The 50,688-nt window shown below is 48.6% G+C and overlaps 1 protein-coding gene across 1 annotated transcript; it reads right to left on the bottom strand.

Annotated features, from left to right (window-relative positions):
* Positions 1–7,598: 7,598 nt before the first annotated feature.
* On the bottom strand, positions 7,599–50,148 carry PTGIS (prostaglandin I2 synthase). The gene is made up of 10 exons (XM_036826232.1): positions 49,993–50,148; positions 39,784–39,907; positions 37,575–37,753; positions 35,307–35,450; positions 30,632–30,783; positions 21,275–21,456; positions 13,660–13,828; positions 12,490–12,671; positions 10,743–10,894; positions 7,599–8,252 (listed from the first exon to the last, which is right to left on the bottom strand). Exons 1-10 carry the CDS (start codon positions 50,064–50,066, stop codon positions 8,108–8,110), a joined length of 1,503 nt encoding a protein of 500 aa, XP_036682127.1. The 5' UTR covers positions 50,067–50,148; the 3' UTR covers positions 7,599–8,107.
* Positions 50,149–50,688: the final 540 nt, after the last annotated feature.

Raw genomic sequence — 50,688 nt, 5'->3', positions numbered from 1 at the left:
AATCCCCTATGCTAAATAGCAGAGGTCATGAGCTGGTTATCTGCAGACTTTTGTTGTGTGGCCATCACAGATTTTTTTTTTTTTAGTTAATATTTAAATATCAGAGGGATTTCCATGAAAATCTGGATTTCTGGCTTCTCTTGAAAAATTAGAGGAACTGATTAACACTGGCCCACATTCCTGTGTAACATGGCAATTACAGCTGGCACAGAGGAGTGGCTGGCCTTGAATCACAGCCACCCCCTTTAGGCAGGATGTGCTCTCTATTATGCTACAGTCTCCACCTCTCCCTAATATTCCTCACTCAAGACACTTTTCTTATTTATGTTACTTTCCTGGCCTTGGTATAAATTTAAGTTCATGCTTGTTGCACACAAAGGCCAAGGAAGTCCAAAGAAGTTGTCTTGCCGCTCTCTGTTTCCCCAGGCTCTGCATAGTGCCCAATTTAGAAATTTTATGTTCTAAATGAAGACTATAAATTATTTGAAAGCACCTGGTCTTCATTTCTTAGAATTTTCCACCATCATAAGCAGAGAGACTATCTAGAAATAAAGCCAATAGAAGGGAATGTAGAGCCCAGAGACTGAGACACTGAGTCCTATCAATGTCATTAGAGCTCCTGGATCCAGCCATGCCTGAAGGCAGTGCCTCTGGGTTTTCCACTTATGGGAACTAGTAAATACCCCTTCTTGCCTAAGCCAGATTGTGTTGTGATTTTGTCATTTAAGTCCCAAAGAGCCCAACTGATTCAATTCTCTCTCCACTAACCAGAAGTTTACCATCTCCTTATAATGTACTTATAGGAAACAGTGCAAGAAGAGTAATAAAACTTAGAATGTTCTACGGAGAAGGAGCCCTGCATTAAGAGTTCAAGTATAACCATCTCATCCTGATGGTCAACCAGTGAGTAGGCAGCCGAGTACCAGCACTAGGTCACAAACCATCTTCTGCTCAGGCCCTCTCGGCAGACTTCCCACTGAGAGGTGTTGAGAGTTTTCTCCGAGGCTGAATGAGGTCAAGTCAGCCCAATTCTTCCATGTAAATACAAGTGAATCCCCGTCTAAGCTGGGCTGGCAAGAGACATGTCCACCTGAAGTCAGATTTTTTTTCTTGGATTCCATAATACCAGGCATCACTTATTTATAATCCCACTGAGTATCCTACTCAGGTTTCTCAGCACTTCTGGGCACTAAGCAAAACTAATTAATCCCCTCTCCCCTCTGCCCACAGACCCTTGGGAAGGAATAATTGTTTTCGGTTATGAGGGTACCCAAAGGCTCAAGGGATATAATTGACATCTCAGGACAACTGCTCTATGCTGTGGCCTTGCCCAGATACAGTTCCAGTAGCCCCAGGGATTTTTCTAGCAGCTTGGACTACAGTCTTTTTGCCCGTTTCTCTTTTGCCCCAATAATAATAATAAAATCCAATAATAACAATCATAATCATGAGTAAAATGGGGTTAATGATAGAATCTACCTCCCAGGGTTGCTGGTGGGACTAATGAGATAAGGCATGTGAAGTGCTTAGCACCATACATAACACTAGCAAGTACACATTAATATAACTTTAGTAACTATCCTAACAACCACAATAACAGCAGCTAACATTGATTAAGCAGTTACTATATGCCAGGCACTGTACCTATTAGCTGTTGGATGATCTTTGAGTGACCAGATGTCTGATTCTAGTACTTTTTCAATCTAGTCTGATTACCTTTATCAAGCCCTGGGATTCCTGGCCCAGGTTCCTGGAAAGTGGGTGAGCTTGATTTTCTGACCAACCCAAACATTTTTCCATTTTTCTTTTCATCTTTTGCTCACCACCTACCCATCAACCCAACCACCCATTCATCCATCCATATACTTAGCCACCAAACTATCCAACTATACACCCATGCATTTATCTACCCACTCACCCATCAATCCATGCACTCACTTATTCACTCATCCATCTTTCTTTCCATTCATTCACATATTCTATCCACTATCCATCTTTCTACCCACTCATTCACCCATCTATCATTATCCAGCCATCTACCCATCCATATACCATCTGTCTTTCCATCCACCTGTCTATCTACCCATTCACTTGTCCATCTATCCATCCATTGATCGATCAATCCATCCATCCATCCATATGCCCAATCACTTACCCACCTAGTCACTCATCCACCTACTATCTACCCACCCGTGCATATCTACCTACTCATTCATCCCACCACCCAATCACTCATCCAGCCCAAATATTCATGCATCTACCCACCACTCACCCACCCACCCAGCCACCCTACCCACTTTCTCAGCCATCCCCACCCATCTACCACCTAACATTTTGGAGTGTTTACTACACATAATGCTCTGTGCTAAGCTGTGGCATGGTCTCTTGAGCTCCCTCCCTGGGAGGAAATGTGGACACAACCAGAGGGTCCCCACAGAGGGAGATAGGTAAACCTGCACGTAGTCCATTGAGCCCCTTCATGGCCTGGACTTTGCCAAAGCCACTGGCTTCCAGGGTCTGTGGTCAAACAATGATGAAATACAGGGTGAAGATGGACTGAGGCATGGGCTTCCAGCAGAGCAATTAGAGGTAAACTAATACCTCTTCCCCACAGAAAAGCCTGGGAACTCCAAGATGCAGTAGAAAAGGAGTGAGTCAGCAAAAGGAGGAAAAAGCCACAGAGATCAAGAGCTAATTAACCGATTCTCCTAAGATATCATTAAATCCAGCTCTCCTGCCCTTTGGAGACTGATCACTCTCCTACTTCCTTTCCATCGCCCTTGTCCACTCTGTCCTGACCTCATCTGCCTCCTCTCTCATCTCCCTTCCCTCATTTTATACTTCCTTGACTCCAACGTCCCTGCTGCGACCAGGGTTGACCTTTAAAGGCACAAGTCTGACCACATCACTCCCCTGCTTATAATGCTTTATGACTCCTCGTTGTCCAGGATAAATGACAAACTCTCCCAAGATGAGAAAAAGGCCATTCATTCACTTATTAGCACATATTTCCCAAGCACCTATTAGGTGCCAAGCTTAGGTTGCATGTTGGGAATCCAACAGTGGTGAAACCAATCTGCTGTCCTGGAGCTCCCATTTAAATGGGAGACATAACCGGAGACATTTAAAAATAATCTAATATTGATACTCAATGTGAAGGAAATAAGTAAAAGTGTGAGAATAAGAATAATGGGGAGGAGAGGCAGCGATTTCAGCTCAAGAACTTCCTGCGAGAGTGATGATGCTGATGAGTCTTAAGTCAGAGTGATCACCAAACCATAAACACAGAAGGGAGAGCAGGTGCAAAGGCCCTGGGGCAGGTGGGAGGGTTGAAGGAGACGGAAGACGGCAGGTGTGGCCAGGGCAGAGTGTATGAGGGCAAGAATGGGCTGAAAAGGAGTAGGAAAGAAAAACAGAGGAGGAGAGAAAAACCGTGTAGGTGAGGGTTGTCTGGAGGTTTTTGGATTTTATAGCAAGAGCATTGGCGGGTTTTAAGCAAAGAAAAGTCCAAGTCCTGGAGCTGCAGACCTCTGATAGAAAGTCAATGGCTCAGAGAAGCCAAGTGTTGTCCCTTTGGCCCTGCATGTGGCTCAGACCATGACTGGTAAACAGGAGAGCATAATGCAGCACTTGTCAAGCTGGGGTGCAGTGCCCTTCTGCAGGCACATATTGGCCTCCTGGAGAGAAAGACTACATTTCCCAGCCTCCTATGCAGTAAGGAGTATCATGTGACTAAATTGTGACCAATGGGATAGAAACAAGTTTTTCTCCTCTTTCCTTCTCTCCCCTTCCTGCTGGCTGGAATGTGGACAAAATGGCTGGAGCTCAAGCAGCCATACTGGTCCCTGAGGTGGAAAGCACTGGTTACAGATGCTGGAAGGACCAAAAGGAAGAGGTCTGGTGACTGTGGAGATGCCACACCACCTCTGATCTCCTACATCTGCATGAGAGAGAAAGAAATGTCTGCTGTGTTGAATGTAAACATTTTAACGTATAAAATGTTGCTGTGTTACTTTGTGCCTCCATGGCCCCCCACAGATGAAGGAAATTTGCCTCTGGACACTATTTTTTTTTTTTTTTTGGCTGAGTTGAGCGGCATGCGGGATCTTAGTTCCCTGACCAGGGATGGAACCTGTGCCCACTGCAGTGGAAGCACAGAGTCTTAACCACTGGACCACCAGGGAAGTACCAGGACATTATTTTTACTCAAAGATGTGAGAGAAAAAAACGATTTTCCCTTTTCAATTTTTCCCAAAGCTAATATAATTCATTTCTTCCCAGGAATTCCCTGGCGGTCCAGTGGTTAGGACTCTGAGCTTCCACTGCCGGGGGTTTGGGTTCTATCCCTAGTCGGGGAACTAAGATCCTGCATGCTGTGCGGTGTGGCCAAAAAAAAAAAAAAAAAAAATTCTTCTTTTTAATATTAAAATAAATGCATATATCTGCATGAAGGATAGGTAACATTTAGTGAACTTGTAAGACACTTTTTCTGCTTGCCTTACTTTGGGTTGTGAGCCTCTTCCCCAAGATCCGCTAAGGGCACCCGGTCCCTCCTCTGCCATCAGGAGGATTGTTGATAGGAAGATCCTGAACACGGTCTCAGGAAGCAGGGAGGCCTGCATTTGAATCCCGTGTCTACTACTTATTAACCACGAGATCCTAGGCCAGCCACTTCACTTTCTGACCCTCAGTTTCCTCCTTTGTAAAAATGGAGATAATAATATATGGTCTGGAGGGTGGCTGGTGGTGTGACTTGATTCTGTCCATGAAAGGCCCTGTCCCAGAGCCGGGCACATAGGGACTCTGTGCTCCCTTCCCAGGCGCTAACCTCGCTATTCTGGACACAGCCGACTCTCAATCTGAATCACACTCAGAGGCAGTTCCACAAACAAGGGTGATTTAATATATTTCAGCATACTTCGACTTGACGATATTATATAAAAATAGAATTCTTTATTAAAACAGCAAGGCGGAATAATCACTGCTACTCACGAAACACCGTCTTTAAGAAACAACAACAACAAACATCCAAATCAGTGACGTTGAGCCAGACGATTCAACTCTCCAAGCTTGTTTTTCCATCTGGAGAATGGGCAGGTGGGATGTCCCCAGCTCACTGTGGGCGGGACCCACCGGTGGCAGGAGATGACCCTGGGCAGCCCTCGCACCAGGCGTAATGCACGCCCGTGTGGTGGGCAGCTTACTCCTCTTTCTCTCCCTTCCCCCCGCCACCCCGCCCCGTGACTGTCATGGACAGAGTCTCAGGGTGGTGCTGGCGTGGCCTTAACGCCACTCAAGCATGTTTGTTTCATTTTGTAACAGAGAAGAGACAGAGCTCAGGCTCCAAGCCTTGGTGACACCAGCACAGAGGACCCCTCCCCAGCAGATTTCTTTTTCAGTCACTTTCTATTTCTGGCAGCAAGCGATACATGTTTTTACCGGCAGAGGAAAAAAAGTCCCCTTTTTAAACAAAGTTAAGTTTAAAAAATGAGACTGTTTAAAGGAAAATATCTGGTAAATAACAATACAAAATATAGCAAAAAATAATAATCACGATGATGGTAAAGAAACACTCCATTAGGTCAACCTAAGAGTATTTCTGACATAGGTCCTGCAATTTTGTGATTCTAAAGCAAGGTATGAAGAAATACAATGACATCTGGGTACCTTCCTAAATAACCTGTAGCAAGGAGCTAACCCACTCATCTCTCCCTCTTTTCTCTACAGCTTATATTTTTTCAAAGAAGAAAGAAAAAATAATAAAGATTGAAACAAAGGTGGGTTTAAAGCATTGTCTCCCAAGCTGTACTTCAATATCTCTGATACCACCTGGAGCTGCCTGGTGGGAGAATCATCTCTTCCTAATGATTGTGGCTCCAAGGAGGTGTCACCTTTAAAGGGAATAGGCCCTTTTTTGAACACAGGTGAGAATCTAGTCTCAGTGACAAAGCAGCCCTGATTTGGAAGGGGGGAAATCAGAAGGGCTTTTCCCCAGCACATCAGGGTAGCAGCCGCGTACAAGAGATCTTCCTGGAGCTATTTCTGCCGGGCTCCTTCCTTCCCTTCCAAGCCAGGAAGGATGAGGCAGCTGAGGGTTGCCATGGAAACCGGCTCTGTCCTCCCACAGGAGGCTGCCAGCCCTGATTTCCTGCAGAGTTAAGAAGCAGGAGGCAGTGGGGGTCACCCAGGCGTGAAGATGGGTTTCCCTGGGGATATCCCGCCTCCTGCCAATCACAGTGCCTGTCTGGGAATCCTGGGGCCGCCTGGAGGCTGAGGGCCAGGGAAGCCCCCAAGCCCCGGTGCCGCTCTGAGAAGAGACTGGCCCCTGGAACATTCAGAGATCTCAGGTCCTCTCTTCTTGCTCCAGCTAAAGCTACAGGGACCTAGCTACGTGTGTGTATGCGTGTCTACATCTCATGAGATGCATCCACCCATGGGTGTCTCTGGCTCTCTCAGCTCTCTGATGCCAAACAGAACTGCCACTCCACCACCCCACTGAGCCCAAAGAGCACAGAGCCGCCCATCTAGCATTTGCTACTGGGACAGTAAGTCTGTTTGCAAAATTCTATCAGCTTACAAGCTGTGTGACTCTGGGAAAGTCACTTCACCTCTCTGAGCCCATTTCCTCAACTATAAAGAGGGCATAACCATCCTCTCTTTGTAGAGATGCCGTGAAAAGTAGATATACTATATCTACTGTTCCTGTCACAGGCATTTAGAGGGTCCTCAATAAACAGGACCTAATATTAATAATAATACTTATCATCATAATAAAAGGTTCCAGGCAATTTTTCTTTTTGACCTTTTTTTTTTTTTTTCCTAAAGCTGATGCAAAGGCAAGTTTTCATCACTGATCTGTTTGATCAAAGGGTGGTGCACCCAGGATAGGATGGACCATTGGTCTGAGAACCAATCAGCGGGTACCCACCACCTCCTACAGTATCACCTCTAAGAGTAGGAACAGGGCTCTCAAACTTGGGTGCCTTCGGGGGACAGGAGGTGCTGTGAACAGAAGAGCAGACCAAGTAGGAATCCTGGTGAACCACAGCACACAGGCCCCGGATCGGAGAGGCGGCTGCTACTCAGATCTGGCCAGCGGCTGCCCTTGGGAATATGGGCCCAGTGTGGACAGATCTTTCAAGTTTTCAAGAGAAGCTGGACATTCTGAAGCAACTTTCCCAAAGATGACAAGATAACACTAATGTATCTTTTTTATAAATGTAGGACAAACAAAACAGGCCTGCAACCTGGACAGTGCCCACAGCTGGAGCTTCTAAGCTAGAATGCAGGAAACCAACACCTCCTGTTCTTTGGCTTGACCAGTCCCAGGAGCCCTGGCCGCTTCCTTTCACTGGGGCCATCCAGTCGGGGCTGCGTCTTGCTAACTCCCTGCGTGAATCCCAGCGCTGGGAAAACCCACCCCATCCGGAGCGCGTGACTCTAACGCAGAGAAGCCTGCTCCCTGGAGCCCATCACCTGGAGGCTGCTCCCACTCCACACCGTGGATGCACCAGCATCGGGAAACCCTCCAGCGTTCTCCCAAGGATCGGTGTGAACGGAGAGATGGGCGAAGTGTCTAGCAAGTGGGGCGCCTAGGAAAGCAGATATTCTAAGAGACTCTTTGGCTTTAGGTAGTTTAATAAAAATTTGGGGACAGAGTTTATTTCAACAGACGCACTGCTAGGCCCCAAATGGCCTTTTAATGGCCAGCATCTGCTTTGACTGGTTAGGGTCTGGACCACACCATTGGCAGGGCCTTGGACGGCAGCCCATGGGGGTTGGGGGCAGAGCAGCGGGGTCTCCTAGCTGTGCCCCGTCTGCCCGAGCTTGAGTGGATATTTAGAGGAGCAAGAGGAGCTGGGAGCGGGAAGAGCCTCATTTTGGAGCTTAGCCTTTGCAGCAGATAATCCGCAGAGCTTTTGGTGTCTTTTCTTCGCTCCCCTTCTTTCCCCTCCCCCAGACACAGCCTTCTAGGAAAAATAGTAGGGAAGGGATAATGTTTGGCACCGTTGGGTGTTCAAAGCTCTGTACCCAGGCCGAAGGCAGGCACAGAACATTGGGCGACTAGGGGCAGGCTGGGTACGTGGAGTCCCATCTGCCCCGGAGCTCAAGGCCGGATGCGGTAACGGACAGGCACGTCATGTTCCGGCTGCATCAGCCCGAAGCCGTACCTGCTGAGGTCAAACTCGGGCATCTCCACGTCCGGGCTGATCAGCTCCAGGTCAAAGCGCGCCAGCACAAGGAACACGAATCTGCAGAGAGACAGTGTCGAAGGCGTGAAGGGGGAGAGTGGGACGCCTGTTTGGAGTCAGGCAGGAAAGCAATGGCGTCCTCCTGGGTCTCACCCCAGCTCTCACTTTGGTTAAAGTGGGAAAGGAGGGCGAGAGAGCAGAGCACAGGCGTTTCCTGCTCACCAGTCCAGGAGCTCCTGAGTCCTGGCTGACGGCCTGTGGGCAGGAGTGACGTGGGGCAATTCCACACCAAAGCATTTCCGAGCCAGTGCCTGACTCTCCAGCTTTCTCTGCTGCCTGGCAGCTGTGTGGGTTCCATGCTGAGATGATGGAGTGGGAAGATGGGAAGATCCCGGCCCCTGAGTCCCTGCACGGAGGGGAAGAGCCCACCAAACCCACAGCCGACGTTGTGTGAGTGGGAACTAAACCTTTGTTATACGAGCCACTGAGACTTGGAGGTTGTTTGACACAGCAGAGCACAGCCTAGCTTCTGATTAACACGGACAGTGACCCTTCCTGATTCTTCCCACCATACTCATCCCAGACCCCCACCAAACTCCTGGAACTGTCTGCCTCGTCAGGGCTGCTGCTGAGCCGTAGCTGCCTTCGTGAGATCAGAAGCAGGCACCCCTCCCTCCAGATACCTTACTGCCGTCTGGGGAAAACTGTTAGAATATACCAACTGTGCAAGAGCAGGTAGGCACTCTTTACTGCCATCTTCTGGAAAGCTGTCCTAATAAGTACACAAACCACGTGATGATGTAATCAGTGGGCCCCTAAATGTGGTGGCAGCCCCACCTGATGTGAACTGGTTCCACCTGCCTTATCTTACCACCACCTGTGTTAATAAAGGTCAGGCTAGATCCTCTACTACTCTGGACCCTACCACCCGCTCCCACCGCGACCCAGGTGCCCAGTGCCAGACAGAATGCATGGCAGGGATTCTTTAATGTTATCAAACGAGTGAAAAACAGGGAAGATGAGGACAGAGCAATTTCAACGTTCTGGGCAGGAGAGCTGGGCGCACACCTGGGCTCTGCCTTTTGTTTTTTGGCCATGGGATCTTAGTTCCCCTACCAGGGATCGAACCCATGTCCCCCTGCAGTGGAAGCACAGAGTCTTAACCACTGGACCACCAGGGAAGTCCCTGGGCTCTGCCTCTAAAGGGCGTGTGATTCTTCCCACTCTGGGCCTCGGTTTCCCCATCTGGTCAAAGAAGGTCAACAAGGTGGGATGTATCCATTCCAGCTCTGAAGCTGCAGGATGGTAGAGGGTGAGTTTATATGGGTGGGGTGGGGGGGTGGAAGGTGTCTGTACCCACACCTGGATTTGGATCCTGGCACCTCCACTCACCAGGTACCTGACCGTGAGGAATGATTTGACCTCTGGAGTCAGTGATAGACTGACCACCTGGCAGGTATCATGACAATTAAGTGAGATAAAAATAATAACAAATTAGCTCAATTATTGAACACTATGTTCCAGACACTGTGCTAAGCATTTCGTATTCATTATCTCTTTTTATCTGTCCAAAAACTTTATGGAGTGGGAACTTCAGTCGGTTCTCCTGTAACACTTGTTTTGAACATGTGAATTTGTTCCAGTGGGACTGATCTATTAGGGCACAAATGAAGTGTAACACAAATTTCACATGTGCTTGTGGTCATTTCATCTGCAAGAAACACTGGGAGAATGAAAAACTGCACCCAGCTGATCCAAGCTGAGCAGGAATTCACAAAACGCACACACGCACACATCAGTGGGTGGTGACCCACACCATTCCCATCAGGCGTCCGACCTCAGATAACCTTCCTCCCAGGCTTCATCGTAACTCACAGCTCCATCCAATGACCACTTGCATGGCAAATGTCAGGTCATTTTCAAAGTAAAGCGCCATATTTATTGTACCACTTAGGCATTTCTATTTATTCCATTTAACATGTGTAAATCTATACTACTGTATTTTCCTAGGTGCCTATCTTTTCGTGTGTGTGTCACTGATGAAGTTATTGAGGGTTGGGCTCCAGCCCTATTTCCCCCACAATCCTGTGGTTTTTACTTTGTGATTTCCCATGGTGCAGGGATTTTTAGGAATGCACATGAAGCGTTAGAGCAGAACCAACTGTATTATTATCTCCATTTTACTGTTGAGAAAGTTGAGGCCAAAAGCTTAATGTAATGTGCCCATTCACTAGCATACTGCCTAAACATTAATAATATTAGTAATCACAATAGTAACTTTTATTAAATACCTACAATGAGCCAGGCAGTGGCTCAAGTACCTAGAAAGGTCCAATTCATTTGTCCCGACACCCCTGGGATGTAGTACGATCAGTACTCAAATATTTTACAGTTGAGGAAACAGAGGCACAGAAGGTTACCCAGCTGGACAGAAGGACAGGCGGATGTCATAACCCCTGGTCCAATCTGTTTGTGATCCGAGGGCCGAGGCTCTTGGGGCCCAGGGAAGAGAATTTATGAGGCACTCGGCTCCCCGTGCCCGGTACTCACTGTTTGATGCTGCTGATGGCGTAACCCCTCCCCAGGCACTGGTTGTGCCCTGCTCCCCACGGCATGCTGTAATTCTTCAGTCGCTTCCCATCCTTGTAAAAGTCTTTCTTCTCTGATCCATCAGGGTTCAGGAATCGGTTGTATTTAAATACCTGAAATAGGAAGAAGGTCCCTTTCTGATGCCACCCCCAAAATAGGCATGCACCAAGAAAAATGTATGAGGATGTTCATCCCAGTCTTGTTTATCAGAGAGAAAAACTGGAAATAATGTAAAGCTCAACTGATAGGGGACTGGTTAAAAATTATGGCAGCTATTTATAAGGTTGAGCTTGGTCTGTGTGTGCTGACAGGGAAAGAACTTTTAAGACTGGTTGTTGAGGGCTTCCCTGGTGGCGCAGTGGTTAAGAATCTGCCTGCCAATGCAGGGGACACAGGTTCGAGCCCTGTTCCAGGAAGATCCCACATGCCGTGGAGCAACTAAGCCCGTGCGCCACAGCTACTGAGCCTGCGCTCTAGAGCCCGCGAGCCACAACTACTGAAGCTCTCACGCCTAGAGCCCGTGCTCTGCAACGAGAGAAGCCACGACAATGAGAAGCCCACGCACCGCAACGAAGACCCAATACAGCCAAAAATAAAAACAAATAAATAAATTACTTTAAAAAAAATAAAAGGACTGGTTGTTGAGTGAAAAAAGAAAGTGTTGGAATAGTATGTATTGTGTGATCCTATACCACACACCTGCCTATTCATATGTGTGTGAGTGTGCTGTGTGTATGTCTGTAAAGGCATAAATATTATCTAAAGGACACACTCCCAACCACTGTTAAAGAACCCTGTGGAACTGGAGAGGAAGGGGAATGAAGACAAATTTTTACTTTTAAATATATATGTCTATATTTCTATCTTATAAGTACATATTACTTTTCAATTTAAAATAAATTAAAATTATTTTTAAAAAAGAGAATGCCAATTTCCTTTGGTTACATTGTAGAGTGGTAATGTGAAGATTGTATCTGAGCACAGGGCTTTGTTGTACAGAGTAGGTGCTAAATGAAGGATGGGTGGAAGGATAGGTGAATGGACCAGTGGATAGACAGGTGGAAGAGTGAGTTGATGGATGGATGGATGCATGGATGGATGGATGGATGTTGGGTGGATGGATGGATGGATGGATGGATGGATGGATGGTTGGGTGGGTGGGTGGGTGAATGCATGGATGGATGGATGGATGGATGGATGGATGGATGGTTGGGTGGATGGATGGATGCATGGATGGATGGATGGATGGATGGATGGATGGATGGATGGTTGGGTGGGTGGGTGGGAGGGTGGATGGATTCATGGATGCACAGCACAGAACCTGGCACACAGTAAACATCCAAATCTGTTAGAAATTGTAAAAGTTTGCCCCATCTCAAATTCCAGGGAGAGGTAAAAGTGCTGAGAAGCTGACATTATAACACTCTGAAAACAGGAAAAATGGCTCAGCTGTCCCCTGCAAAGCGCTTAGTGTGTGCCAGGTGCTATGAAGATCTTTCTTACACGATCACATTTAATCTTCCTGACAACCCTGTGAGGCACGTGCTATTTTGAGGTCCATTTCACAGGCGAGGAAACAGAGATACAGAGAGATGAAGTGATCTGGGCAAGGTTCCACAGCAAACAAAGAGCAGAACTGGCTGCCACTCAGATAGGACAGATCCTGAAGCCACTCATCTTCCCCCACAGTCACTGGTATGCCTTTTACCTCTGGGTCTGTGTAGATCTCCGGGTCCTTCTGGGGACTCAGGAAGGGGAAGAGGAGGAGGCGGTCGCCACATCGCAGGGTGAATTCCCGCCCATCTGCCATGGGCAAGGCCAGGTCCACCACGACCTCGCGGGTGATGAAGGGTGCGGCGGTGAGCCTGAGGCTCTCACTCAGCACGCTGTCTGCACAGGGCAGGTACAAGCGGGGGTCAGCACTGTCCTCTTCCCCACTCGAATGCCGCCCCCAGCTCTCATTTTACAGAGGTAGGTGGGAAGGCTCAGAGAGGGTGCATGACTTGCCCACCATCACAAAGCAAGACCCAAAATGGCCAAGTGATGAGATGTGATTGCTGCAGTCTTCAGAGACTTTGGATGTGAAGGTTTGGGTCTGACCCTAAAAGAAGCTGTGAGGGAAGGTGTCTTCCAGGGAGATACCGGAGGCGGCTAGGGAAAGAGCAGGGCCATCCATATTGGTTGTGTCTGCCTGCCCAGCATACATTCCCCTTCTGGAAACAGTTCCCTGCTTTCTTCTGGGGACCATCCCCTCCCCCACTCTCAGGGGTTGGGCTGTTGATTTCAGTCCCAACACCTGGGATTGGGCTGTGATTGGCTAATCAGAGCATCCATGATTGGCTCCAGATGGGCACACGACCCAAAGAAAGCCAAAGAGACACATTCCTGGGGCTCTGGGTAGGAACGCTGCAGAGAAGCACACCCTCCCAGAGCCGGGAACACATCAGCCTGGAGCCACTGGCAGCCATCTTGCCAGCCTGAGACTGGAGTCAACCCAGTGGAAAATGAGGCTGAGGATGGAGAGAGACAAAGACCTGATGGCATTGCTAAAGCACCTGGATCCACCTGTGCCTGAAGCCAGTACCTCTAGACTTTTTAGTTACCTGCCCCAAATGAAATCTCTTTTCTGCTTCAGCCCATTTAAGTTAGGTTTTTTGCCACTTGCAACAAAAAATCTCCCACTGAGACCATGAAACATGGGTAGTGGAGACCAGGGCATGGAGATGCCAGGTCTATGAAGATAGGAGGCCCAGCGGGACCCTAGGTCAGAGGACACTGATGGACCCTGGACGCTGGGAACCCATGATGGGGAGGGAGGGCTTGGGGGCCCATGATGCCCTGGTCTTTGGGGCTGTCTTGGAGGGTCTGACTGTCTCACCAAGCACAGGCATGCTGTCCAAAACCTTCTGTGGGAGGGTGGTCATCTGCGAAATGGGCTGCTCTACTCGCAAGAGAATAGGCTCAAGCTCTCCACGGACAGCAGCCAGGGCCTCGGGGTTCTTGAGGAGGAAGAGCAGAAGCCAGAAGGCAGCAGGACCCATGTTCCCCTGAAATGAGAAGGAGCCCCCGTTACACCATCAAGAGGGCAAAGCTGGGGTGAGAGCTGACCGGTCTGTGCCATGGACACAGCCTGGGCCAAGGCACTGGGGTCGGGAGGCCTGGGTTCCCACTCCTGATGACCCATGTCTATCTTCAGCCTCAGGACACGGCCCAAATATGCTTTGTGGCTTTGGCCTAGCCCAATGCCTGCTTCAAGGCCACTCTTGGCATCCCTGACCTTGAGCAAAATCATTGATCTGAGGTCACACAGGTAACCTCCATAGCTAATCAGCGAAAATGTCAGTAAAAAGAACAAAGTGTATCAGTTAAGATTACTGTTAACATCTGAGGATGGATGCATCCTTAGCCCCAATTCCCCAACCTTCCCTGCATGCATGCTTCTTACCATGTGACTCTGCACTTCCTCACATTAAAGGGGCAGAGTGTATTTCCTCAGCCCCTTGGATTTGGGCTCAGCCACGTGACCTGCTTAGGCCAATAGAATGAGGCAGAATTGACAGACCAGCAGTGCTAAGTCTAGGCCTTAAGAGACCTTGTGGGTTTCTACTTGCCCGGCGAGCTGGCTGGTCCCAAGAGGAAGATGAGAAACACACGGAGCAGAGCTGTGCTGTCCAGCCGAGCCTGGTCTAGACCAGCTGACTCCCAGCAGACGCACAGACAGGTGAGTTAGATAAACGCTCATCAAGGTATGCCACTGAGTTTTCGTGGTTGGTTGTTATGCAACAATAAGAAACTGGTACAAAATCTGAATGTTTGCTTTCAAATATTTGAGTATTGTGTGCATATATAGCAAAGCAGCAATAATCAATGATGACTGTGAAAGCTATTAGTTTCTTGAACAAAAATTATGTAAAACTTCCCAATAGTTAAATAATTAGGAAAATGGATAAAATTTCTTGCTCCAAGACTTCAGTCTTGGCTCAATATATTAATACTCCGGTATTCAGCATGTGGCTAAGATATGATGCGGTATCCTTAAATGAACTCTAGATATGGTTGGAATACCAATTAACCTCGATTAGGAGGAAGATTTTTGTCTACCATAAATGACCAGCCTATCCAGTCTTAATAATGGGATATTAAGGAGTCATCAAATATCATGTTTACCCAGAAATTCTATTACAGACACTATTGCACATGGACGAAAGGACATTTGCACAAGGATATTTCTCACGGTGCTGATGTAACTACAAAAGATTGGAAGCAACCTCAATAGGAGATCAGTGAGATAAATGATGATCCATCCATAGGATGATGGCACCGGAAGTTGCTAAAAAGGAGCTGACTTTGTGCGTGCTGATATGGGACAGTAGCCAAGACGCACTGAAGCAAGATGCGGGACGGGGCCTCATCGTGCTACCATTTGTGTGTACGTTTAAAGAGGGACATATATGAAGAAGCACAGACCATCTCTAGAAGGAGATTCAAGAACCTGGCAACTGAGGTTTCCTCTGGGACAGAAGCTGGGAGGGGGTAGAGGCAGAAAATAAATGCACAAAGCATCAATGATGGTGAAACAGATTTTCTTTCTCTTTAGATACCATGAATTCAGAGGTGCCAGGTGCCCTCATTCAATCTTCCTATCAAGCAGGCACCTTTATCACACCTTTTACTGAAAAGGAAAACTAAGCACGCCCTAGTCCCTCCCCACTGCTCAGCATATTGTGGGGGGCTCAGTGGTATTTGTCAAATAAACATCTATGTTCCTTTGGGCTGGGGACCTCCAAGGCAGCCTTGGAGGTGGGCTGGCACAGCCCAGGACCAGGACCAGGACCAGGACCAGGACCAGGCAGAGTTGGGTTCAAATCCCAGCTGCCCACTTCCTGTGATTCTGGACAAGCCACTCCCCTCTGGGTTTCAGAACCTCCCTCTTGGTAAAATGGGAATAAATACGTGCCCACTCCTGGGGCGGCCACAAGGAATACTAGTAACCCCCACAGGCTGAGCACACAGTAGGTGTTCAGAAGTGGTCTCCCTCTCTCACCAGCCCCTCCCTCGGGTTCGAGAACCGATGGAGGCCTTGGACTCTCTCTGAGATTTCCTCCAGCGCCTCAGGTCTGGCTGAAACAAGCAAGGTCACTTGCTGTCCATCACTTGAACAGCCAGGGGAATGCAGGCGATAAATAATTCAGCTTTGGGTTAACTCAGTGCCAAGGCCATTTTACCTGCCCAGATGGTCAGATGGGGGCCACCACTCATTAATTACAAAGCAGGAGTGGGAAACAAGGCTGCTCGGTTAACTCTGCTTTCAGGAAGAAGCTGTGGCAAGTTAGGGAGGTGACGAAGACTGTTTTCCGCCCAGCTGCACCGATGTGTGAGCGTGCATGTGTGTATGATCACACAACCATGAGATCTTTAGTCCACTACCCTGGAAGTTGAGTGTTCTCCCGCAGGACCTTGCCTCAGTTTACCCAAGAGGACACTTCTGGTCTAATCTCCCTCCCTCCCACTGCAGCCAAAGTCCACCACCCAGCCGCGCCTGTGCTCTGTTCTACCTTTTCTGTGAACGACGGTACCTGACCTCCAGGGGGCGCTCACTGTGAGCCAGACCCGGTGCTCAGCGGCTCACGTGCGCCACCTTGTGGTCTCCTCTCCGCACTGCCAGTCAACTGGAGTGGGGACACCTGCAGCCCTGCACCACTCCCCTGCCTTTGGGTAACAGCAGCCCATTTTCCTTCGGAGAACTACCTCCACTTCATGTGAAGGCCAGTGGATTGTCTGGGGCGAAACCACCCCCTCCAGACCTCAGGTGTGACCATGTGACCCCAGCCTGGGCCACTCAGTCAGTGACGGACTCAGAGGGGACAGGTAACCCGGGCTGGGCCAGTGGGTATCAGACTTGGGGTTTGTGCTGGAATTCACGGGAGGAAGAATCCCTCCTCCATGGGGACTGCCAAGTTGCCAAGAGCTGCTGGTGGCCTTTGCTGCCACCACCTGGGAAAGCCCATGTGAGGTGTGAGAGAACACAGAGGTGAGGGGTGGGAGATCACAGATTACATTTATTTTCATTTTTTTGTGATTAAAATTTTTTTCTAAGGGAATAAAAAAATACTCTAAGTGCAAAGTAGATCCTGGATTGGATCCTGGAAGAGAAAAGGGACAGTAGTGGAAAAACTGGGGAAATCTGGATAAAGTATGGACTTTCAATTAAGAGTAATGTACCAATGCTGATTTCTTAGTTTTCCCACATGCACGGTGGTTCTGTAAGAGGTTAACACTGGGGGGAGCTGGGTGAAGGGTATTTGGGAACTCTCTGTACTATCTTTGCAACTCTTCTATAACCTAAAATTATCTCAAAATGAAACTACTGAAGGGGAAAAACCCAATTCTGTGCACAGCTATTATTCTTATTACCTCCTCTTTTTGGATGGTGAAACTGAAGCCCAGAAAAGTGAAGTGATCTATTCAAGGTCACACAACTAGTCAGTGGCAGAGCTGGGATTCCACCCGAGTCTGTCTGACTCAAAACACTGCTTTTGCTTTTCATCCTCATGTTGCAGTGCCTCCACGATCACGATCGCAATCATTATCTCCACTGAGCAGCTGAGCATCTGCAAACCCCGTGCCTGTGCGGCTCCCACAGTCCGCCTCCCCCCACTCAGGACCACCTAGGAGTTCCTGCAGCCATGGCTGCTGAGGCCAAGGCAGATGTGGAGAAGGAAGAGAAGAATGAAACTTGAGTGATGGGGCCGCAACAGTTAGCGGTGTCAGTCCCAGCATTACCGTGGTCAGCAGAACCGCCCATTGCCTGACAGCTCAGAGCTGGGAGAGCAGCCCGGACCATGATGGGCCTGCAGGGGCAGGCCTTTGGGAGCTCTCCTCCCTCTGCCCAATCAGCCCACCCCAACCCAACCCACGTCCCCTAAGAGCCAGCCTCTTCCCCTGCCTGGACCTTGGATCTCAGCCCACCAGGCCCTCCTCTAGCCCCTGGATGCTGGAGCCCCCTTGACCCCTCCATCAGCCTAGACCCCAGGTCTGGGGTTCTGGACTCATGGAGCCTTTTCGAGGATCCTGTGAGATGATGTTTGTAAAGTGCTCAACCGGGTGACTGGCACGGGGTAAGCGCTCAATAATATCTTTTGAAATGATTATTCCTCACTCGGATCTGACAACGGCAATCCCAGCTACCATTTCCCAACCCCTTGGAACACTTTCCGCAGCCAGCCTCTGGGTGGCGCTTCCTCCCAGTTCCCCTCCCTGGCGGCTCCTCAGTCTCCCTTGCGGGCTCTCCTCATCTTTCCGACCCCCACACTGGAGAGGCCCAGGGCTTGGCCCGCTTCTCCATCCACCCCTGAACAACCATCTCTGCACTGTCAACCCCCCAACATGTCCAGCCTGGACCTTAACCCTGGACTCCAGACTCTTCTTTTCTCCAGGTGCTCCTACCTGCCCGCTCTCCACCTAGAACTCAACATGCCCCAAACAAACCCCTGACTTTCTCCCCCAAAAGTCACTCCTTCCACCATCTTCCTCAACTTCAGCCTTCCTGCTGCTCACACCCAAGCCTGGAGTCATCCTGGTTGACATCTTCTCCTAATGTCCCGTCCAAGAGCAAAGCCTGTTGACGCTACCTGGAAATATGTCCAGAAGCCAATCACTCTCCCTTCTGCCCTCTGGTCCAGCACCATCCTCTCTTGCCTGGATATTGCTGTGGCCTCCTCCCTGGTCTCCTTGCCTCCACTGCCCCCACTACAGTCTATTCTCAGCAATGTAGCCAGAATGACCCTTCTAAAGCAGAAGGCAGGCCATGTCACTCCTCTGCTCAGAGCCTTTAAAGGGTTTCCATTTCAGAGGAAAAGCCAAAAGTGCTCCCCATGGCCTACAGGGTCCTGCATGGTCTGGCACCTGCTACCTCCCTGCCGCATCACCCTCATCCCCACCTCAGGGCCTTTGCACTTGCTGCCCACCCTCTCCCCCATCCTACACATCTACATGGCTCACTCTCTCACTTGCTTTTAGGTTCTGCTCAGATGTCACCCTCTTGGTGAGGCCTTCCTTGACCACTCAAAAAAGCAGCCCCTCCTCGCTCCTGCCACCATTCCCTTTCCCTGCTTTATCCATTCTCCATAGAACTTATTATCTGTAACACATTTTACAGACTTACGTGTTTAGTAATTGTCTGTCTTCTCCCACCAGAATGTCAGCTCCTTAAGGGCAGGGGTCTTTGTTCTGCTCACTGCTCTCTTCCCAGCTTCTAGAATGGTGCCTGGCACACAGTGGGCCCTCACTAAGTATTTCTTGGATATGTTTATTGAACGCTAGTTACCTGCCAAGCACAGTTACAGGATTTTACATGGGTTGCTTCCTTTCACCCTCCCCACAACGCCTTGAGGAAGGTCCTGCCGTCTCTATCTTACAGAGGAGTAAAGCGAGGCACTAAGAAGGGACTGACTTGCCAAGAAGTGGCAAAGTCAGGATCCAAGTTCAGGCAGGTTGTTCACAGAGCCTGTGTCCCAAACCACTGGGCGACCCAGCCTCTTGGCCTTACTCTCAAAAGACTCGAGATCTTGAAGGGTCTTCCACCTGCCTGAATTCTGGACGCTGCCAACAACTCAATCTCAGAGGACACCCTGACCCCAACTCTTGCCCAGTTCTCCTGGACCCGACAAAGGCTGTTTGCCAGGCTTGCTGCCACTCAAGCCCCCAGGCCAGCATCCAGTTCTGCTGACAGAGGTCATTTCCATAGGGGATTCTGGGGACAGTTTGGAATCCCAAGTCACTGCCCATAAATATGTTATTAGACACTAATGGGGCCCCAACTGCTGATTAAACCCAGCCCCCAACCCTTCCCAGCCTCTGCCTGCAAGGACAGTTAATGGCTCTGGGAAAAAACTAAAAATAAGTCGCAAGTCAATGGGAGAGGAATTACCCAGCAATGTCAGCCTGTGTAACTGTCACTGCCGAGGTGGGGCCCAAAGAAAGGGGGGCTCAGGGTTGGGGCGAGGGCAGCAGCCAGGCCTGGGGATGCAGCATCCTCAGCCCTGCTTTCTCTCACTCCAATATCTAGTCCCTTACCAGCTTCACTGGCCCTGTCTTCCCTTGGTTTCCAGAATCTATCCACTTCTTCCTCATCTCCATGGCCACCACCTGGTCCTGCCACCACTGTCTCCTCACTGGTGTCCCTGCCTCTTAGATCCTGTCCCTCCTCTGCTCAGAACACTGCCAGGGCTCCCACCTCACCCAGAACAAAATCTCAAGTCCTTAGTTACTAGGACTCACAGGGCCCTCCATGATCTCTGCCCTCATTCCCACCACCCTTCCTCACTCTGCTTCGGCCACACTCAACTCCTTGCTGTTGCCCAAACACTTGGCATGATCCAACCCCAGGGCCTTTGCACATGCTGTTTCCCCTTCCTGGAATACTCTATCCCCACATCTTCCCCCACGTCCCCAAATCTAGATCTTTCTTATCATCCAGGGTTCAGCTCAGTCATCTCCTCCTCAGAGAGGCCACCCTGGCCAGAGTAGACCCCCAGGACCTATCTAGTCATGACCCTGTTTTACATCCTGCATATCAGCATCTAAAATCACCCTGTATCTCTTTCCCTGATGTCTGCCCCACCCTGCCCCTGGCTGAAACAAAAGCAACACAAAGCAGGGTCTTTGAGGTCCATGGTAAGTACTCAGTGGAACTTTTAAATGAGTCTTCAAGATAACTGGTCTGCATATTTCAGTAATCTCAAGGTTGTGAGAAACAACAAAAGGCACCAAAACTGTTCCATATCAAAGAAAACTAAAAAGGCAGAATGACTAAATGCAGTGTGTGATCCTGAGTTGGATGCTGGACCTAGATGAGCCATAAAGAATATTATTAAGACAACTGGCAAAATTGGAATGTGGGCTGTATATTAGATAATGATCCTGTATCTGGGTTAACTGTCCTGAATTTAATCACTGTGCTGTGGTGATGTAAGGGAATATTCTTGCTCCTAGGAGATGCACGCTGAAGTAATTAGGGGCAAAGAATCCTGATGTCTGCAACTAAATTGCAAATGGTTCAATAAGATACGCACAGTAGGAGAGAGAGAGAAAGCAAATATGGTCAAATGTTTAAAACTGGGGAATCAAGGTGAAGTATATATGAGTTCATTAAACTATTCATACAGCTTCTCTGTAAGTTTGATGTTTTTCCAAATTAAAAAAAAATATATCGAATGAATGATCCTGTTCATGAGACTGACAGTTAAGAGAGTCAGGGAACTGGGGCAGACAGCGGGGTGTGTGTGCACCTACCCACAGCCATACTCACAGTGGCACACTCTCACACACGTACACCTACATGCACACAGATGTGAGCGCCCATGCAGGCACATGCACATGTACTCGCAGACATGTGCCTAAGTGTGCCTGATGGCACACACGCACATGAGTGCACACACGCACACACAAGCACTCATGTGCACAACCTCACATCCACTTCTGCACACACCCACCTGTGTGGCCCAGAGCTGCAGCACCAGAGCCCGCGCCTGCATCTCCTCCGACACGCCCATCTCCTCCAGGTGCAGCAGGTAACTCTCCAGCCATTTGCTCCGGTGGGCCCGAGTGGCCAGCCTGGCTGGGGACAACAGCTTCCACAGGCGACCTTTGACCCTGCACACCTGGTCCTTATCCCCTGCAGGGACGGAGCACAGAGGATGAGGGTTACAGATCCACCTCCAGCCCAGGGTCACCCAGCCCTGACCTCCCATTAGGCCAAGGGTCTTCCAGGTGTCACCCCAGGGCATGGGGAGTTCCTGTGGGAAAGAGGCGACAGGGACCCCGGCCCTTAAATGCTGGCCTGGCCCAGAGGAGGTACTCAATCAACATTTGCTAAATGAATGGGCTTCTCAGCGCAGCAGGGGGAGGAGCAGGAAACGGGGAGCCACATTCTCCCTTCCTGGGGTCTGATCCGAGGAACACCAGCCCACGTGGGCGGGGAGACCCTGAGAGCACGCTCAGCACAGCGTCACTCAGGGGTAACGACCAAACTAACCACCAAGAGGGGGCAGGTTGGTCTGGGGTCTCAAACTCAACTACCTGCAGGAAAGGCAGGTAAAGTGAATGAGGGAGGAGGGACGGGAAGGGGCCCAACGGGAGGGTCGGGTGGCTCCACTCAGCTCCAGCGACCAGCCCAGCACAGCCAGGGAGCCTGGGTTTCTAGAAGAAACTGAAATCTAGATGTTCAGGGGGAATCTTCTCATGTGTTTTAAAGTTAGCATCTCAGTAAGAAATTTTTAAATCACCGCGCAGGCCACAAAAGCATCTCAAGTTAAACTGGCTCACAGATCACCAGTTCGAAAACACCATTAAATAAACAATGGTGTGTTTACATTCTGGAAAACCGTGAAGCAGTGAAAACCAATGAGGAAGTTCTTTATGTCCAGCCCTCACCCGGGCCCACACAGGCAGACCATCGAAGGAATAAAGTCAGATGCTTACTTATTTATTGTATTAATGCTACAAGATGATGCTGTATTGACATATATATATGTGCAAATATACGATTTGGTTTTTCCAAAATCACTCCTTGGAAAAGGGGGAGTCGCTTGGACTGCTACAAAATTCCAAAGTACTAGAAACTCTCTCATTGACTTTTTTGAGCCACAAAGCAGTGTTTCAGGAAGATCCATCCACCCAGTGGCTCTAAACCAGGCTGCACGTTACAGGATGTAAAACGCAGGCAAAACTTATTGAAGTATATTAGTTATGTTTTCAAATAATATGCTCCATGTGCTTTTCTTCAACCTCTAGACACTTTTTCAGGTGACATACTTCTCAATTTAAAGCAATGAGGCCAACTGTTCATCTGAAATACACGATTTTCCTCTTTCCCAAATTTTCAGGTACTGGAGCATCACCAGGCAGGTTTAAATCTCTGGCTGCTCAGGTCCCCACCCCACCCCCACCAATCTCATCAGAATCTCTGGGGGTGCGGCCCAGGCACATGGAGCTTTTAAACAGGTGGGTGCAGGGTGCAGGGTGCAGGAGGTGCTGAAGCCACCTCAGTTGATGCTGGTTCTAGATGCTTACTTACAGGACCAATCTGATGAGATTGTTAACAAAAGGAGGTAAAGGGCTTCCCTGGTGGCACAGTGGTTAAGAATCCGCCTGCCAATGCAGGGGACTTGGGTTCGAGCCCTGGTCCGGGAAGATCCCACATGCCACGGAGCAACTGGGCCCGTGAGCCACAACTACTGAGCCTGCACTCTAGAGCCCGTGAGTCACAACTACTGAGCCCGCGTGCCATAACTAATGAAGCCCGCGTGCCTTGAGCCCGTGCTCCGCAACAAGGGAAGCCACCGCAATGAGAAGCCCGCGCACCACAACGAAGAGTAGCCCCTGCTCGCCGCAACTAGAGAAAGCCTGTGCACAGCAACGAAGACCCAGTGCAGCCAAAAACAAATAAATAAATAAAATTTTTAAAAAAGAGAGAAAAGAATCAAAATTAAATTAAATTAAAATTTTAAAAAAAGGAGGGGAAATTTAACACAGATTTAGAAATGACTGGCATCTTTTAAGGTCTGACAGCACAACTGCAGGTCTTGAATGTCACTGTAAATACGGCTTTTAAGGATGACTTTCAAAAGCAATGCAGTATGAAAAGACAACTGACAGAATGGGAGAAAATATTTGCACATCATACAGATACTTGTATACACCCATGTTCATAGCAGCATTATTCACAATAGTCAAAAGGTCGAAATAACCCGTGTCCATCAACAGATGAATAGGTAGACAAGAGGTGGCATATCCATACAATGGAATATTATCCAGCCTTAAAAAGAAGGACATTCTGACACATGCTACAACATGGAAGAATCCTGAGAACGTTATACTAAGTGAAATAAGGCAGACACAAAAAGAGAAATATTGCATGATTCCACTTATACGAGGTACTCAGAATAGGCAAATTCATAGAGACAGAGAGTAGAATACAGGTTAATAGGGGTGGAGGGAGGGAGAGATGGGGAGTTATTATTTAATGGATACAGATCTTCTGGTATGATGAAAAACTTCTGGAAATACATAACGGTATGGCTACACAACATTGTGAAGGTATTTATTGCCACTGAATTTTATACTTAAAATGGTTTAAATAGTAAATTTTATGTTATACATATTTTACCACCACTAAGAAAACAGGAAGATATGTGAATGTCATTTGGCAAATGAGCCAAAGATGGTGGTGTATAATAAAAAATTGGATTGGCAAAAAAACAAGTAAAAAAAAAATATAGCAGCAATTTGATCAAATCTGCTTAACATTTGAAGAGCTTTAGAACAGTGCAGGATACACGAAATCTTACACAAGAGTTAGCTATTGCTACTCTACATTGTTAGAAAAAGGCAAAGTGTCCACATCAGTGTGTTTACTATGCACTTGTGGGCAAAAGAGAAAAACAAGAATATAGCACATTTGCTTGTATTTGCATAAAGGAACTCTGGAAGGATCCACGAGAAACTAATAAAAGCAGCCAATTGTGGAGAGTGGGAATTGGGTGGAAGGAGGGATGGCAAGAAGGGAGAGGAGACTTTTCACTGTTACCATTTTATATTTTCAATGTTTGAACCACGTGAAACATATTCAAAATCTGGCACCACCCCCTATCCCTGTAAAACATTTCCAGTGAAAGATCACAGATTCATAGACTTACAGATTCAAAAAGTTCATTCTGTATTTCAAACAGATGATCGGGAGTGAAGAAGAGGGGTTCTGAAAAACTGAGTTTGGTGACTCCACCTGGGACCCCGCTGATGGGGAAGACACAGGTGTCAAAGGTGGAGCCTGAATAAGCCAATTCCTGAAATGTGAGCGTGGGAAGAAAGCAACATTTCTAAACGGTTAGTTTATACAACATGTGAGCTTAACGAGGGATGTTCAACAAAATCAATAAGGAGACGTTATTTCATTTCCAGTCCTAATTATTTCCATGTTTAGTTTGACCAAAAAAACAAAGCAAGACAAAACAAAAAAACTTTCCCACTGAGAAAACCAGGGTTTGCTGTGTATTTAGATCAGAGTATAATTGGGGCTCATACTGTATTTTACCACGTGGAGAAGGGTCTAGAACTGCTCTGTCAAGGAAGGAAGCCACAAGCCACATGTGCTTACTGAGTACATGAACTGTGGCCGCCTGGAACTGAGACGTGCTATGAGTAAAAAGTACACCCCAGATTTCAAGTCTTAGCATGAGAAACAAAATGTAAAATATCGCAAGAATTTTTATATTAATTACATGCTGAAATGCTAATATCTTAGATATACTGGGTTAAAGAAAAAATATAATATTTTTTATATTTTATACAATTGATTTATATTTTATAAAGTTGATTTCACCTCTTCCTTTTTTTAATGCGTCTACTAGAAAATTTTAAATTACATATATGACTGGCATTCTATTTCTACAGGATAGCACTGTTCTAGCAGGATAACACCAAATTGATAACAATGGTTACCTTGGTGATAGATGTAGAGGGAGTGTGGTCAAAAGAGAATTTGCCTTCTCTGTAATATTTGATTTTTTTTTTCACAAGAGGCAGGGGAGCCAAGTTAAGAGCCCAAACTCTGGAGCAGAGTGCCTGACCTTGAACAAGGCACCTCACCTCTGAACACCTCAGTTTTCTTACCTATAAATTGAGGCAAGAGTACTCATCACATAGGGTTATACAGGGATTGAATGCATTAACATATAAAGTCCAAAGAGGGATGCCTAGCACAGGCCTAAAAAACATTAGCTATATTATTAAACAAAGCTTGACGAATGTTAGTAAATTATTAGTCCAAGGAGAATGTATTCATGTATTATTTCTATAAGTAAGAAATAATAATAAATTGTGAGATAGCGAACACCCAGTTTGCAGCCATAGAGACCCAGGTTGAAATCCCAGCTCAGCCCCTTCCTAGAAGGATGATCTTGGGCAAATCACTTTGTATCTCTGAGTCTCAGTTCCCCATCTGTAAAATGGAGGCAACCTGGTTCACAGGATCATTAGGAGGACTCAAAAAGATCACACACAGAACACACTCTGTACTGGCAGGGGTTTGGTAAGTTGTACTTGCTACATTTCTGCCATTTTTATAAGGTATTATTCATCAGCCCCAGTGTAATGACTCAACGCTGTGAATCAGAACTGGCTGGCTCATGTGACTGGTAACTTGGTCAGAGGCAGGAGAAACAGGTTTGATGTCAGATCTCCCATGCTGTGTGGGCTTGGCTGAGGCCCTGTCCATCTATGGGCCTCAGTCTCTCCATTTGTAAAGCAAGAGGCCTAGCCTTGGAAACACCTCTGACCACTGGAGACCTGAGGGTACAGTTTAGAGAGGCCCCCAGCGGAGACATGTTTTTTTTTTAAAGTCTTGTGTTTTACCTTTAAAATGCATTTGATTTTTGCATTAGACCCCGTGATTCTTTAATATAAGAATGCTTTTTTTCCCCCAAACAATATTTAAATAAATAATAATAATCCAGTGAAATGATTATTCCAGAAAGAAGCAGTATGCTGAGCTTGGGGCTCTATTTAACTCCCTACTGCCCCCCCAACTCCCTCCTGTATGAGAAGCACCAGACTCAGTGGTCTAAGGGTCTCCAAAAGGGTCAATTTTCTTTTAAAATGTTTATATTTCTAAAAGCAGAGGAGGAATAATGCATGCAAGTGGTAAATAACAACAACAACGACAATAATAATAAAAGAAAAAGAAAGAAAGAAACTCTAAGAGTTCAAATGGGCGTTAAGAGTCTCTCCATCCCATCTCAGCTTTCCAAGAGGCAAAAATCTATAAATGTTCCCACATTTAAACACAAACACACACACCCCCATACCCTCTGTTCTGCACCTTTTTCATAACAGTAGATTTCATCCTATAGCAGTATATCCCATTACTTTCTACAGTTGCATAGTTTTCCTTTGTGTGAAAGCATAATTTATTTCATCAGCTACTACAGGGGACATTTAGGTTGTTTGTAGGGTTTGCTAAAACAAGTGACATGCTAATGAATATCTGTGGATCCGTAGACACACGCAAGCATTTCTGTGGGGTAATTCCAAGAAGCGGAAGTACAGGAGCAAAGGAAGGTGTACTTTATATGTTGATAGGTTCTACCAAATCACTCTTCAAAAGAAGCTGCATAGCCTCACATGCCCACAACCAGGTCTGAGGGCCGTTCTGCACCTCAGCCTCCAGTCCCTAGCTGAGAAACCTTCCCCAGCATCGCCACCTGCTGCCCACACTGGGAAATGCAGCCTTCCCATACCCAGCCCAGAGCTGCTCCCAGAAAAACAGGGAGCGTTCCCCTCTGCATCTACCCAGACTCCCCTGGAGCATCTGTACGGAGGAAACGGCAACAGAGAAACTACTCTTTCCTGGAGAAGCAATCCGTGCCGGCACGTGTCAGTGCTTTATGCACTAGATTTTGCAATCAGACAGACCAAGTTTCCCTTTTGCTGGCTCTGCCACCTACCAGCTGTGTGTCTATGACAAGTGGCTTCACCTCTCTGAGCCTCAGTTTCTTTACCTGCAAAATGAATTTAATAATACCAACTTTCCAGCACTGATGGCAGGATTCAATAAGATAAGGAGTTGCCTCTAAAAAGACATTAAGAATCATGAACAGGCAATTCACAAAGAGGAAAAGCAAATGGCTGGTAACACTAAAAGATGTTTCATCACAGTAGTCAGGGAAATGCCCATAAAGCCAGATGCCCTTTTTTGCCCATCAGATTGGCAAGGGTTTAAACACCGATAACTGCATGTTGAAAAGGTGGTGGGAAAATGCAAATTAAAACAACAAGTTACCCACCTCTGTCCATTAGGTTGGCAAACAAATGGAAAGACTGAAAAAATCTGGTGGGGAATGAGCAGACTCCTTTCCTTTGGGTAGGCATATGAATGCTCCATGGTTTTGGAAATGATGTGGCAACAGCTAATAAAAATTTTAATGTGCATGCCCTTTGACCCAGCAAACCCACTTCCAGGAAACTGTTAGAGAGAAATAAAATCACCAGATAGTAAAAGAGATACAAGTACAAGGAAATACTATAACAGTAACGCACACGAAAAAGGAAACAATTATAAATATCCGTTGGAGGGGGATGGCTGCCTAAATATTGACCTGCAAGAGCCAGAAAGATGTCTGGATTTTCTATGTTGAGTTTTACATCCCTCTACTTTGCTATATTCATTTTTGCTTGAGTTAGTTTTATCATAGATTTTCTGGGGTTTTCTGGGTATAGCATCAGATTATCTGCAAATAGGGATACTTTTATTTCTTCTTTACTCATTCTTATATTGGTAATTGATTTCTCTTATCTAAGTGCATTGGTTAATGCCTCTAGAAGATGTGTGTATTGACAAGGGAGACTGTATGTTGTTAGGTTAAAAAAATAAGTTGTAGTTAATAGATATAATCCCTTTCTATAAATACACACAGTGACACTTTAGATACATATATTTGTCTCCATTTTCAAAATAGAATATCCCTACAAAACACTGTGAAGGGATACATCAGCATGTTAACGTTGGTTTCCATAGGAAGCTGAGCTTGGAAGACTGAGTATTATTACTTTTTACTGTCTACATCTACCACAAGAATATGTTTCTTTTTTAATTTAAACAATCTAATGTGTTAAAGTTTGATTTTTAAAAATATATAAATAAATGAAATGGGGTCATGAGCTGTTGTGAGCACTGAATCAGACAATGTTTAACCTGGTATCTGGCACAAAGAAAATGTTCAACAAATAGTGTTTTTTCTTTATCACCTCAGCCAATCCTAACAGCCACCTTCTAGGAAGATCCTACTGTTCTCCCCATCTTACAGATGGGATCACTGAGGCACACAGAGAATACATAAGAGCCAGTAAACCGCCTCAAGCCACCTGAGCCCAGAGTCTGTCTCGACCACTGCCTTCAACTGCTCCTCCGGAGAAAAGACCTAGGGCAAAAAGAAGTTGAGTAGGGACTTCCCTGGTGGCAGAGTAGTTAAGAATCCGCCTGCCAATGCAGGGGACACGGGTTGAAGCCCTGGTCCGGGAAGACCCCACACGCCGCGGAGCAACTAAGCCTATGCGCCACAACTACTGAGCCTGTGCTCTGCAGCCCGCAAGCCACAACTACTAAGCCCACGTGCCACAACTACTGAAGCCCGTGCACCTAGAGTCCGTGCTCTGCAACAAGAGAAGCCACAGCAGTGAGAAGCCCGTGCACCTCAACGAAGAGTAGCCCCCACTTGCTGCAACTAGAGAAAGCCCGTGTGCAGCAACAAAGACCCAACGCAGCCAAAAATTTAAAATTTAATTAATCAATTAATTAAAAAAAAAAAAAAAAAGAAGTTAAGTAACTTGCCCCAAATCACCAGCAAGGAAGCAGCACAATGGGGATCTGAACCCAGGTCTTATTGCAAGTATCTGAGACCAGGACACACAGTATTTCTCAACCTTCCTACAGCACCTGTCATACATGCAGTATCCCAGCCTCACTGGAGATTCAGATTCAAATGGACCACGATGGGGCTTGGTGACTTGTCTTATTAACAAGGACCCCAGAGGATTCTTCTCACTGGGGAAGTCTGAGACACAGTGGCCAGGGGAGAATGCAGCTCAGTGGCTCCTATGGCCCTGGCACTCTGAATCCAGCAGGAAGCTCTTTACCAATATTGAGTCCACAGAAATGAATGACGTGGGGTTTTACAAACCGATGTGGAAAGTTCTAGATGTGGAGTTCAGTGAAAATGCTAAGTAGCAGAACAATGCCTCTCCAGTGTGCTATGTCGATGTTATAAAAGCACAGGGCTGATAACTAAGAAAAACGAAGCCATGTGTGCTCAGAAAGACATGCTCAAGAATGTTCGTAACAAGCTAACCAAACCAGAAACCAGAAACCACCAAGATGTCCATCCACTAGGAATGGATAACAAATTGTGGTTATTACGCTAATGAAATACTTCACAGCAACGAAAAAGAACAAACTATAGATACATTCAACCTGCATGAATCTTACAGACATGAAGCTGAGTGAAAGAAATCAGATATGAAAGGGCACATGTTGTATGATTCGTTTTACAGGAAGTGTAAGAACAGGTAAAACTAAGCTGAGGTGAAAGAAATCCATAGAGTGGCTAACTCTGGGGGGCGGATATTGACTGGGAAAGGGCATAAAAAGTTTAGATTTACCTCGAAGCTGTGCATTTAGGACATGTGTGCTTTCCTGTATATAAATTATACCTCAGTAAAAAAAAGAAATTAAAAACCTTAAAAATAGAAAAAAAATGACTCACAACTCTGTGTGTGTGTGTGTGTGTGTGTGTGTTTGTGTGTGTGTGTGTTTAGAGAGAGTTCTGCAGGATATACTCCAAGCTAATAATAATGGTCACCTCTGTGGAGGGGAGGGGGAGTGGTGGGCTGGGATGGGGAGAAGTTGGAGAATTCTTTTATTGTTCCCTCTAAATTATTCTATATGGCTGGAATTTCTTATAATCAGCATAAACTACTTGTAAAAAATTCTAGAGCAAATTAAATCTTAAAACTAGAAAAGGAGCACACACACACACACACACACACACACACACACACACACACACTCAAGGTCCCCAGGCCCCACTCTAGATGTGCTGTATCAGAATTTCCACCAGGAACCCCAGCTCTAGTCCAAGCCCTGCCTCCCCACCACTCTGCTCTTGCATACCCCAGTGACGGGGATCTCACTATCTTTAAGGGCATTAGAATGTCTTTCCTCCTACGTTATCTATGATCATCCCTCTCTGGGTCCCTCCATTAGCCCCACCACCCACCAGGGCCCCCATGGTGCTTACCCACTGACAGGGAGCCACGTGCCAGTTTGGGGAGCAGCAGGTCAAGCTGGCGGAAGGTGTGGAAGACGTCGGCTGAGTGGCTGCGGTCCTGGGCCTGGCTCTCCTGGGTGTGTGGCGGTGCCTCGACACCGTACAGAGTCAGGTAGCCGGCTCTGGGGGCGGCAAACAGCTGGTCAGGGGGTTGTCTTTGGACACTCCCGGCCGAACCCTCCCAGGGCTGCCTACACGTTTTCTTCATTTGTACACCTGAGGAGCACCTAATTTTCCTACCATATGTCAGGGACCTCTCTGGACCACAGAGTCAGCAGAGAAGAAAACAGACAAAACCCTCACACCCTCATGGAGCCAACACTCTAATGAGGGAGACAGACAGAGAAACGGGTGGACGAGTCATAGGTCAGCTGGGGCTCAGAGGGAGGGACAACGAGGGAGGGGGTGGGGAGGGGCTCTCGGTGAAGGATGAGAAGGAGCCAGCACGGGGAGAGCAGAGGGAGGGGCCCGAGGCACAGGGAAGAGCCAACCTCCTGCGGCAGGAAGGAGACAGAGTGTGGAGGAGCTGCCCGGAGGCTGGTGAGCAGAGCAGAGTGAGGGGTGGCCAGTGGGGCGAGATGGGGGCACCGATCAGGAAAGGAGGCTCCTGCCCCTGGAGAGGGAGTCAGGGTGGGCTCCCTGGAGGAGGCAGGTCTGAGCTGAGACCTGCAGGATAAGCAGGGGAAAGGGGTTCGGGCAGAGGGCATGGTCCCCGCAAAGGCCCAGAGCCAAGAAAGCAACCACAGCCAGGTCAGGGCACTGCCAGGTACTGCTGGCCCAGGTGCTGGACTGGAGAGCGAGGGGCCGGGGTGCAGCACCCTGGGAGTTTGCAGGGCCAGTTACACAGGGCAGGCAGGGGGCTGGGTGTCAAGGGTGAGAAGGTTGGCCTTGACCCAAAGAGCCCCGAGGGGTCTGAGCAGGAGAGGGACAGGGCCTGGTGGGGGGTATGGAGAGAGGATGAGACACAGGAGCAAGTGCGAGCCCTCGTGTGCACGCACACACACAACACACACACAACACACTCACAACACACACACACACACTGCCCACAGGAATGCTCTCAGAGGAAATGTTTTCACCACCAGCCACTTTTTAATGCTCCAGGAGCCCAGCCCCACTGGCCTCAGTCCTGGGAGGAAAACCGCAGGTTTTCACTTTTTCCACGTGGTGAGAGGGGCCAGGACTTCTGAGAGAGACACCATGAAGCCCTGATCCAGCCCCCCTCAGCTCCTCCAAGTCCCTGGATCTCCCAGGACAGGGATTTTCCTGAGAAGGAGAGCAAAGAAGCAGGAATGAGGGAGGATGGGGCTGAGAAAGGCCTGTCTGGTCCCCACTTTGTCCCTCATTCACACAGTGTAGACATGTAGTAGGTCTTCAATAAATGTTCTATCAATGGATGAATGGATGAATGGATGGATGGGAGGGAGGATGGGTGGATGGCTGGGAGGGAGGATGAGTGGCTAGATGAATGGATGGATGGTTGGGAAGGAGGGAGGGAGAGTGGGTGGATGGATGCATGGATAGCTAGAACTTAATCCAGAGAACACTGATCTTGGAAGAAAATATGGGGTCACCATGATTCTGAGCTCAGTTATCCAGGCTACTCTCCCACCTTCTCCCTGCATCCCACTCATCTTCCCCTCAACCAGTTTTGGCCTCCATGCCCCCCAGAGATGGCCGAGTTCAAGACCTGCCCATCCCACTGGACTAAAAGGAAGCAATCCTTTCTTCAGAACAGCTGAAACGAGCTACCTATAGAGTCTAACCCGTTGGCCCTACTGATGCCTCTGCATCAGCCCAGAAAGAATTCCCTCCTCCTTTTCCTCCAAACGTGTAAGCCCCTGGATCCCTCCTCTTCAGACGAATGTCCTCAGTCTCCTTATGGCAGAAGTTGTAAAGGTGCAGCCCACAATCTAGATTCAGTCCAGAAACGTGTTTTGTTTGGTTAATAGAGTTTTCCTAAAAACAAACCGAATGCATATTTAAACATTTGGGGAAAGTCATACAAAATCTGGATTTCCCCCTCCATCTCATTTTGAAAAAGGAGAAAGTCTGACCACTGGGAACCTGCAGTCCTGCCTGGAAGCCCTGGGTAGGAGTGGAGTCACGGCCACCCCTCTTAGACGGGCACAAGCTGGCAGGGTCAGACGGTCCTCCCCAGGCCCTGCGGTCTCTGTGACACTGCAGTTAAACACCTGTCACCATTTGTCATCCTACTTGCACTGGTTTTTTTCTTAAAGCAGAAAACTAGTTCCTTAGATAAAATTTCTACCAAAAATAGGCAATGAAAAATAACCCCTCCCCAAAAGGAAAGAAAACCAGGAAGACCACGAGGTTTCACACTGTGGACATGAAGCCCCTTCCTATGGCACCTCCACATCAAACTAACACCTAACACAGCTGAAGACAGGCAATAAATAATTACATGACCTATAAATAACACATATGACCTACAGGTGGCGCTAGGAGCCATAAAGAAAAAGCAGGAATGGGTGGGGTAATGAGAGGGCCATCATATTAAATGGGGTGGCAGGAAAGACCTCCCTGAGCAGGTGACCCTTGAGATGAGACTTGAATGAAGTGAGGCGGGAGCCATGCCGACATATAGGGAAGAGCATTCTTGGGCAAGGGAACGGAAACTGCAAAGGCCTTGAGTTGGGAGCATGCCTGGCCTGTTCAAGGGGCAGCAAGGAGGCTGGTGAGATGATACCAGCGGAGGCTGGTGAGATGATACCAGCGGAATCAGAGTTAGAACTCTGGATGTGATTGAGTGAGGCAGGGGCCCACACAGGACAGGTTGGAATCTCACGGTCTCGGGCTACGTGAACACACACCTCTGTACCAGTGTGGCTGTCATCCAACTTGCCCACTGCTTTTCTATTTCAGGGGCTGCAGACGGCGATGAAAAGGCCCAAGGAGGCAGGAGCTGCAGCCCAGGGCTCAGGCCCTGAAGACACAGGGATCCATTTACATCTGCCCTCCTGCACTGTGCCTGCTGTTACCATGAGCCTAAACGGACCCAGCTGCCACCACGTGGCCCCCACCTCCCCCAGTGCCTCAGCTTCTTCTCTGACTTCTTTGCCCACACAAGGATACGGGATGGCAGGAGCTAGGAGACCTGGGAGCGCCCTGCTGTGAACTTGCTGGGTGGTTTTAGCTGCCCCTCTCTGGACCTCAGTCTCCACACCATATGATGACAGGGTGGACCAGACCTGCATCACCCAGACCAATCACAGCCATTGGTGGTGTCTGCACCACTCCAAGGTGAGATGAGAAAAAGGGGACACATCAAGGGTCATGCTTGAGAGTGTAGGCTCTGCATCCAGCCCTGCCAGGACCCCAACCGTGGGACTCTGGGCAAATGACTTAGACTCTCCAGGCCTTAGTCATCTCATCTGTCAAATGGGGTTTGTAAAGTACCCGCTTCACAGAGTTGTTGTGAGGATTAAATGTATTAGTGCACACTGAGCCTACATGAACACACACATGTCATAAATATTCCTGTGTGCCCATATGTGTCAGCAAATGCCTGTCCTTTATCCTCAAACTGTGTTGCTGTAATTTTTTGGAGCGGTTGAAATGTCTCGCTTTTATGAGATGCTGGTCATTAGGGGCGCCACCAAAAACTACTGGCTCTCTTTCCCTCACTGCCTGTGGCCATACTCCTCCATCCCCGCCGCCACGCAGTCAAATCCACCAGCAGGTCCCACCGACCCCATCCCCCAAAGCTACCCAAATTCTCACCATCGCCTGGTCCAGGCCACCATTCTGTCTCATCTGGGCAACTACAACAGCCTCCTAACAGGTCCCCCTGCCTCCCTTTCATTGCCATCCACCCAAACTATGGTCTAGTCTCTATCTGGCAGCCAAAGACAGCTTTTAAAACTCTAAGTCCAGGGCTTCCCTGGTGGCACAGTGGTTGAGGGTCTGCCTGCCGATGCAGGGGACACGGGTTCGAGCCCTGGTCTGGGAAGATCCCGCATGCTGCGGAGCAGCTGGGCCCGTGAGCCACAATTGCTGAGCCTGCGCGTCTGGAGCCTGTGCTCCGCAACAAGAGAGGCCGCGATAGTGAGAGGCCCGTGCACCGCGATGAGGAGTGGCCCCCACTTGCCGCAACTAGAGAAAGCCCTCACACGGAAACGAAGACCCAACACAGCCATAAATAAATAAATAAAAATAAAATACTTTAAAAAAAAAAAAAAAGAGCTTCTCCCTATGTTAAAAAACAAAAAACAAAAAAACCCCCTAAGTCCAATGGTGTCATGCCCCTGCTTAAACCCCCAATGTCACTCATCTCACGTAGAATAAATTCCAAAGCCTTCCATGGCCTTGAGGCTCTGTGAGACCCAGTTTCTCCCAGTTTCTCTGACCTCATCCCCCCCCACCCCGCCCCACCTCCTTGGCTCATTAGGCTCCAGCCACACTGGCCCTCTCGCCAAGCATCTGGGTGACCAGCAAGGCCCCTTTTCTGGCCTGTGTCTCCTTTACAGCTCATAGGCTGAGTCAGGCGACCACTCGGAGTCCCAGATACAAAATGTTGTCTTGCGGCCTTTGCTTTGGAGCATCCCAAACTGCTTCCCCATCCACAAAGTCCTCCTGGTTCCCCTGGCCACTATTAATGGCTGGTCCAGAGTGCTGGGCTCACCTGAGCAGGAAGCTGTAGGAGAATTCGAGGAGTCCCATCTCATGCCAGCCACTGCCTGCTTCCGTGGTGTCACCCAGCAGGACAGTGTGGAGGTTGGTACACATGGCTTCCGTGAGCGCCTGGAGCTCTTTGTGGAGGAGAGTCCTGGGGCAAGGAACAAAGGTGTGAGAGTGTAGCTTCCAAAAGTATATGTATATATGCACACAGGCACCTCCTTGGACAAACCTCAGAGTCCCAGGGCTCCAGTTCCTCATTGGCAATGAGGGCTTTTGGAAGATTGGCTTAAACAAAATATTATTATTTCTATCATCATCAACAATGACGATAGTTACTATTCATTTTGCCAAGCACAATGATCTCATTTTATCTTTTGACAGCCCTAGGGATAACAGTTACTATTATGATACCCATTTACAGATGGAGAGACTCAGGGTCAGAGAGGAAAGTGACTTGCCAAGGTCACCCAGCCAGTAAGTGATACAGCTGGGACTGAAACCCTGATCTGCCCAACTCCAGAGTCTGAACTTTTAAACGGGATAGTCATCCCCTCTCGGGGCACACAAGCTTGGATAAGGAACCCACAGACTTGCAGAAGAGAGAGAACTAAGAAACCAGCCCTTTCTCCTTGAGATCCAAAGTTAGGGAGACCTGTTTGGATAAAGTGTCCCGGACCAAGGACTGCTAATAAACATGACTCCAAGTGAATGCTCCATGAGGAATAAGGGAATCTGGCTGGTGATCTGGTCTCATCGTGTGTACCGAGGAGTCTGAGGAGAGGACCAGTTCTGGGAGAGCATGTGGCTGAAGCCAGAAGCCCCTCTGTACTGAGCCTCCACAATACAGTCAATATTGAGCCATGACTGAACATATGATTAGAAGCCAGGAAAGATGGGATCTTCTAACTAAGTTTAAGGCCCCTCTACACTGCACAAGGATCTAAACCATAAAGGACCCCACAGCATCAAGCGAAGCGTCCATGGGGTGGTGCAGAGCCGATGTTCCACAGTAACACCCTGTGGCAGCAACAAGACCAGTGCTAGTGTACCCATCAGGTGCTCTGGCTCTCTGTTGCCACCTGCTGTTTGGACACAGGATGGACCCCTTTAGACTGAATGAGCCCCTGGGTTCTTGGATAATTCAAGACAGGAAAGCTTCCAGAGGGGTTCCGCGAACTTCCAGGTGATAAAAGCTTTGGGATGTTTCACTGTTGGAAAAACAATAGACATGACCCATGTGAGATAATGTGTATGAAGGGCTTAACGTAGCGCTTGGCACATTGTAAGTGCTTAATACATGGGAGCTGACACAGTGATCAACCCTGCTCCAACTGTTCCCTTGACTCCACTCCAAGCACTAGTTCTTGACAGAGACAGTAGCCCCCAATAGATGTGGCAGCCATGCCCAGAAGACCTCATGCCAGCTTTTGAGAAATGCCCAGAAACTCTCGGGAGTAGACATTGGAGGAAACTGGGATCCTCCCTGGGTAGGGGGTTTGGATGCAGTGAACTGTGGACTCTTGTTGCTAATGGGACCCCTAGAATAGCAGGACCCAGGACACTCAGGCTCAGGAATACTCCTAGAAGCTGCCCCACAAAGCCAAGGTCAGACTGAGCATTGCCTCTCATCCATGTTCACCTCATGATGCTGGCCTTTCCTCAGCTTTAGCAGTCCTGCAAAACCCAGCCTTCTAGATGCTTTTCCTGACTCCAGGAGGTGAGTCTTCCTGGAGAGAGATCACTAAAGATGACCATCAGACCGTGTGCACTCTTTAGGGGAGGATGCAGAGTCTTACTTCCTCAGTATCTCGGTGGGAGGAGAATGGGCTGTGGAGCCTGCAGACCTGGGTTCAAATCCCAGCTCTGACACTTACTAGTGTATGGACTCAAAAACATTAATCACCCCACCACCTCCCTTTATTTGACAGATGTGGAAACAGAGGTTCGGTGCGGTGGGGGGGGGGCTGGTTTGCCCAAAGTCACAAAGCTAGGCAGTGGGAAAGCTGGGATTTGAATCTAGGTCTAGCTGACCCCAACCCTGGTCTCCTTCTACTAAAAATCAGAGCTGCCTCTTGGGAAGTAAAGAGTTCTTCTTCAGCCCAATTCTCTAGGGTTGTTTCTTGTTTTGTTTTTGTTTGTTTTCACAAAATGAAATGTCTTTACTAGACACCTGTTGTGGAAACAAGCTCAGCTCACACAGGACTTGAACTACGCGGGCAGAAGCCGATCGCCCACCCTGGCCCACCCATGGGTACCATCTGCAGCCACTCACGGTTTCATCTTGGACTTTTCATCACTGGGGCTGTAATGCGGAAGCTGCACGTCGAAAATCCTCTCCATGAGGAAGACGGCGTAGGCGTGGAAGTCCAGCCTGGTGCGAGGCTCCCACACCACCATGTCATAGGAGTGTGGGTCCAGGAGGACAGTGACATACCTGCCCCCCACCAGCACCTGGGAAGTTGGAAGGGATGGAGTGAGGAGTACGACTATGAACAACAGCAGTTCTCAGAGGTCGACTTACCCCGTGCCAGGCAGGGGCCCCACCAGGTACTTAACAGACAATGCCCCCTCATCTACCTCTCACAACCACCCGGTGAGGCAGGGACCATCATTCACCCATTTATAGCTGAAATGTGATAAGGCATAAAATGTGCCCGAGATCACACAGCTGAGAAGTGGCAGAGCTGGGAATGGAATTCGGCACTTTTTCTGAACCAAAGGTTATGCTCTTAACCACCTCACTTTTCAGCATCTTCCGTGGTTATCTCGGTTAATGTCGTATCTCCAGCAGCCAGGAGAGAGTCTGCCCACAGAAGCAGCAGATGGATGTATGTGCATCATAGGTGGATGGATGGATGAACCGGGTGGGTGGATGGATGGATGGATGGGGTGGATGAATGAATGTACAGATGGATGGATGGATGGATGGATGGATGGATGGATGGATGGATGGATGGGTGGATGGATGGATGGATGGATGGATGGATGGATGGGTGGATGGATGAATGTACAGATGAATGGATGGATGGATGGATGGATGGATGGATGGATGGATGGATGGATGGGTGGATGGATGAATGTACAGATGGATGGATGGATGGATGGATGGATGAACTGGGTGGATGGACGGATGGATGGGATGGATGGATGAATGTATAGATGGATGGATGGGAGGATGTCGGTGGATAAATGGATATATTATAGGTGTGGGTGGGTGGATGGATGGATGAGTGGATAAATGGATGGAAGAAAGGAAGGAAGGATGGATGGATGTTGTTGGATAAATGCTGGTGCCTGTGAAAGCAAAACCTTCTTTGGGAGGCTGAGCTCTGTATGTAACATGCTGCTCAAGACGGGAAGGAAACAGCACTGGAGAGCTGTAATCCTGCAGTCAACAAAGGTAAGGGCATTTTCCCTCAAATGTCTGTGGAGGGGGTCACACAACTCTAACTACCCACTGCCTTAGCCCTGTTTTCAAAATGTGGTCTGTGAGTCATGTTAATCAAACTCTCTTATAAAATACAAGCCAATATCCAAGAAAAATGCTATTGGATGGATGGTTAGATGGGTGGATAAATGGAAGGATAGATCACTGAATGTGTGTTGGATGGAAAGATGGATGGATGGGCAGCTAGAGGTTGGTTGCAAACTAAATGTATGAATGAATGTTGGGTACATGGATGGCAGGATGCTAAGTGGATACTGGGTAAACAGATTGAAGGGTGAATGTTGGATTCACTTCTAACTTCCAAGTTAGAAGGAGACGTGGAAGGTGGATGGATGAGTGATATAAATAGATGTATATAGAGTGGACAGACATTGGATATTGAAAGGATAGATAACCAAATGCTGGGTGGTAGTGGCAGATGGACGGAAACATGGGCAGATAAGCAGAAGAATGGAAGTTGGTGGAAATTGACTATATGGTTGAAAGTTGGGTGGATGCTACGTCCATGAGTGGAAGAATGCTGGATAAATTGGGTAGACAGGCAGAGGAATAGATGATGGATAAGTGGATGGATAGACAGATTTTGGATAGGTATTTAGAAAGACGGACGAATGAGTGGATAGATGGAGGTTGATGGAAATGGAATATATGAATGAATATTGGATGGATATTAAGATGGAAGAAGGCTGCTTAGATATTGGGCAGATAGGCAGAAGGACAGATGTTAGATGGATGGGTGGACGTGGGACAGATGGAAGTTGAATGAATGGATAGAGGTCGGTTAGATGAACACACCAAGTATTGGATAATATTAAATGACTGCATAGCTGCACGTTGGGAAGATGCTAGAGGGATAATGAAGGGATGAATGTTAGATAAATGTTGGATGTACAGTTGGATAGGCATATAGAAAGTTGGTTGGACCACTGGATGGTTAGTGTATGGATGGGTATTGAAGAAATCAGTAAACACCAGGTTTAATAGGCCCAGCTGCTCATCCCCTTCCCTCCCAAGAGGCAAAAGAGGCACTTACAGTAAAGATATCACCATGCTTCTCCTTCATCCTAGTGAGGAAGCTGGCAGCATCTTTTCCAAACTCCAAAGCATAGCCCAACCAGGGGATACTGCCCAGGTCCAGGGGAGGCTCGCCAGGTCGCCTGCAGAAGCCACAGCACTTATCACCATTTGGTGAAGCAGGGAAGAGGACAAAGAGTGTGGGGCATGGCGTGAGATTTTCAGTGGAGAGGAAGGCTTCCCTGAGGAGACATTTGACCAAAGACCTGAAGGCGGTGAGGGAGGGAGCCACATGGATATCTAAAAGAACAGCTTCCAAGCAGAGGGAACAAGGGCAAAGGCCCCTAAGTTGGATCGTGCCTGGTGTGTTCAAAGAACAGTGAGGAGGCCAGGGTGGCTGGATGTGGGAACAAGACGCGTACAGTAGAAGGTGAGGCCGGAACAGGAACAGGGGCCAGACCATGCAGGGCCTTGTAGGCAGCTCTGAGGACTTCAGCTTTTGCTCTGAGTGAGGTGGGAGCCACTGGAGTTTGAAGCAGAGGAGGGACAGGATTTCGCTTTGGTTTTTACAAGAGGCTTTTGGCTGCTGAGTAGGGAATAGACCACAGGGGGCTGAGAGCAGAAGCTGGAGTACCAGTTGATGTTGGTACATTCTGGGGGGTCCAGTTAAGGTGGTCACCTCTCTGCAGGTAGGAGAACCTTCCAGAACCCAGTAGTATTAGGATACAGAGTTCTCTGTTTGAGCCAGCATGGACCAGGGTCCTGGTCATCTCACAATTCCTCTCATGCCCACCGAGAAAGGGTGAGGCTGGAGAGCATAGCTGGATGGCAGGAGGTGGTAGAAGAACTGCCCTTATCGCTGACCCCTGACTGCCCCTCTCCAGCTCAGAATCTGAGGTATCTCAGGAGGCCAGAGGCCATGCCCATGGCCTGTGGGGATGCCCCAGGGGTACAGGTAGCTCAGCCAGGGGGTAGGAGGGTTGTGTGTGATATTCAAGGTCAAAATCTCATCTGTGAGAGCAGAGGGGCTCCTCTGAGGCTATAATAACATATCTACAGCTCACTACGGTGGATGGAATTCTAAGGTACCTACAATGACCTACAACTGAGTGAGGTAGATGGTACAGTTAACTTTGAGAAAGGATGATTCTTCTTAGTGGACCTGACCTAATCAGGTGAGGACAGGGCTTACAAGGGGCAGGGATCTTCCTGGCAAAAGAGACTGAGATTTGGCATAAGGTAGATTCTTTGCTGCTGGCTTTGAAGATGGAAGGGGCCACATGGCAAGGAATGCATGCGGCCTCTAGGGGCTATGAGTGGACCTTGGCTGACAGCAAGCAAGGAAATGGGGACCTCAGTCCCACAACCACAAGGAGCTGAATTCAGCCAGATTCTTCCCTGGAGGTTCCTGATAGGAAGGCAGCCTGGCCAACACCTTAATTTCTGCCTTGTAAGACTCTGGACAGAGAACACAGACACACTGTGCTGGACTTCTGATCTATTGAAGTGTGAGCTAATAAATGGGTGTTGTTTTAAGCTCCCAACTATATGGTAATTTGTTACACAGTAAGCGATAACTAATACACTCAAACTGACATTGCACTTGCACTGGGCCCTGCCCTTGGCCAAGCATTTGATATATGAATGTCTCATCTCATCCTCCCCTAAAACCCTCTGAGGGAGGGGCTATAAGCTAAAGAGAGCTATGTTATGATCACAAAATGGGCTTCACAATATTACATTCACACCTTCACCAAATATTAACTATAAAGCAGGCATCGTCCTTGGCACTGGAGATACAGGAGTGAACAGGGAAGATGAGGTGGAGGGCCATGACCTCACAGGGCTTACATAACTAATAAGGGGAGACAGACAAAAACAAAGAAGCAATATCATTTCAGACAGCGAGAAGTGTGATGAAGAAAATAAAGGAGATAAAACGTGACAATGAAAAGACAAATAACCCAATTTAACAATGCACAAAAGAATCTGAATGGACAGTTCTCCAAGGAAGATATACAAATGGCCAGTAAGCACATGAAAAGATTCTCAACATCATTAGTTATTGGGGAAATGAAAATCAAAACGACAAGCAGTACCACTTCAAATCCACTAAGATGGCCATAATGTTAAAAAAAAAAAATGAAAATAAGTGCTGGGAAGAATGTGGAGAAATGGGAATCCTCATGTATTTCTAGTGGGAAGGTACAATGGTGCAGCTGCTTTGGAAACTAGTCTCGCAGTTTCTTGAAAGATTAAAAGAGTGACTATATGACCCAGCAATATACCCCAAAGAATTGAAAACATAAGTTCATACATAAACTTATACACTATTGTTCATAGTATCATTAATCATAATAGCCCCAAAGTGGAACCAACCCAAATATCCACCGACGGATGAATGTATAAACACAATGTGGTGTATTCATACTGTGGAATATTATTCAGTCATGAAAAGGAGTGAAGTACTGATTCACGCTACAATTTGGAAGCACCTCAAAACCATCATGCTGAGTAAAAGAAGCCAGACACAAAAGGCCACATAGGGTATGATTCTATTTCTATGAATGTCCAGAAAAGGCAAATCAATGGAGATAGAAAGTAGATTCGTGGTCTCCAGGGTCTGAGGGGAGGGTGGAATGGAGAGTGACCGCTCATGGGTACCAGCTTTCTTTTTGGAGTGATGAATATATTCCAGAGTTAGATAGTGGTGATGGGTGCACAGCCCTGTGGCTATACTAAAAACCATTGAATTGTATATTTTAAAAGGGTGAGTTTTATAGTATGTGAAATACATCTCATTAAAGAAAAAAGAAGGGCAATATGAGATAGTGGGGAGGCGCTAGTTTAGAGAAGGTGGTCATGGAGGGCCTCTCCAAGGAGGTGCCATGTGAGCACAGACTGGAAGGAAGAGCGGGGAGAAGAATCTTACAGGCAGAGGGAACAGCAAGTGCAAAGGCCCTGGGGTAAGAGCACACTTGGTGAAGTTCTCAAGACAGCAGGAGCCGCTGTGGTGGGAGTGGAGGATGTGGGGGTGAAAGACTGGAAATGACTTGGGGACCAAGAGGGCCAGTGGCCGAGGACAGAGTCTGGCTTTTATTACAAGTGTGGTGGGGACCCTCTGGAGGGTTTGAAGTAGGATTTAGGAAGTGATGTGATTGTGCTTTTAAAAGGTTGCAAGAGGGAATTCCCTGGTGGTCCAGTGGTTAGGATTCCGCGCTTCCACTGCAGGAGGCACAGGTTCAATCCCTGGTCGGGGAACTAAGATGCCGCAGGCTACGCGGTGCAGCCAAAAAAAAAAAAAAAGTTGCAAGAGCGAGAGGCAGGAGGGAGATGTGTCAGGAGACTAAAGCAATAAAGGTGGGAGTGGAGGCTGTGATCCCCCAGGAGCCAGGCCTAGCATCCGATTCCTCCACTTCCAGGTCAGGGGGTTTCGTGCCATCCCCAGAAGTCCAGGGGGGACCACTTTCCCTTCATCCTTCTTCCCCTCCCTGTCTACCTTCTTCCACTACGGCCTCCTGCCTCCTCAGTCTGACTGTCCCCCAACATAACCCAAAGCGGGGAACAGGTGGTGGACAGAGAGATTGGCTAGATTTGAGGGCCAGAGTTTGGGAAATATGGAAGCAGAACCAGAGGTGAGGGTTGAGGGCATTAGGAAGTGCCTCCCCCCACCCACTTCCTCCTCTCTCCCCACTCCCACCCTGCCTCTGAGCCCATCATTGAGGACACTCGCAAAGGTGCAGCTCAGGGATTCTAAGGGGGTGCTGGGGACGTGCCAAGACCCTTCCTTTCCCCTCACCTCTCTGTGAGCCACTTCTCCTGAAGGCTCCGTTTAAAGGCTGGCACAGCACAGGGCTGGAGGAGCCCAGCGTGCACCAGCCCTCTCCCAGTCCAGGTCTGAGCCCAGAGACAGGACACAGGAGCGGCGATTTTTGCACAAGAGGCAGGAGGGCAGGATGGTTGTTATGAGCCTGACTTTAGCACCACACGTCCTGGCTTCAAATCCCAGCCATGCTTCTTGCTGGCCGTGTGACTTTGTTTCCCTACGCCTGTTTCCTCACCTGTAAAAGAGGAGTGACGACACTACTGACCACACTGGGCTGTGATGAAGATGAAGGGGGCTGTAGAACAGTGCCTGGCACCTGGCAACCGGGGAGCAGCTGGGGTGGGTCTGAGAAGCAGGACCAATATGACTCCCGGGTGCCATTTCTTGAGCAACGGCTATATGCCAGGTGCAAAGGTGCCCTTGCTTGGTAATAATGGCTGATACTTGATGAGCCCTGACTGTGTTATCCTTTGAGGAAGGAAGCATTGTATTTCTATCAAGCCCATTTTACAGCAGATGAAACTGAGGCACAAAAGGGGCTGAGCCACTTGCCCGAGGGCCCACCGTGGAGGGTCTGGGTTTCTAATCCAGGCAGGTCTGGCTGCAGAGCCCACACTCTTGATGCTACGCTGGCCCCAAGTCACCCCAAGTGGACATCTGCACAGCCACTTTGCAGGTGAGGAAACTGAAACACAGAGAGGTTTCAGCGACCTTCCCAAACGCAGGGCCTGAGATTTTCCCCTAAGATTTTCCCCTTTTGGGGTGTGGGTGGGGCTTCCTTTCCCTGCCTTTGACTCTGGCTGCCACCGGAGCACCCCAGCGAGCCTGGTGTTATTTCTGGCAGCATTCATCTTTCCCCTGAAAATTTCCAAGGAGGTGCGGACAAAGGCAGGAAGCTGGGAGCCCAGGCATCTGATTCCTGATGTGTCAGAGGCTCCTTCAACCCCCGGGGCCCTGAATCCAATTCAGGCCCAGGTCACATTCCAGGGTGACTCAGCCAGAGGCCAGCGGGGGCGAAGGAGGCTCTATTTTGGGGTCTGCGGTCTCTAGCCTCCCTCATGGACACTCTCACTGTTCTGAGGCACTGCCAGGCCCTGGGGGGCAGGGATGCAGGGCGTGACCCTCTCATCCCCAGCTCCTGCCCACACGGCTGATCGCTGCCTTCCCTTCCTGGTTCAGATACCAAGGCATCTTTTTTGATTCTCCCCTGGAGCTTTGATTCCTATCATGTGGGTTCCTCAAAAACCTGCCCATTCTTTGCTCACAGAGCCCACCGCCAATCCCATCATCTGTCCTGTCTCTCTCTCCCACTCGTACCTTTGAGAAAATCAGGGAGAAAGTCATGCATGGATATCAACCACCTTTGTGTCCCTTGAAGTATCACACCCTCTCTGGACAGAAGTTCCATGAAGGCAGACACTTCTTGTAGACCCAGCACTTAGAACAGTGCCTGGGACATAGTAGACGCTTAATAAATATGTCTCAGATGAACGAATCATGCACACAGTTGGTGCTCAATGAGCAGCACCGGCCTCCCAGACTCGTAAGAAGGTTAAGGGAGCTAATGCAGGTCAAGAGCCTGACACACAGTCTGCATTCTGGCTTGCCCAGAGCAGAAGCTGCTCATTTAGCTGTGCAGTGTTGGTAGATTGCCCAACCTCTCTGTCCAGTAGTTTCAGCTCAATTCAGGGCCTCAAGGAGGATTTAATGGAGGAACAGAGGGGCTGGTTGCTGCCCAGCTGGGTTGGAACAACCTGAGCCTGTTTAAACTGTTTAACCCATTCTCTCCCCAGGGCTCATCCACAGGCTGTCTGCCACTAACTAAGGGTCTCCCTAACCCTCTTCTGCTCTTCCCTCCCATTGCCTCTCATGGTGTAGAAAAAGCATGTGGCTGCCTTGCTCTAGGTTCTGTTTTCCTGTTTTTGTAATAGACACAGATTCATAGAATTGTTCCTCAGCATAATAAAAAAACAGTAGAGCAGGTATAGTGATAAATAGAACAGCTGCATGTTGGAGAGGCAATAGGGAGTGGTGGAGACTGTGGCAAGGTTTAGAGCAGGTTCTACAACTGAGTCCCAGGCAAGTGTTGCTAGATCTTCCAATTTTTCAGGAGAAGCTGGAAATCTGGGGGTTTGTGTGTGGACTCCCCTAGTTTTCCCCCCTTGTACTGTGTGGTCCACATCAGACCCACCTGGGGCTGAATCCAGTCATGGACTGCTATTTGGTGACCTCTGGTTAGTGCATGTTAGAATGAGACAGATTTATTTTTTCCCAGTAATTCTGTATCCTGCAAGGGCCCAGAATGACCCTTGTGCCTCTAGGAACCCTCATCTGATGCCACTGTGCCACCCAGAAAAGGGTCTCCCACCCAGGAGACTTCTTCCAATGCTCCCTGGAGCAGCCACACAAGCCCAAAGAGGAAGACAGACGCATTCAGCCTGGTGTAGTGGCTGGGGCATGAGAGACCAGCCGCATGAGCTAGCTCAGAGCCCAGATGGAGAAACTAAGGCCCGGAAAGCAGGAAGGGTGTTTCTGATACTCACACGGCAGATAATTAGCCCCAGTGGGCACAGCAGTCAGACTCCTAAGTCCCAACACAAGGCCTCCTAACTCCCTGCTCACCACCTTTCCCAGGAGAAAATACTCACGGTTACTGAGCCGGGTTTTAAAATTCTTTGCCATAATGGCAGAAATTTGAATTTGGACTGGGAACTAGATGATATTAAGAATTATCTTTTAGGGAGTTCCCCGGTGGTCCAGTGGTTAGGACTCTTCCCTCTCACTGCCAGGGGCCTGGTTCCATCCCTGCTTGGGGAACTAAATCCCACAAGCCGTGCAGTGTGGCCAAAAAAAAAAGATAGCAGAAATTTATTTTAAAAAAAAGAATTATCTTTTATATTCTCAGGCAGAATAGTAGCGTCACAATTGTTTTTTAACATGCACCCTGAAATACTTAATGCTGAGATATCATGATATCTGTAATTTTTAAAAATATGTTAACAGCTGTCAAATCAAGGTGATGGGTTCAAGGGGTTCTTATACTGTTCTTTTAGTTTCTTCTGTATAGTTGAAACTTTTCGTAGTTAAAAATGTTTTAATTTTTTAAAAAGGTCAGACGTAAAGACAAGAGTAACTGACTGACTGAAGTAGTGCTTTTTTTACCCTTTAATTGAGAAAAGCATGAATTTTGGAACAAGCTAGATGTAGAATATAACTTCTGTGTGGCCTCAAGGAGGTCACTTAGCCTTTCTAAGCCTCAGCTGTCAGGTGGGGTGATGGACATCACCTCAGGGGCTGATCAGGAGAAGTGAATGAGCTGTGGGAGGTGCAGGGCCTCGCGTGTTTTGACCCAAACTTTGGATCGCCATCAACACGGCATCAGTCTCGTCTACCTCTTTTTCCAACACTTGATTATTTGTGGTTCCTGAAGAATCTTCTGGTCATAGCTGCATCTCTTACTATCTTAATATCATGTGGTTTAAGACTTTTGAGCAATCAGATCACAAATAAAATGTGTGGGAAGAATGAAAATTCATTTTTTCTGAAAATTAAAAATTCCTGAAGCCCAAATTTTTAGTCCACGCGACCCTGGGCAAGTTGCTTGGCCTCTCTGGGCCTCAGTTTTCTCCTCTGTAAAATGGGGGTAACAAGAGTGCCCCCATCTCCAAGTTAGGAGAAATTGAGATTGGGGGCCTAAATTCCGGCCCCTGTGGGGTCTCCCAAGGGTCCACGCAACTCTGCCCCCCCAGGGTCCACACTACCACCTGCACAACTGTCAGTGACCCCCATTCCCACACTTCTCCCCAGTACCCACCTGGTGAAACTTCTAAGCTGTCCACAGGTATAAAAATCAACAACTCACCCTCAAAGACAAATTAGCTCTCTGGATTGACAGCAAGAATTAGCTAAAATAATGTCTGACATTCCTTCTAATCCAGCAATTCCACTCTCACCTACTATTATCGTCACCATTCCCTGTTTTGTTTTGTTTTGTTGGGGTTTTTTTTTGGCAGTGCCGTGTGGCCTGTGGGATCTTAGTTCCCTGCCCAGGGATCGAACCTGTGCCCCCTGCAGTGGAAGCACGGAATCCTAAACAGTAGACTGCCAGGCAATTCCATCATCATTCCCATTTTAAAGACTGGGAAACTGGACTTCTCTGGCGGTCCAGTGGTTAAGACTGTGCTTCCACTGCAGGGGGCGCAGGTTCGATCCCTGGTCAGGGAACTAAGATCCTGCATGCCGTGTGGTGTGGCCAAAAAAAAAAAAAAAAAAAAAAAAGCATAAAGATTGGGAAACTGAGGCAGAGAGCAGTTACTCAACTTGTTCTTATTCCTGGAGGCTGGGAGTTTCCACATGCTAAGCACCCAGGTACCCAGCCTCCCAGAGTCCATGTAGTCTGTGGCTGCCCGCACCTGCCCCAGAGAAAAGCACAGATCAGGAGGCCCTACAGGATGAGCCCAGCACATTGCCTGAAATAGCAAAAACACTGGAAGCAACTTGAGTCCCTCAATAGGGACAGGAGTAAAAGGGAAAAAATAAACCTGCACCTATTCATACTATGGAATACTACGCAAAAGATTGAAAGAATGAATTAGATCTCCACATAGCAACATGGACAGATGTCAAAACGAAAACCTGGAGTGAAAACAGCAAAGGTACAGTCTGAAAACAACTCTGTACAGAGTTTCCAGAAAGCCTGACAACTTAGGAAAAATAATTTATTTCTCTATAAGGAAACTTATCTGTGGCCTTTTTCATTTTCATTTTTCCAGGCAAATGATTGAATGTATGGTGTTAAGTTTCACCTGGAAAGGTGTCCAGAGGTTGAAGAAAAATATCGTGAACTCACTGTGTGGAAATTCAACTAACACATTGTTTAAAAATAAAAGGTTTCCAGAAAATTTCTGGAATTTTCAGACACTCTGATTTAAACACACACACACACACACACACACACACCCCACACTTCCACCGCCCTGTGTTATCTATGAGCTAATGTCTATGCGTATAAGAATAATTTTTAAAATAGCTGGGAGGCTGAGGAGATATGACAACCAAAGGCAGTACCCTGGATGAGATCCTAGCACAGAAAGAAGACGTTAATGGAAAAACTGATGAAATTCAAATAAAGTCTGGAGTTTGGTTAATGGTAACAGACCAGTGTTGGTTTTTTTAGTTTTAATGACTGTACCATGATAATGTAAGAGGTTAACAATAGCAGAAACTGTGAGGGGTATTTGGGAACTCTTTGTACAACTTTTCTGTAAATATAAAACCAGTCTAAAATAAAAAGTCTAAAATAAAAAATCTTTTTAAAAGATCTGGGAGGTTCCTCTCAAATTAATCAACAGGAGAGGTCCTGAGTTGTCGGAAGAGTGGTTAGAAGGGCTTCAGTCTTATCTATAATGGGGTAAATGCTTAAGTCAAATGTATTCCTTGTGCAATTCAAATTAATTTTTAAAATATTTTATAAAAAGGAAAAGATCTATACTGCCATCTCCTTGATTTGAGATGGATGAGTTTTACTTTTCTCCTAAATCGCAGATTCTCGATGGAGCAGGAGAACCTTGGGGGCTAGGAAGCTGAGGCATTTGGTTCTGGTTCTACTCCGCCCGAGGAGACCTCAGCAGAAGGGAGACCCCTTTGTGGGCCTGAGTTTCTCAGGCAGAGGGAAATACCGAGCCTACTCAGCCCCTGCGTCCGGATCGGGGAATCCTGTGGAAGGTGGTTCCAGGGCCGTAAGAGGGCATCCTTCAGGGCCTCTGCCTTCCCCAGCCTCAACTCTGCCGTCTGTGTAATGGGGGTGAGAGCAAGCCTGGGGGTTGACACCGAGTTGGTGCACGATCCAGGCAGAGGCTGAAGAGCGGGAGGGGGCTTCTTCCACCGGGAGTCACACCGAGCATGTCCACGCACCCACTCTGCACCCGTGACTCTCGGTTCTCAGCTGAAACCCCCTCGCAGGTCCCGGGCACCGCTCTCTGGGCCAGGCCCGGGCTTCTCGCGCCCCGGCCGAGCGAGTGTGTGCGGTGGGTGAGCAGCCCTCTGGGACTCCTCTCCCTGCACCTTCCCGCGCGCGTCTCCCCAACTCTGAGCCCTCTTTAAGCCCTCTGGGCCTGGCCCCCTCCCCGGGGCGGGGAGGAGCGCGGAAGCCCCTTCGGCCGGACACCTGGGCTCCCACCTCCAGGCTCGCCCGGGGGGTGTAGGGGACGGTGGGAGGAGGACCCCCCTCCTGCCCGCGGGACTGGAGCGGGGTTTCCGACGCGGGCCCGCCGCTGGCTCGGCGACCCCCTCGCTGCAGCCGGGGCGCGGGCCTGAGCGGAGACGACCCTTTGTCTGGCCGGGGGCGGCGCTGGCGGGCCGGGGTGGGGGGAGCCGGGGGCGGGCCGGGCGGGGGGCACTCACCGCGTGCGCCGGCGGCTCAGCAGCAGCAGCAGCAGCAGCGCGGCCAGAAGGCCGAAGACCACGGCCCAGGACATGGCAGGGCCGGCGACCAGGCAGCGGCTGCGGAGCGCCAGAGGCGGCCGGGCTGGCTTGGGGGCCACGGGGGCCACGGGGGCCCAGCCTCGGAGCCGACCCCGCCCCCACGCCCCTCCCCCTCTCCCCCGCCCACCCGCTTACGGGCGGGGGCAGGGCCTGCGATCCCTCCCAGGTCCAGGGGGTGGGTGGGGTCGCTCTTGGAGACTCCGCTCAGCTCCGCTTCTGCGGGACGGGCTCCGACCCCCAGGCCCAGGAAAGGGTGGGAGGGGTGTGAGTGGAAAATGTGGGTGCGGGGGACGGGAAGGAAGGGGATGCGGTGGGACGGGAGGGATGGTGGAGGGGAAAGGGAGGGGATGTGCAGGGAGGGAGGGGTTACGCGGGGGGGTGGGGGAGGAATGGGGGATTTGGGGAAGAGGAAGGAAGAGAATATGGGGGGACGGAGGGGTGATGGGGATAGAGAAAGTGTGAGGATGAGAGGTCAAGCGGTGGCAGAGGAGGGATTGGGGGTGGGAGGGGACTGGAAGGGCCTTTCCTCCACATTCCACCTAAGCAGTCTCCACCACTCTAGCCGCCCCCTGCCCCTCACCCATCCCATCCCCACCCCACCCCGGATGGGCTAGA

The sequence above is a fragment of the Balaenoptera musculus genome, chromosome 15 (genome assembly GCF_009873245.2).
Source record: "Balaenoptera musculus isolate JJ_BM4_2016_0621 chromosome 15, mBalMus1.pri.v3, whole genome shotgun sequence".
NCBI classification, from domain to species: domain Eukaryota; kingdom Metazoa; phylum Chordata; class Mammalia; order Artiodactyla; family Balaenopteridae; genus Balaenoptera; species Balaenoptera musculus.
This window is presented reverse-complemented; position numbering and strand designations above follow the sequence as displayed.

Excerpts from the sequence above, each read along its gene's own strand:
- PTGIS (XM_036826232.1), bottom strand. The coding sequence starts at position 50,066 with ATGTCCTGGGCCGTGGTCTTCGGCCTTCTGGCCGCGCTGCTGCTGCTG. Across the intron at positions 37,754-39,783 it reads AGCATGGTGATATCTTTACT|GTGCTGGTGGGGGGCAGGTA; the intron begins GTAAGTGCCTCT and ends CCAACTTCCCAG. Across the intron at positions 10,895-12,489 it reads AGATCTACACAGACCCAGAG|GTATTTAAATACAACCGATT; the intron begins GTAAAAGGCATA and ends TTCCTATTTCAG.